The sequence below is a fragment of the Cariama cristata genome, unplaced genomic scaffold (assembly GCF_000690535.1).
Source record: "Cariama cristata isolate BGI_N322 unplaced genomic scaffold, ASM69053v1 scaffold18308, whole genome shotgun sequence".
Classification (NCBI taxonomy): Eukaryota; Metazoa; Chordata; class Aves; order Cariamiformes; family Cariamidae; genus Cariama; species Cariama cristata.
In genome coordinates, this window is record NW_009629622.1 from 1 (window position 1) to 53546 (window position 53546).

Sequence of the window (53546 nt, forward strand, 5' to 3'; positions counted from 1 at the left end):
ACCTTTATCTGTCTCTGAAGTTGGTGCAGTTTTGAGAGGGAGTCGGGCTGGAGGGCTCCCGGTGCCCTGCGTGGCCTGTGCTATCCCCTGGTTGCTGGAGCTACTCAACCTAGAGGTGTTTTAGGTGCTGCTCCGGCCTCTGGGTGCATATTGGGGTACAGAGTTCCTCAGCGACGTCGGCCATGAGGGGTCCCCGACTGGGGAAGCAGCTTAGTGATCCTTCACCTGAAGTCTTGCTGGGCTTTGGTTTTTAATGCTCGCCTTTCAGTTATTCACCAGAGAGGGGTTTGATATGGCTGAGGTCTTTGGCTGCCATAAATGTTTGACCAGTGGGAAAAATGTCTTTAAGGAAAAAAAAAACAGCCACCCCACCACACCACTTGGTATCGTTTGTCCTTCAGACTGTGCAGGGGCACTGTGGAGTGGGGTTTGTGTGTTAGCAGGCATCTGCTGGAGATGCCCGCTGTAGCTCAGGAGCTCCTTTCTGAGAGAGAGCTGCCCCTCGCCTGCCAGGCCACAAACCTGCCCGGGGATGCTTCAGAAGAGGCAGCGGCACATGCAGAAAGGAGCACGGGGAGGTATCTCTGTGGGGGGAGATGAGGTGACGAGCGGTTAGGCTTTCAGAGAGAAGAGGACCCTGTTTCTTGGAAATGGCTCGGCTGGCTGGCTGGATTCACTTGCTGCTGTGTCTCTTACTCTGTGTGGCTGAGCCCGCTCAGAGGAAGTGGGGGGCTGCCAGTTGGTTGCTTCTGAGGGTTAGGTGTTAGCTTTCTGCCTGGCTTTTTTGTCGGATGCTAATTAGTTCCATTAATACAGGTCTTACTGCCTTCATGGAAGTTATAGTTCTGTTGTGCGTACTTTTCATTTGAAGTCAGTGGGGAGTGGAAACCTGTTTCTTTCGGTTTACTTTCTAGGTAGATGTGCTTGATCTTGATGTAGCAGACTGGATTTCTTTACAAAGTGAACTCTGAAAACAGATGCGGCACAAATGTATACCCACTTGAACAGATGAATGACTATCAAATATACAGTAGCACTGCTCATCGCTTATTATGCAGACCAATTCATATTTTCTTACTGACAATGGCTTTTGTGTTTGCCATTCTTACAAAAATAAAATGGAAAGGCAATACAGTACTTAGTTAAACATATCCTGTGTACTTCAGAAGAGTGACATTTAATTTCTGGGACTCATTGTAAAGTAGCTTAAAGCTACTTGTTTGCTTGACAGTGAAATAAATTAATGTCTACTTCAGCTTGTGGCAGAAAAATGTTTTTCGCTCCAGATCTGCATGAACTTGAAAAGACATCTTTGTCAAAACATAGCTCATAGAAATGCACAGCTATACATTGATTAGTTGGCTAGAGAGCCATTGCAATCAAAACAACTAATCAAAGTATACTTTTTGAAAATGCTATTTTTCTATTCTCTCTACCTCCTTCCCCCATCCCACTGTCCGTCTTATTAAGGTCTCTTTTGGACAGGTTTATGTCAGTGCTTCACACGTGCCTAACAAAGGGTAAAAAGAGCTTTCTTACCATAATGGCTATTTTCTTCTGCTTCCTTGATTTAAAAAATTACATGGTCTGGGTGTAATTCTGCATTTGGCAGAATTCTTAATTCTCTTGCCAGTTTCTTGTTCCTGTAGATTTGGAGTAATGCTGTTGGATGGAGTCCTTTGTAAACTTGAACTTCTGAAACATCTAAAAGAGATGATGTAGCTAGATGTAGATTTGACTGAGGTTATTGCCTGAAAAATTTCTAATGAAGAAAATGTCTTCTTTGCCATCACTGTAAAAATTGAATAATAAGTACACTTTTGGAGTAAGTACATAATTCACAATAATAAGATATGGTAATTCATATTTGTTCACCAATTACTTATTGTGAAATAAGATAGATGGAAAAAATAGTAGGTCCTGCGGAAGTTAAGTCTTAGTTAACTGTCTTGCAGACTGTTTTATTTATATGGGACATGATCTGACCTTTCTTTGGAAAAAATGGGTGTGAAATTTAGTTGTATTAAGCTATCTCAATTTGTACTTTTCAGTACAAATTTCAGCTGTCTAAATTTGTACTTCAGTAACAGGACTTAAGTATTGTGGTATATTTTGTTAAAATAATGAGAAGTTAATAGTAGACGCTGTCCATCAAAAGATTTGAATTGTTTGATTGGTGAATTAACCAAGTGTGAATTCGCAAGATTTGAATGTATAGGCTGATATTAAGAAATTATACGTTTTACAAGCTCTTTAAAACTCTACCTAAGAAGCTGAGTAAACCATGACTCAGTTTTACCATACACATTTTATCTGTATTTGCATGAAATAATTTGGGCTGGATCATGACACAATACGAGCTGAGACAATAGTTGAGGTTTTGGTTTTTCCTTAGTTTTGTTTATTTTGTGGCTTAAGCATTTGGAATTTCACAAGGCACATAACTAAGACTGACACTAGATTTTCATGGGTAAACACATGTTTGTGGCCAAGAAATAATGCAGCGCAATGCAAATGAGACAATGATCTGGTATATCTAAAAGGAAAAAAAGCTAAGAGTTGAATTTTACCAATATTCTTGTAATAGTGTTCTGAAATGTAAGAACATTAAGATGTTCCGACTTTTCTTTTTGGACCGTCTTCTGCAATGTACTGAATCCAAGAAATTAAACACTAACAAAATGTATTGATCTGAAGTGTTTATTTTGCTTATACTTCATGAGGAATATTTGCTCATGATCAATGAAAATGCCATGAAAATTTAGTTAGATACTCAGAGCAACTGGAGATTATCACGTAATAGACTCATGCACAGCACAAGGTAGGAAAGCAAAGTATTTTATTTAACTTTCACTGGTAAATGCTAAAGCATATTCTTCAAACGCTTTGCTCTTAAGCTTTTTTTCTGGCCCATTTCCTTAATGTACTTAGATCATAAAAAAGTAGGAATTTGGTCTAACACTAACTGAACTGGAGGGCTGTGGAAGAAGCTGGAAGTGCTCAAATACAAATGTAGGGGCTGGATGTCTAACTCCCATATTTTAACCTAGAATGCCACGGTTATCCATTTTTCCCATTTCAAAAAAAACCCACCAGTGTGTACAAATCTTAACTATTCTTAAGATTCTTACTGAAGAATTCACACTCCTATAAATGGGGACCTGGAAGGCAGATTTTTGTTGTCATTTCATGCATCTGTGGAACTCATGACTTTCATTACAGTATGCTTTTAAACAATTACCTTTCAGACTTCATCTAAAGTTTTGAGAGTGTTGTAGAGCAGTGGCTAACAGAAAACAGCTTGCTGGAGGTTATTAGCATGTTTTGGAAGCCTAGAAGAACCCATTCTTGGTGGTTAAGAAAGATCATGGAGTGCAAAGTGGTATTTGATAATTGGAAATTGGTTTAAATTTGAAAATAAGTGCAAGTATAAACATTAACATTTATTGTAAGGAGTAAGTACAGAATGTGATACTGTAACTTTGCATAAATGAGGCAACATTTAATCTGTAAAGGCGGCTGGAATGTATTGTATCTTAAAACTAAACTGAATCTTTTTAAGATTGGAAAATTGGTTCTTGATTCTGTAAATTAATTTGATCTCACCCACAATGCTGGAGTTCCTTTTGAGTTCAACCTGAATTAGGTGAAAAGAGTCAAGAAATGCAACTAGAATGATGAGAGATGCTGAAAATCAAGGGGCGCCGAAAATCAAGAGGCACCGAAAAGTTTGATCTGATTCCAAGGTCAGGCACAATGGATGTATACACAATAGTAACATAGGAAAAATAAGCTAGACATTTTTCTCTTTAAATAGGTTAATTCCTCTAGGGTATTTAGCTTACTTAATGAGTTACAAAGCTTTCTCCAATATTTTTGGTTGCATCTTGATGTTTCTTCCAGGTGTTAAATCTTTAGGACTTCATGCTGAAGGTCTCTGTGCCTTGCAAGTTAGCAAGCTGCTTCCTGTAGACCATTCTGGTATTTCACCTGGCTCTTTAGAAGTTCTCAAAACATGCCCATGAAAGTTTTTCTGTGCATCACTTCTTGCCCACAGTTTTGGTCTCAGTGCTTGGTAATGCCTGTTTACAACCGTGGCAGTTCAGTGCATGTTCTCTATGAAGGTGTAAGATGTAGGATTTCTGAGAATGCCCTTTCAGACAAGTGAGCTAATTTTCATAGTTAAACATGGTGAAGACTAGGTGTTCTTTGAAAAACATAAGGACAGTCAGGTAGGTTAGCCAGTCCCAAGATCAGAGCTTCACCTTATCAAACACTAAATCTTGAGACTTGCAGTTTGTCAGGATATTTTAAAGCTGTCAGCACAGCTTTAATTTTCTGAAGCTATCAGTTAGTGTTTCCATTAAGCCTTCAATCTTTTAACTGTAGGTGCAGAAATGCTGGTTTTCTGTCTTAAGCCTTCAGCAGAAAAACTGTAATTGTGAGTAAGTGCTTCTGTACAATCTGCTGTTACTGTTCTGGCATAGTGTTGTGACACACATTTGGCTGACTGCTGATGGGTGATAGCTGTAAGTCTATGCTATGCATGATTTGTCATGCTGGATGCTCAGGCCTTTACAAATTCCATGATCTTTGTGTTATAAAACCTAGTTTTATTGCTTACTTTTCAGAAGATGTGTTTAAATAAATCCAGAACTGGGATAATAGTCTCTCACTAGTAGAATTAGTGATAAAAATGAGTATCTACTGGCAGTTATTTGCTGTGGCTTTTTATCTTCTATCCTATGATGTGCGTGGAGGGGAGAAGACTGAGATATCCAGATCCTGTTGAAGACCTTAATTCCCTCAGATCTCTAACAACTCTGACATAAGAGGCTACATCTGGAATAATAGGTCCTATTTTGGGTCCCTCAGTACCAGAGGCATATCAACAAACTGGAGAGAGTGCAGCGGAAGACTACTGTGATAGGTAGGGACTGTAGCATATCAGGAATGGGGACCTGGATTCTTTGAACTTAATGAAGAACATACTACGGTGAGGGAATCTGGTCACTGTTTTTAGCTACCTAAAGGTGGAACCAGGCTCTTCAGAAGTACACAGAAAAAAAACCCAAGAGGCACAGTCATAAATTGCAGCAAGGAGAACTGTAGCTGGGTATCAAAATGAGTGTTTTTACATAAGTGGTTAAATTGTAGAACAGTTTGCCTGTAGAGGTTAAGATTCTCCATCGATGGAGATTCCACAAAGCTTGTCTAGACAAGGCCTTGACCAACCTAAGTTACAAGTTGACCCTGCCTCAAATCTCCAGAGGTACCTTCCAGCCCAGGTCATTCTGTATTAACTGCCTTTTAGCCGCTGTTGGTAAACATTTTGTTGTTCTTTTTTTTTTCTTTCAGTTTACAGTTGATTTTCTGACTTCTGAACGCTAGTGGAACATCCTGGGAGAGATGGTTTTAGGGTGCAATTTTACAGTTGTTAAAGCTAGTGCTGCCTTCCTGCTTTTTCATTCCTATATCTGTCCTTGTACTGGCTTTGATGCCTGTCTGATACCTGGAGTGAGTTGGTTTCAGGGTGCTAATCTTTCAGGAAGTTAGATTAGCAAAAAATCTTCCCAGGTTATTGGTTCAGAAGAGGAGATTGAGAACCAGGAATGAAATTTTGTGGTGAAGAAGGCGAGCACACAGAGCTGCTGGTTTAGATCAGCTTAAACAGTTAATGGGGCTGCACTGCACTAGCTGACTTTGGAAGTCATTAGTGTAGTTTTTAATACTTAATTCATAGAGCTGTAGTGGCTATACACAGATCTTGTTTTGGATTCAGCTCTCAGGCCATCCCAGGGAGATGTTACTGCCTTCAAACCGTTCTGTAACTCATCTCTACCCCTCTGCTCAAAACTGTGGCATCTTCTGATCTTCAGGTGAACCTTTTGTGACCTGTTTCATTCCAAATCTGCAGGGATATCCAAGGCAGCTAAACCAGATCACAGGCGCTGACGTTGGTCTGAATGAATCGGGCAAACAGCTCTCATCTGGAGACTTCAGTAGAAGGATGGTGGAGGCAGCATTTGGTGTTGCCATCTGTGCAATGAATGTTTCTCTGCAGTGTGTGCCTGTTGGATGGCTGCCTGGCCTGTGTAGACTTAAATTCACCTGTGTAATCCTAACCTTATGTTTTTAAGTTAACTCTGTTCTTTTTTGGGGGTTAGGGACTCAAATTTATGTTTGTGTGAACAAATGATATAATGTATTTGATTCACTCCGGCTGTTTTGTATTCTGCAAAACTTCCTTTTGGTGTTCTGTTTTGTTCAGTGCTATGTTAAGGGAAACTGAACACCGGTCAGACACGATCCGTAATGTCTTCGCATTCCCTCGTCATGATTACAAATAATGCATTACCTTTTGTAATTCTCCGATAAAATCGTTCTTTCCACCTTATGCAGAAAGATAGAAGTAAATGTTCTTTATTAGACCAGCTGATACAGTTAGAGAACTTAGACAAGATTTTGAGTGCACAAACCTTTCTTCAAGGCTGAAGTAAAAGCAGAATAAATACAAATTGAGAACAATTGCTGAGAGTCATAGGCCATCTCTGAAAGATAGTGCTTAATGTCTCTTGAGTGTAAAGTATATGGAGTGTTAGAAGAGAGAGTGAAATGGTTTAAATAACACTTACGCAATTAAACTCAAGGCACAATCCTAATCCTTGGAATATCCTTCCAGTTTATCTAACTGATAGAATTCAGGGGTATTCTAAACTTACAGTTTAAAAGTGTACTTGATTCAATCTCAAAGAATGATTGCTAAAAATATCTTGCAGATATTCTAAATTTATCAGTCTTTGTCCCATGAAGCAGAGGTGTTTTGTGGTACAGTTTTATCTTTTGGGCTTTCTGAATTTGTGCTGTCTTGGTGACTGTTTTATACAGCAATGTCTCCTGCCCACAAAATAGTTTGTGATAACTGACTTCTGTTCTTCTGTTTCTCCTCTTGAAGATGATGTGCTAGATGTTGCACATACTTTCTTCAAGTTCTTCTGCTTGGCATTTGTGTGTCATCTTGCAGACTATAGTTTTTACAGATAGGATGGCTGTGTATGTTGGCTGCTAAAATAATTGTTGTATTGCACTGACTGGTCAAAAAATGGAATTCAGGATTATTGATTTTACTGTAAGAGCGGGATTTATCTTTAACTTCTGAAAGTCACATATCTAGTCTAAGCTAATGAACTAGGCAGCTCCAGAAGATAATTCATTCTCCTAGCTTGTTGTATGAAATAAACTTCCATGGGGGGAACTTTTTGTCTCTTCATTTTTTACAGTGAAATTTTAGATAATAAACTTAGCTAGGTGCCAGACTTTTAGATGGTTGAAAATTCTCCCTGACTTAAATGCTATTAATGTCTCTTGGACAGACATTTTAAACTGTGATTGTGCTTGTATTTTTTTCAGATGGACCCTACTAGAATTTCAAAAGAACATGCACACTGTGTCAGAACACTTTTTGAACATCAAGAAAATACAGATTTGCATGATACATCCTTTGAAAATCAAGAAGCAAAGTTAATGCCAGAATCATGTAGAAGCATGAAACAGGCTCTCCAAAGAGCTGTGCAGAAGGTAAGTGGCAGACAGACTGTGTGTTGCTTTGTTTCCTGCTCCTATTGATCTTACAACAGTTTTTCCAACATCTGTATTTGGAGGTAAGTTCTATAAAGTATTTTCTGATGTTCAGATAGTACCTGAAGTTTCATCCAAGATCATGTTGTGTTTGCTCTTGAACCTGGTAGTAGTTAACCAATTCTGTATTCAAACACATTTTTTATTTTTTTAAGAAAGGAGGACTTGAAGTTGCACTGAGAAAACTATGATTGCAGTTAGTTGACTTGCCATTCTGACATTTGGATGGGCCTGAATGGTAGTCATTTATCCTAATATTTGTATAGGTTTGCCAACACTTTGCGTCTTCATAAAGAAGGACAATTCCATGTTTTTTTCAAAGCAGTCTTCCTGACTGTTTCTGACAAGATTCTCCCAAGTCAAGGTCATCAACAAGCAAAATATTGACTGGAAGACAGAGGAGATAACATTTGTTCTCATTTGCTCTTTTTTATTACTCTTTCTGCAACTTAAAATGAGGGATAGTATCTCCTTTTTCTTTTTTTCCCTCACTTTGCCAGTTCTGTGTTCTGTGCAGACCATTCCCACACTGACAGAAGAGCTGCTTTGCCATAGCACAGTAACTGGGCAGTCTTTGCCCAGCTGTTGAGAATGACAGCTTGTTCCCAAACACAAATAACAAAGGTAGTCAGCTAAAGAAGTCAGCCCTAATGAAGAAGCCAAGGGAAGCTGGATATGTCACAATCACTGCTTACTGCAGTTACTGCCTTTGATCTCTTTGCGCGTTCATGATAGTGTTTAGTGCTAATTATGGGCTATTTAACAGCTGAGTGTCTGCTATTGTATTTGGTTTTCCTGACTTTCCAGGTCCACTACAACTTTACTTCTTCACATCTGCATGGGACTGTCAGTTTTTCATAAAGGATACTACATTAGATTTGAGCTGAACTCATACACTTTACAGAGTGAATTGTACTTGTGTTAATTTTATAGTACTTTAATTGTGCTAACATAATGTTTGCTTTTAACAGAGTACCCTGAGTGACAGACCTTTTTGTGAACAAAACTTAAAATACCTAGGAGTTCGTGTCTTGTTCCTTTTGCTAGCTACCTCCTTTAAAAACTAAAGGGAAAAAAAAGGTTTCTCTGTAGGATTAGTTCTTTCCTCCAGCATTTTATAGAGACTCTCAACTACACCTACTTCTATTCTGTATGCTGGTACTAGACTGCTTGTTCATGCGGCTCCCATGGCAGAGTAAGGAACTTGTTACAGTAAGTGAATGGGAAGCCCTGCGTTCTGGTCATTTGCTGCTGGTTACTCAACAAAGGCATTGGCTTTAGTTGAGGCTGCACATCCTGCCATTCTGGATGGAGGTTAAATGCTGCAATGTCCGTGGCCAAGATAAGTGGTGAGTAGGGGTAACTTTCTTGGCGATGACTATTAGTTTGAGAACAATAAAATTTCCCTTGCCAAAGTAATCAAACTCTGAATTTCCTTTGAGTGCAACAGAATGTGTTAAGCAGCTACATCGGTGTTCTGGATGCTTTGTCATGATATATTGATGACACAGAGGAAAATAAAGATAGGAAAATGCTTGTCTGGGCCTACATTCATGTCTTTTCAGTATATTAGAGAAGTGAAAGAAACAGTGTTAAGGCAAAATTATACTTTGTCATGTTCTGTAAGCTCTGCCTTTCATTGGCTCTGCTACAATGAAGGGCAGAGATGCAGCTGGATCTTACTCCAGTTTTGCTAGTCCTTTATGTGTGGGAATGCAGCAAAGGTGACTTGAAAGAGGTTTCCTATCGTCTGTGCCTTCTTCACTTTCCTGGAGGAGAATCTAACCTGTGTATGTTTTAAGAACCAGTATCTTTATCTGAATTGGCAGCATGTTAAGTAGCTGAAATGGAACACTTTAAAATACCATTTATGTTTTGTGATTTTTTTCAATATTTTGTCTTTTGCAATTCAAGCTGTTCAGGAAATGAAAATAGACAACTTGCTTTTGCTCAGGTTTATGGTCTGGTTACAGCTTTTAGCTTACTGCGCTGGTTCTCATCTGTTTTCTTTGCACACCTGTAGACCTAGTGCTTAAATCTAAAGCAGGGATTGATGTTGAAAATGAAAGTGCTCTTATGAAAACCAGTGTAGTAGGGCTGCAACGTTGGGTCTAGAAACATTTGTCTCCTGAAAAAATAATAATTAAAAATTTTCTTTTAATCAAAATCTAATAGTGAATTCCTTAACATATTCCAGAATAAAAATACTGCTTAGGGAGAAGCTTACTCAGTAGAAAGCACATTTTCAATATTGCATGTAAACATTCAAGCAGATAAATAATACACTTTCCTAGCCTGTCTGTTTCCTTAATTTTTTTTGCATGCAACCCTATAAACCTCTTGGCAGTCCAGATCCACTAACCACACTTCTTATGAAGTCTGTTAGGAGCCTGAAGTGAAAAGGACTTCAAACATATCTTGGGTCAATTCATAAGTAACTGTTCTTGGCAATACTCCCAGCTTCTAGCAGCTTGGGGAGTTCAGGCGTAAACTAGTCTCCCACATGGCCACAGAGTACTTTGCTAGGCCTCCAGGGCAGCACTTGTAAAGAGATCTATATACTTAGCAGACATTTAAAGTGCACGTAGTTATGGACAAAGTCAATGCTTCAGGAGTGATTGCTGTAAGTTGTTAAAATTTCACAGTTTCCATCTTATAACCTTACATGCCTTTTTTCTGCAGGCAATAGGCTACTTATTTGGATAGAAGCTGTAGTGCTGATCTCTAAACTATCTTCTGACGAATATTGGTTCATGTACTTTCTATTTCACTTCCTTCCTGATTGGCATTCTTCAAATTGCTGAATTTCCGGCAAGATAATGAGATACAGCTTCCTGGTATTAGCTGGACTTAAAGCATTCAGGTAGTAAAAGAAACAACTGCATAAAGGAGCTTTAAGATCACAGCTGAAGCAATACCTGAGTGTCCAGAGGGGTTCTCTTCTGGTTGGTCTCAAAAGGCTACTATAGCTATGCAAAGTAGATCCTGAGATACTGTAAAAGCCAAAGGAGAAGAAAAACCGTTCACAAATGTCACGTGTTTAAATGTAGCCTTGTCTCTGCATCCTCAACATCGGACATAACTTGAAGAGTGAGAGTTATTTTTGTTTTGAAAATGCTGAGATGCTAAGGGTTAAAACCTGCAGCCTGCTGTGAATGAGGAAAGAGCAGTTCCCAACTTTGCAGGCACTTAAAGCATGATTTTAGCTTTTAAAATGTGAAAGCTCTGCCACTTCCCAATGTCCTCTTAAATTTTTTGGATGAAGGAAGACACATTTTTTTGTTTTTGTGACTGGCTGCTTGTCTGTTGTTTAAACAGTGACTGTATGAAGGAGGTTGGAATGTGAGAAGCAGGCCAGAAGAGTTGACTTGGTGGGCAGTGAGCAAATGACAGAGAGGTGCTCAAGTGCAGCTTATCGTAAGACTTAACAGTGGTGTGATTTTTTTTGTGTACAGTTTTTCTAAAAATAACTCAACAGCTTGGTAGCGCACATGGTTCTGTGGCTGGCAGTCTTAAGAGAAGTCACTAATATTTTGTCAGCAGTTCTCATGCCATTATACCAGTGTCTTAGTGACAGGTTCTGTTGAGCTGTTTCTGCTTTCTTGATGGTAGTGTACATTGTGATTAGGTGTGAGATGCTTAAAGACGTTCAGGTGCTAAAGAATGCAGTTAATACTTTAAAGATTTAGAAAATTCTAGCTCTTAATTCCTTGCAGTAAGGATACCAGGGGATTTTTATAATCCCACTAAAAGGCCATCTTTAGACATCTGGTTATCTTCAGACATCCACTGAAAAATGTGGTCTTTGAGTCCTTCAGGGTCAGAAGCAAGTATATGCCAAAACGCTTTTCTAAGGCAGGTTGTGTATCAGCACCTTGGAACTGTAGAAACATGGAGTAAAAATTCGGAAGAAGTATTGAACTACTTATTCTTCAGGAGAAAACCCATAGCTTTGTCTCTGTCATCTAGGGACTAGTTCATGTATTTCAGCTTCCACTTGGAAGCCTGGGCAACAGAAATATCAAAATTTTGTGGGGCTGGTCAGAATCAAATAAAGAACTTGATGCTAATCCAGTGTTTGGAGAACTCAGCTGGTGGAGGACTTCTGTTTTCTGGCCACAGGCTAGCCACTTCTAATCCGATGACAAGCACACAGAAGAGTCAGTGAACATGAGCCAGTCTCCAGCTCTTCTCAGTGTGTTAGTATTGAGCTGGCACTTATAAGCTCACTTTGGTGGTAATGACATTTGCATTCCTAATTGCATAGTAGCATAGCTTCAAGAGGAGTATGGGAGAGCATTCCTGTCAGAGAGAGATGCTCCTAGGAAACAGAAAAGTAGGCTCAAACCCATCAGGTCAAGGAGAGTTGTGGACCCAAGTCTTCCTGGGTAGCTGTTCTGCTTACCAAGTGGTAATGCTGCAGGTGAACAGCACCACCAACAGTTAGAAAGCAAGCAGCTCAGACTGTGTTTCATGAGGACCACTGCCTCTCCGCCTGGAAGATGAGCTGAGTCAGGCTGCTAGATCTGAGAAGGTGAGGCACCCAGCTGCTAGAGCGTCTTTGGAAATGTGCAGAAGCACAACTCTATGCTCTTAAGAAAAAGGTAGGTTAAGAGGAGGATAGCAGTTGTCCAGTTCAGGGATTTCAAGGGCTGGGCAGTTAACAACCATGGGATTTTTTTTTTTTATACCAGTTCAGACAATAGGACATGAAAATGTACGTAGCTCTTCTTAAGTCTGCCCAGTAGGTTCTTCAGGCAGGGACATTATCACGTTCCTTGGGAGGAAAGGATACAAAAGCAGACTCCACATCTGAGAAGTTTCCTTTAAGAAAGCAAGAAAACAAAGGAGTCTCCCCTTTCTAGGGAAAGGGCTGGGAGCAGGTATGGTGCAGTAATCTCTGAGAGTGTAGTCCATCTCCTGGTCTCTTTTACCTTATGTCCTGTTCTCTTCTGAGGCTTTTGCCACTTTTTGCAGTATCTAGTACTTGCAGTTTTTTGTTGTCTTCCTACTTCTGATGAAGTTCAAGAGCTCAAGTGTGGCTAGAGGCTGGTGTGCAGCTCCTAGAATTGAGCTTCATTTTCATGCTTCTAGAACTGACATTGAAGTAGGAAGATCAGAGAGGGAAAGTGAATGTAAATGGAGGAAGTGAACATGAGTTTTGCTTCTTTTGAAGTTGCGATTCTTCTGCTTTTCTTCTCATCTCTACAGCAGAAAGCATCATAGTGATTCTTATCTACAAAATCAGCATGTCTCTGCTGAAGTATTATGCTTTGATAGTCATACTACAACTTCCATACTGCTGTGGCTTTTCATTTTGGTTTAACATTTAAACACCTACTGAAAGGGGAAAGTGAGAGTAATAAATGCACCAGCTAAGGTGTTAGATTTCACAGTGGCTGCAAAATTATATAAAAGCAGGACTTTAGGTGTTTTCAAAGCAGGATTTCAAGTTCTAAAACACTGCAGTGATTGAGACCACAGTGGAACATTGCTGATCTGGCCAAATCTGAGGCGTATTGCATATATGTGGTATTGAATCAGATGAATGGCAATACGTGTGACAAAGACAAAGCAAAGGACCACTCTTAGGTTTCAGAGATGAGATTTGCTGTCTTCAGCAAAATGTTTCCTTTACTTAAACATCTTCTTGATGGCTCCATGGTATGAGGTATTCTGAATAGCAAGTAGAACATTACCCCTGTTTTTTAGAAAACAGAGATGGAGAGTCATGGGGCAACAGGGGACAGAATTTAGGATTGAATTTAATATTACCAAGACTCAGTCCAGGCTTGTTAACAAGAACAGACTGCTTAAATTTTTGAAAACTGTGGTTCGTATGTTTTCTCAAGAGGAAAACAGGTGTAGATTATTAAAAGCAAGGCGCTTTGTGGTGCCTGATGTCTGTTGCTTGTGCTGTTCTTGATTTTGGGTAACAGAGGTTTCATTCATGTTAAAATTCATCTGCAGTTTTAAAGAATGCATACTTCTAAACTCTGGCACCCAGTCTATTTGGCCCAGTACAGATGTGGAAGGTGCTTAATCCTTCAGTTCCTGCATACCTTGTTAGAACTGAGCCTTGATTATAAAGCCTTGCAGTCCTGCAACCTTCCCTGCTAGTGGTCAATTGTGAGGGGTGGAGGGTTTTCATTTACCTCATCATATATCTCGTCACAAATGAAATTCGGAGCTTAGCTTTCCTTAGTTGTTAGTTGTGATTGCACACTAGACCCTATGTAGAACTGGCTCTTTCATTACCTTTTGACCCCAAGTAATTAAGTCAGTTCATAAACTCCATTGTTTTATGTGATGCATTCTTAGCAGTCATTGTTCTGTTATACTTTGAGATATATTCCAGGTGCAATAAGTAGGAAAGGTGGTGAGTGTCCTGTCACCACTACTTCAATAAATAGTGCAGTGATCATACACACCGTTGTTCCTGTCCACCTTTATCAGAAGTATTGGACAGAGGAAGTAATTTAATTTTGGCAGCTAAACTGTGTTCATATTATTCATCATGTAAATATGAGAATATGTATCCCAGGCATATGAATATACTGTAGGCAGAGCAACCCCCACATACACATACACACAGAGTGTTGTAATTGTGCAAACTGCCTGCAATACGCGATATTATAAAACCAAGACAACACAAAGCAATGGCTTTTTCTTATTTTAGGAAATCCAGTATGTCATGGGAAGAGCACGACCAAGACCAGAAAAAGGTAGGTGCTGGTTTATGAATAAGAAATATTTTAGTTCTACTAAACTTGTCTTTCTGAGGTAATGCAATTCTTTTATCTCTAGCTGCAATGGAGGCATTAGGAATGGATCTGTACAAGAGAAACAAACCTGAGAAGCTGCCGTTTGCCCATCTCATTATTGATGATAAGAATATTCCGTCTGGTAAGTTCAGTTTTAAGTGAATACTTCCAATGCTACTATAAATGTATTAACCATAAAGTGTATAAAAAAAGTTCAGCAATACTAGCAAGAGACTGGGATTTCAGAAATGGCTTTTGATAATGAGAATAAATTGGATGCATTAAAGGATTTCAGAGGTAGCAGGGGTAACATTAACAGGAGGATAGCTCCCCTTTGCCTCAGGTATCTTATGTCAGTCTGTTAGATGCTGAATGATTTCAAATGACCACTTTTCATGATCAAGCTCTGAGGGCTTGGCCTGCCTCTTTGTGCTGTCTTCAGATGAGGAATGAAGATATGCATTGAATGCTCTCCTCTGAAGTTTCTTATTTTCTTTGGATAGTAGGGCGCATCTGGAGTTCTTCACTCACACTGGATATCAGCTATAGGTGTACATACACACAGATGTATGCATATGTACACACATAGAAGGATATACCAGCACAAAGACTGGCCAGAATCCAGATCTTGCGGGTTAGAAGATACTTCCCTTCCATTGAGTCAAAGATTACTTTTTTTGTCCTGGTGTCAGATGAAGAAATGTGTTGTTTTCTGTTATAAAATTCAAGAATGTCATATGTCCACCTATTAAACCCTTCACAGCAACACTTTTGTGTGCTGAAGTGTAACTGGATCTGTGCTGGGTACACAGCATTTGTATTTAGGGTGGATCTGGAAGCTGAGAACCTTATATGAATACACAACACACATGCGTATCAGGTGCCTATCAGTGTAAGAACTTGCCATAAAGGAAGCACATCTTTTATTTTGAGGTGTTGCAAACCTAGAACTGCAGTCCCAGTATGATTATTAAACTTGCCTGCTATTTCCCTGCCCTCTGTGAGTACACTGCACTCTCATTGCATAGGGCTGAATTTATAGCAAGCGTTTCTTTCTTCTAATGGCATGTTGAAAAGGTTTTGTCATATTCCATTCATTATTATGTTGCAGGGCTGGTATAGACTTTTTCACATCAAGTCTCCTAGGGCCTTCCTGACATTCAGACATGCCAAAGCTTCACAAGGGTCTGTCTGCATCCATCTAGTCCAGTAGCAGGAAGATCAAAGATCGTAGCATTGTACTGTGAGCAACAGGGTTTCTGGTCAGTGTGTTGACTTGGATGCAGTATATTTCTGAGCTATTGAGTAGGGGCAAAAAATGTTCCTGTGGCTTTTATCTGCCCCTGTGGTAAGGGGATGACATTCTTTTATCTTTCCAAAGCTCTTATTTGTTACCCGCATGTATCTTTGGATGGCTTTGGGAATGTCCTCGCTAGTACAGTGTGAGGGAGCAAGACATGAGTCTGCCTTGGAACACTCTCCAGAGGAAAAGATTAATTCCTGCAATTTTAGGATATCTTAGTACTGTTTCTTTTTTTGCCCTGGGGCACTGTCAGTTGAGATTTTTCTCTCTGTATTCTCAACACAACAATCATCATTAGTGTGGTAGAATAAACCAGAGTTTATTCTGAAGCTATCAGACAGAGGATCTCAAGATAGGAGGGGGCATTGATCACCACTGTCTTCTTCCTCTGAAGATGTATACGTTCTGCAGTGCTGAACTCCTAGTTAATTAAGCTATGTGCATTGCTTTTCTGTTGTATATAACCAAACCAAAGGGGAATGCTGGGTTGAGGCTTGAAATCTGAGATTTCAGCAGCCTGTATAGTAATACTTGCTCTTGCTGTATTTAAAGACAAAGCACTTCTGTACACAATGGGTTAGCTTTTTACCTGGAGGAACAGGATTCTTTCTCCCTTCAAGTGCATTTGTGTTGCCAAGATCCAGAGTTTTATAAGCAGGGAGCTTAAGCAACTTGTCAGATGGTAGTGAGAACTTCTACAAGCTTTCTTATTAGCTCAAATGCCTCCTAACAAGCTTCTATTTCAGTCAGATTTTGGCTTTTGACATAGGTGAATAGTAGAAGGTGCAGTATCAGTAAACATGTCTTAGAATTTTATCTTTGGACGGATTCAATTAATTTGCTAATCATAGTCAGATTACTTACATCTGTAGAAGTGGGGTGTGTCAGTGTCACACTTTGAAATTCACATTTTCCTGTGGGGAGTTTATTTGCTGTCTACATGGATGTTGCTGTAAACTGTATTTTTATCAGGGCTAGCAGCTGAAAATTTTTACTGTTGTGCATCACTGCCTTAACTGTCTAGGGAGTAACATAGCACATCTGTGGGTAATGGCAAGGGAGGCATTGCTCTTGCTTGCTCTCTTCACTTTTTTTTTTAATAGCACAGGCTGCAGGAACTCTCAGAAATACCGTGCCTGTGACAAGCTGCTTTGTTTCTCCTTGGAGCAGATCAAGCCCTTACCAATGTGATGGATTGAACATACTCCCTCCTGATCTGGCACATACGGCTTCTGCCTCTTTTGGAAGAGCATTGCCAGGATGTTAATCATGAGGACAGCTTCTGTGGTCCTTGTGGGCATTGCAGCAGTGAGGGGCTGCATCCTTATGGATAGCTGGAACCCTGAACCTACTGGTTGTGAGGCACTTTAGTATTGTGCTCGCTGGTATGAGGCAGTACCCACTTGGCTGGGTGGCACAGAGATTAATGACAGGCATAAAGGATGAAGAATTTGCCGGAGGGTCACTAGGAGTTTTTCTCTCCCATCCTGTTTCCTCTAACTGCAAATGGCAATTTCTATTTTCTTCCCCTGATTCCTTACCCTACACATCTGAAATCCTTCTAAATTGTTTTATGCCATCCGTGAGTCTGGACAGATCTGTCCTTAGTATTTTAAGGTTCTCTACTGTCATCACTCTTGACACAAAATAAACTATGTCAGGAAAAAAAAAAATCGGTCTTCACTGTCAAACAGGACTTTATTTTAAGTTGTTTGCCACTGAACATGCTTCATGAAGGTGCGCTGAGCAGTGTCTGTGAGGGAACATTTTCCTTTTACCTGGTTCACAATAATATCAAGCCCCAAATAGACTTCTGCAGCTGGAGGGAGTGCAGAGAAGGGGGAAAATAACCCTTCCCAGATCTTGGTGTCCCCACCCATCATTTGGCTGCAGAAGCTGTAGTGGTTTGGCTTGCTGTGTGTATTTTTTAGGTTTGCTGCCTTAGGTTAAAGTTGGATGCTTGTTGGTTGGTTTTTACCAGAGCTCGCTATAAATGCTACCTAGGTTTTAAATGAAAACAGTGAATTTTGGTTTATAAATTGATTACAGAAATTAGTCACAGTTTAAAGGAGAAAATCACAAACAGAAATAAATATAAATGTTAAATATATCGTTTGGGATGTCTAAGGAAACGCTGTAGTATTCTGAGCTATTTACAACTTCAGGTTCGGCTTAGCTGCCCTTTGCCTCCAAAACAGTTTTTCAGAGCAAACAGTGCTTTGATCCTCCCTTAGGCTTTATTTATACCAGAAAGCTACTGGGATGCAAACAAATTATCAATACAGGGCTGCTCTGTTCCCCTCCCATCGTCTTCCTTCTTACTAATTAATTTTATTGAAACTCATTTGTGTTAGTCTTAGTTCATGCTCACAGATACCCAAGACATTGTTTCGGTTTGTCTTCAGTTACTGGGAAGACTGTATCTTAGCCTTTTTTGTAAAGCTTTTTACCATGTCTGGAAGGTTATCTTATTATCTCTCTGACCTCTTACTTCTCTGTCCACATGACTTACATTGTGCTATTTTTTCATGGCTCCATAGTAAATTTTATCGCAGAAGATACTGTATTGTAGCATTTCTGACTGTCCCATGGCTTGGGTTGTTTCAGAGTTTCTGATATATGAACAGCTGATTTGGCACTTGTGTGCTCTGGTTTTCTCCTCTGCCTGTGTTTTGGGCTGCTGAGTGTTTTGATGTCTCCAAATTTGGATGTATTACCACCAGAAGTGCTGAGAGCCTGCTTGTTCCTTCCATTGAAGATTGCATGGCATAAGTCCTACCAATGCATCTCTGTGCTGTTCTGCTGCCTGTGGCATGCCTCTTCTGAAGTTCTGAATTGTGGCAAAATGCCCATGTGCCTCAGGTGATACAATCATAGCATCATAATTTAGGTTGGAAGAGACTTCCAGAAGTTATCTAGGCTAATCCTTGGCTCAAAACTGATAGGGTCATCTTCCATCATCTCTTGACCTGTCCCTCCACCTGACCAGGGGTGAATGATGCATATTCCCCTCAACACCAAAACAGTGTGAACAAACTTCGTCCAAACCGTTGCCCCCCACCCCCCCCAGCATCTCAATTACAAGTGACTGTGGCACCTGTTTTCTCTCTTCCTGCTTCTTCAGCAGAGAATCATGCATTCCCACTAAGGATTTCTTCAAAATTGCTGCTTGATTAAGTCTGGCAACCAAAACGTTTACTTGCCAGGTAAATAAAATCTGCCTAGCAACTACCCAGTGTGCCACCAGTCAGTCACAGCATGCCGGAATGCCTTTCTGTTCCTTCATACGTATACATTCCTGTCCCGTACCTCTTGTGTGCCTCTCCTCTGATCCAAGCAGTGATTTCTTGCCTATCTTCCTCATCTTGAAGGTAGCCCAACCTCCTTGGGGCAGTATTTCTGGCAGGCTGAATACTGTGCGCAAGAAGTTCTACAACTTCCTCAGCTATCCCCAGTGCTTCAGAGGTGTGCTCTGGTACCCCTATCTCAGCATCTCTTGCAGGTGAATAATTCCAGACTAGGAGACTTAAGATCTTAGTGTCATTTCCAATTAATTGGTGGGTTTCAGAGGGTTTTTTTCGAGGCACTGCACAGAAGACATCTTCTCTGTATGATTCTGCTTGTATAGTTTCTACCTGGCTGCACTGGAGCCATAGGGGAGCAACTATTTATGATCTGCCTTTGACAGCCTATGCTTTGCTCAAGTCTTTGTGGAAGAATGCCAGAAGCTTTTTGTTCTGGACTGCTATTAAAGTATTCCTCTCACATGCATAAGTTGGTTGCCCTTGGCAGTTAGGAAAGACTCATAGCTCTCAAATTCCCCTGTCCCTACTTCCCCTCACCTCTTTCTGCGCAAACAAATCCAAGAGGCATCTTTTTAACTAATCAAATATACCTGGGGCTTTTCCCCAGCATACTTGTGAGCACAGGTGGTTCTGGGACATGCCTTGATACATCCTTGGAGGAGGGGGCACTGGGCCCTGGCATGTGCTGTGGAAAGTTTGATGGGAATAGATTGTTTTAGTTTGATATTGCAACAATAAGATACTGAATGTTCCAAGCAGGCATTTAGATGCACTGGGAGCCTAAGGTAGAAGGTCCTCTGGTGCCTATGTGGACCCACTGCTGTGGGAGGGAGCAAATGGAGTTAGTCTTCTGTGCTGAAAATTGCTAGTGGTTTGGAGGACAAGTTGGCCAACTCTCATCTGTTGTGTTATGCCCTTTGTATTACACTGAATAAATGGTAGAGCGCTAGTGGCTTGTACATATCGGGAAGTGTCAGGGCCTGTGGGGCATTCAGGACAGTGCTGTTTTCTCTGTGTGGGCTTACCCATACACCTTTGATCTTCTTCTCACACTGTTGCCTATTCCTCTGCTTTTGCCAGCAGAGGCAGTGAGATGGGGTGGGTGCTGTAATGGGATGGTGGTGAAGCTGGGGAGGTGGAAGGGACTGTGGGATGTGTGCTGCAGGGCATGCTCCTTAACAGAAGATACTATAATTCACGTGTTGTAGTAGCAATGCTGTCTGGGCTGGTGTTGCAGTCTGCTTCTTAACACTGTGCTACCAAAAACAATCTGAAGTGTTAAATGTGATCAGGTTTGGAAGAAAGACGCCAAGGCTTGCTCTCAGTGCCTATCTGACCGCCTGCCAGGCCATCTCTTAGCACAGCCTTAATAGTAGGATCTAGATGAAATGACATCTGAGACTTGACCAGCTTGAAACCTCCAAGAGATGATACAAGGTGGCTGCATGGTGATAGTACCCAGGGAGGTGCCTTTCGGACCAGAGTTCTGGAGGAACATTTGTACCTGTCTGTGTGAAGTCGGCTTTCAGTGACAGTGCTGAGCTGACAAACTCATCAAAACATCTCCAGTCTCTCAGCTCCTTTTCATTCTCTTCTCAAAGCATTCAGTCACCTTAACAGATAAGGGACAGCTTCCTGTTTACCAGGCCACCATCATGCGGTGGTGTAAGCTTACGTGTACCTGTAGAAGAAATTCAGTAATGCTTGTTTACATATGTTAATTGTATTAATCTGTCCTTTTTGGTAGTCAGATTTGGTAACTGTTACATGTGTATTTTGATTCCCACGTGCATGATGTTATATGGAGACACAGAATATTATTATCATTTTCTTTTCCAATTTGTGGATCTCCAGCTTAAGACAACTTGAAGGGAACTGTTCTCCTCCAGGCATGGAATATCAGCTCATCATTTCTAGTTTGAAACTGACTATACTTTAAAATAAAGAAAAATAAGAAAAGAAAAAAAAAGACATTGCATCCAGAGTCACATCTGTTTTCCTAAAGCTCTTTTTCGAAGACCTTCCACATTAGACAAAGAATCTGAGTTTACCTCCCGAATAGCTATAATTGCCCAGCTATAAGTCTTTGTACAATTATCAAAGAATTAGGATTGTGCTGTGGGCCACTATCCTGAATATCTAGGATATGACTAAACCAGATTGTGGAGCCTTATTCTGGTATATGCAGGCACTGAGTTAAGTCTAAACATTGTTTTTCATAAAAAGGTTTGTTATGTTGTAAATACTTGAAATGCTATCTAAAGTCTAGGCAACTTACTGTGTAGTACAAATGATGCACAATTGTACTTATTTTTTCCTTTTTTTTTCTGTTCTCAAATTAAAATATGTTTACCTTTGTACCACTGCAGTCACAGGAACATAAAATATGGGAAGGCTTCATAAGTTTTCTCTTTGGCGAATTATAGGTTTAACTTGATTTCAGATTTTGTTTAGTTATTCCTTGCAAACACTTACAGGTTAGAGACTGATAGAAAGATTTGTTGTGTTTTCACGAGTAATTTTTCTTTTCAAATTACTCTCAAGTATTTGTTACTTCAATGAAGTTTTAGGTGAAATGCAGTTTCTATACAGAGCTTTTGCATGATTGCTTAGCATAATCAAACTATTAGCCAAGCAACTGTTTTCCACCATGGTCCAGCAGATGTTCTGGTGGGAGGGCAGACAGTTACAAATAGCAAGCCAAATATGGCAGTACATGATGAAAAAAGGAAATTTTCTTATGAATTTTTATCATAATTGTCTAATATTCACTTTAGCCTATATAAGTGTAGTTGCTCTTGACTCTAAAAATCTGAGATTGTTTTCTAAATGTTGGAGTTTGTTAAATGTTTATAAATAACTTTTTTTTTCTATCCTCTTCAGGAACTCGCAAAGTGAACCTCACATCCTGGCATCATGACAAAGGCCAGGCAAACTTATCAAATATGACATTCAATGATGGAAAACTAATTGTCAATCAAGATGGTTTTTACTACCTTTATGCCAACATTTGTTTTAGACATCATGAAACTTCAGGAAACCTGACTAAAAGAGGGCTTCAGCTGATGGTATATATGACTAAGACAAACCTTAAAATAAAGCGCTCCGATGTGTTGATGAAGGGAGGAAGCACCAAATACTGGTCAGGGAATTCAGAATTTCATTTTTATTCTGTAAATGTAGGCGGGTTTTTTAAATTGAAATATGGTGAAATGATAAGTATCCAGGTATCAAACCCATTGTTACTGGATTCATCACAAGAAGCAACTTATTTTGGGGCATTTAAAGTTAGGGATTTAGACTGAATTTTTAGCATGCTGAAAATTGAGTTTTTAGTGGTCCAGAAACAACTTGAAGACAGAACTGAAAATCTTTTGCAACCCAATTGCATCTGTATAAGCCATATATCTCTAAAGACACATTTTTGCCCTGTGCTGACTCCAGTGGGAGTCCCACAAGTGCATAGAAAGGCAAAATTACATAGTTCTCCTGATACAGTCTTATAGCAGTTTTACTTCATATGTCTCCCCTGGCTTCAGTAGAGCCATTATGACTTTTGCATTAGTGTAGTTGAAATCAGAGCAATTAATATTTTTGAACTTCTGTTTCCAAGTTCTGCCCTGACTTTTTAACCTGTGCTACTCTTACTAGTTTTGGCGCAAACCATAGGGCAGGACAGAACTTGGCTCCCAGCTTGCATCTAGGGCTCAGTTTTGCTTGGGGTTGAGTGTTCTGACCCTGAGATGGCAAAGATTATGAAAGTATGACTAATCCCATCGCATTTGATGTGGCTTTTCACATGCTTAGTTAAGCCTGTTCTTGCTTTGCTGGATTAGGGTTGGAGAGCTCGACCTGGGGCAGAAATGAGTTGCAGAACACCTAAACAGTTCAACTTAAGTTTTTACCTGATTAAAAGGGCTATTCCAGGAAGAAGGGGAGATTATCTGGCCTTGCAGTTCTAAAAGGTTAATTACAGGTCATTTTTATTATTGTTGCACAGTTAATTGCAAATACAAATTGCCAAAATACGGTGTGCCTTTAAAGTATTACATTGTGCCAGAACCTGCAAAGACATTTTTTAGACAAAAAGTATGTATTTTTATATTCTGTAATATCTAAAGTTATATTTCAGGTGTAATGTTTTGTGTAAAAAAAAAAAAATAATGTAAATTATATTGTCCTATAGTATTTGATACAAAATATTTAAAATCTCTTGCTGTTTGTATATTTAATGTTTTAAACTGTTTTTAATGTACAGACATGTTAAACTGGTGCACTTTTTAGTCCCAATGGGAAAAATTGCAGCTAAAAGAGGTTGTTTGTAATTAGCAAATGTAATATATATCTTTGTTCTTTTTAACTTAATAGATATCTGTTAAACTTGTCAGTATTATTGGGAGGGGGTGAATCACACCAATGCCATGAATAATTACACCAGAATGCTGGTCACTGGGTGCCTTTCGAACCTGGAGGGTAATTGACATTACAAAGCTGACATTATCTAAAGAAAAAAAAAAAAAACCACACCAAACACAAACAAAAAATCCACCCCATAATAAGCCACAGAAATGTATTAAGGGTATTTATAGTTACTGAACAGGCATATTTTCCTACAACAAAATCTGCAAGTTGTAAATTCTGCAATTGAGTAATGACTTTTTTAGCTTAGTTTCCTGAAAAAGTGAAGCTTATGTCATTGCATTGCCTGTCCTTGTCTCCCCTTCTAGCTTTTAAAGCTCTGCACGCTTCTGCCAGATGTGGCAGGTGAATGGCGGTGTGGAGAGAAATTCTTGCAGATTTTACCAGAACAGACAGCTGAGAACAACTCGGCCATTACACATTATTTGTCAGTGGCTGGCCACTGTTCATATTAGCCAACAAATGAATATGGGGAGACTTGTAGCTAGCTGCAACACGTGTTGTTGCTTGTATAGTTGCTTGGCCAAAAGAGGTAGGTGGATGGAACCTGAGGGGAGCGTGGGGGACATAGGAGAGAGCTGCAGATACTATGGGTGATGTTTAGAGCATATCTGGGCAGGGAACAGCAACTTGGTGGGGAAGGGATGAGGAAGGTTTTAGGAGTGTTTGTGTGCTCTAAGGATGATGTGGGGAAAACCTGCTCTTTAATGCCATAGGAATCACAGAAGGCAAAAGACTCAAATCTGTAGGAATTGAGGTTTCATACAAATCCTCAGGCTTTTTTTTTTTTGACAAGGAAGAGTTGAATTCAAGCAATTATTTTATACTGTATAATAAACATTTCTTTTTAATGTTAATATTGTTTTCTTACAAAATATATTTCTAAGAAAAAAAATCAACTCTGTGATTTCTTTATTTGCCTCTGCCCTTGTATTTCTTGTGCAGCTTTGATAATTTTGTTCAGATTTCAGAACATGGAGGCTGGGTATGGTATAACTCACTCAAGAAAACTGAGGCACAAATCGACTGTTTTGAGACAATTACAATGAATTTTATGGAGTTTTGATTTGACTTCAAACATACATCCACCATTTTCAAGTAGGGTTACATCGTCAGGGGTTGGAAATTTAGCTGGAAATGAGGAATTCCCATTTATGTTTTACACTAAACAGTTGTCAGTTCAAAACCAGAAACGACTGAAGAATCTGGGGCTTTTCTTTCCAAATTTCAAGCTACAGATCACAGTCAATTCAATTTTTTTCCACTATAAAGATGTTCAGTGGCTGGCTGGGAGAAAATGAAGGAGGGGAACCACATCTGAATGGCAGTGACTGTGGGGTCTGGGTGTCTGCCAGGTAAGGTCACAGCACCTGTGGTGTGTGTTGAGCCCTTGGGAAGATGCTTGCTGGTTACTGATGCATTCTAAGCCACCGGAGGTTAGAAGAGGGCTTCTGAGGCTCAGCTTAGTGGTACATCTGTGCTCATGAGGAGTGCTGTAGGCACCTGAATTTCACAGTTTCATACAGGGCTTTAAATTTCCCTTGTGTGATGCCTTCGGGGCCTAAATGATGTTGGGTTTTTTGGTTTTGGTTTGTTTGTTTGTTTTGGTGTTTGTTTTTTTTTTTCCTCAGTGTCCTCTGGCTGCAAATTGTCCAGCTATGTGATGAACTAGATGGGAGGGATGTGATAAAATAGACCTCATATCTCTCTATATATCTATAGGAACAATATATATATATGTAGGAACCATTATAGTTAGAAACCACTCTCTGGCTATTCTTTCCACAAAACAGTAAATGCCCTGGCCCTTGTCCCCCCTTACACTTAGGTGTGTTTAAAAGGATGCAGGAAGCTCCATGTAGAGCTGTTAGTAGTACAGTTTGGTTTTGTTCTTTATATCAGAGCAACCACAGATTGAAAAGCTTCAGCAGTGTTGGTTGAGACAGCCTGGGTGGTATGCCAAGGTGATAAAGCAACACCACCTGCTCTAGCACTGGCCTTCCTAAAACCAAGTCTTCCTCCCGAGAAGCGTCTGTTCTTTCTGTCTGCTCTGTTGCTTTGATTGCTTCATCGGAACACAATTAATGAGGAGAGTTACCTTGAGAAGAAGGTAATCCTTGCTTGGCTAAGAAAGGTGCACGTGACTCTTACTTTATCATCTTCAAAAGATAATTTGGTCTGTGGACAGAGGATATTTGCTGAAATTTGAAGTTTAAAAAATACGACCTGGAAATAGTTCATTTGGAATTCAGTGTATTTGCGTGCATGTAAACATCTGTATATTCTTTCCGTGTGCTTGCTAAAAAAGTAAATTTTCATACATGGGGTTATGATTGCATATTTTGGCACCTGGGTACTCCTCCCCCCTGCCTTCCCAAGCTCTTTCAAGCCAGTGAGTGTTTCTTTTTCTGTCTATCCCACTTCCTTTTCTCTGGCTCCTTCCAGCTGCCAGTGTCTCCTGCTTACCCCACTCTCACTGACTTACAGCTCTTTTTCCTGGTGGTAGCAGCAGCCTTGGGTCGGATCTAGGCATGCTTCCCCTTATTTGGCCTGCTTTCAGGTGGCTTTGCTGTCTTTGGCTGGAAAAGAAGAAGAATTATGTTTGTCAAAAAGATTTTTGAAGTGTTGGTGCAAGGGCTGAGCTGGATAGGAACAAAGAAATGTAGCTGGGGAATAAGGAACCAGCAGATTAGACACACAGAGTCCATGTTGCCCTTTGGTTTGAGGTACCAGCTTCAGAGGGCTCCAAATGATTATCACATGCTTACACTTTTGCTGTTACAAAATTAGTCTCCAGCAAAACTTCACAAACACAACCATATGCAGCATTTTGCTGCGGTGATTTGAGAAAGCTCACACCTAAACCAGGGAGTGTTCTCACATGTATATGCAGGCAATTTCTTGTTCTTTCTCCCTCTGTGTTGGTGTCTTGTCCAATATTTCCTGGTTGCTCGTATTTGGGATCACAACCTGTGGACTTTGCCAACTGTTAGTTTCTTTTTTTTAACTCACTAGAGTCTGGCCCTGTAGATCCCATACCTTTGCGTAATGTTACCATTTGTGACTCGCTCTGAAGCAAAGCTCGGTCATGAAAAGCTAAGAAACCTGTGTCAGCTTGAGGTTGTTTAAATCAGATTTCACAAATTTCTAGGCAATTTTGGATGTTTCTTTCTTCTGCTTTTTTTATCCTTAAGTCTGAATGTGCTGGGGTTTCTAGCTGAGTTTCCAAGGAAGTAGTTGTGCTGGGGCGGAGATGAGGGGCCAGGTATCTTTGATTTACTGCTACCTGTTCACAATCCATTTTATGAAGTTTAGGGAGGGCATATTTTCCTGCCATTTGTTCAGCGTTTGAGCCATGTGCTCTCTACTGCCTGCCCTCTTGCGTGAGACACATTGCTTTTCCCCAGACCGCACAGCACCAAACTCCAATCAATTTATGTTTGACCATGACAGAAGACAAGCAGGAACTCCAATTGCTTTCAGCTCCTTACATGCTGCGAGTCACAAAATGATAGATTCATTTTTCCAACCTTCTCGTTCTTGATTCCTTCACTGTGTGAGAGATCCCTGGTGGTTGTTTTAGCAGAGGATGCCAGAATCCTTCTTTGACCGCTGAGCTCACATTTTAGGTGCTATCATCATGTCTTCATAACCATGATGTAGCTGCTGCCTCATCCTGTAGGTCCCAAACTCCCTCAGTCTGTATGTACTACCAGGTGTGAGTAAGGCTGCCTGGTGGGCGGTTTTGGTAGTCCTGACTCCGTAAAGAGAGGATTCACAAACAGCATCTCTTCCCCCAGTCCCCTTCTCAGCAGGTCATGGAGCACTGAAACGTGATCATACAGAAGGTAACTATTTGGGAAGTTCAGATACTGTCTTATACACCATGTTTTTACCTTGCATCCCGCCAGTTTGAAGGATTTTAACCTACTTTTCACTATTAATTGGACTGAGTGAAATGCTTGGAATGATTTTTTCCTTACTGTGTCACAAAAAAACACCAGATGCCAGGATCGCGACTTTCTGTGGACACAGATAAAGTCAGTTCTCCGCTGATGTTGGCTATGAATGCACCAGGTGGAGCAGACCTTCATTGCTAGTCCATAGTTGATTGCTGGCCTGGTACAGGTTCATGGGCCTGCTCTGATCCCAGCGTGGGTTCTCCACCCTGCTGACATCTCGGGGAACTGATGTACGGCAAATGGCGTAGCCTGTATGTACTTATTTTGCCCTCTGGGGACTAATAACTAATGATACTGCTGTAGCTAGCAACCATTTGCAGATTGTCTACTCTTTTTTGTATAAACATCTTGCAAATATTATGCTTTCTGTGGTACACAGAAGTTTGACCAGCTCCCTGGTTACCTGCAGCATTTTGCAATGTTAGTGTCACTAAATATTTTGTCTGCAGTACAGTATCACATGGAGTAACACAGCTTAAACAAAACAAGGACCATCTGGTTTAATGTTTTATCACTCGTCATGGCTCCAGATCTTTGCTCTGGAAAAACAACTGCAGTTCTGGAAATGGATAGTTAGGTTATTTCTGTCCTGCTAACTGGAAGAGGGCTGGAGTTACGAGGCACTGAGTGGCATACAGCCTTGCAGCTTAAGCCAGCCTCCCTCTTAAGCAGGAGATACTACCAAATTGCAACCCACTAAGTTGTGTTTTTATCGCATGGAACTGAGCGTATGTGCCACATGCTCTGGGGCTTGACAGAGAGGGCTCCTCCAGGCAGGTCAAAACACAGCCAGGAAGAGAGCTAAAATAAACCCATGTGTGCAACAAAGGTCCAGGCCTGAGCTTCTACCTTCTTTGATCTATCACTGTCAACAGAAAGCAATAAATTAGAGAATAATCTGGTAGCACAAAACATTTTTAATTTGTTTACTATTTCCTGAAAGCAGCTATTGATTTTACCATCTGTTGTCACCTGTAAATGTATATTTGAATTACTACTTACGTGAATCTGCATTTTCTCTCAAATCTAACAGTCCTATTATACCACTATGAATAAGATGAGACAATTTTATTTAAACCTCATTAGCCTCATTATAAATATAAAAAGTAATATTATAAATTACTTCAGTCCAACATTCTGCTGCCTGTGGATTAGTAGCACTTTATTCTTTGTCGGCTTTGTTATCTGGCTATTTTTCTTTTTTTTTCAATTTGGCTGAAAATTACATTTAAAAACCAGTTTTTTTCTAAAAATATGAGCCAAAAAGAAATGCGGTCATGATTTATTTGAAAACATCCAAAAAAATTTCCTCAGGTTTGCTCTTGTTCTCTGGTATATGCCATCTGTACACTTGCAGAATTTTGCTGATGTGTGAGATTGTGAAACAAAGCAGCTCACATAAAAAAGATAATTGAGAACTCTATTGGCCCAGCTGTGCTGTGAGACTTGCTGAATGTGAAAAATTCCCCCCAAATACATAAATTGCTTGTTACAATTCATTCAGTTTTATTAATCTTGGTTAATATTGTACTGGTAAGAAAGAGCTTAGCTTCCCACTTTGAAATCAGTGGACGTTTTCCGGCTGACATCAGTAAGATTAGTACTATAAATATTTTCATATGAGATATAGTTTCTTTTTAAGCATTTTTAGGAGGTGGCCATTGTAGTGTATGCTCGTATTTGTCAGTCTGTGCAGAATAAACTGCTTTAAAACATACTAACAATGCAAGTAATGTTTCTTCTACATAAGATCCATAAGATCCATTAGTTGTATGTATTTCAAATATAGCATATATAGTCTACGTGTAACTGAGAATAACATAGCCCTGGGAATAATATTTGCTCATTGGTGACATATCTTATCTTTGTATCTCTTAGGAGATCTGCCATGAAGGAAGATTATAACTTGTTTTGGCATTTCTGTGCCTATGTTAAAAGGATGATACTGAATTACTCTGGCAGCATCAACAACGAATTAATAGGTGGTGGAAATGCTGTCTTTACTCACCCAATGCCCAGAGTGACTCCCAGACAGAACAGGCCAGGAACAGGAACAAGGGCTCGTAGCTGCTCTGCCCTAACTCTTGAGGCCACAATCTAGTGAAGGAGAAGAGATATGACACACCTGACTTGCCAGAGACTTTCACATTGCTTTATCAAATGTGCTTGTGCAATGTGTGTAAAATATGACTCAAGCAGAAATTCTGCCTTAGTGGTAGGGAGGCTTTTTTTGGTTTATTTTTGTTGGTTTCACCCAGGTATCGATGCCACTCATGAAACTGAAAGGCGGACAGCAGAGGAGGCTCCAGTCAGCATCCGCTGTCCTCTGTTTGCGAGCCAAATGCCTGGGAGCACAGATGGCCTTTATGACCATTATGGGCTGGAGACACATTCAATGAAAAGTAATTTAAGTTCTTACAGAAAAAAAAAAAAAGAAAAAGTATATGAATGTGGGTTTGCTCCCAACACGAGACAGTCTGAATCAACAATGGGAATGGGCCGGTTACCAAAGAGTCTGCTGGAGCAAGTTCCCGCTGCCAGGGCAGGATCTCCTCTCCCTCTTGGCCATTAGAGGGAGGAAAAAATAACAGACTATAAGAGCCACTAAAATAAGGACCAACACCAAGAATGTACCATGGGTTTAATACCAGCTCCTCCTCTCAAAGTAATTATAGCTGATGGTGGCCAATGGTTACCGATGAACTATCTTTCATCGCGGTCTTTTGTTTGGAGTCAGTAGTTTGGGTTGAACATCAAGACCAGCACACGCCAGTCGGCTTCTCTCGGAGAGTAAAATAGGACTGAAGGTGACAAAAAAAAACAGCCATGAAAACAGGCAGCCGGGTCTGGGCTAGACCAAAGCCCTTCCCATGTGTTTGTTTCACATTATATAACCTTTACCCAAAAGTTCACCACAGCACTAATTTTAAAGTGAGAAAAGGCCAGGCTAAACGAAATACTGGTATTTCTCATATTATCAACTCCTGCGTACTCGGAAATGTGGTACTTGCTAAAAATGTATCAGTAAACTCAGAAGTTTTCTTTGAATTTCTTGATGTGACCTAGATTTAGGTGGTGCAAATAACTCTTGCCATACCATGTGCACCTAACTCATTCCTATTCTTGTGCACAGGAGATGACATATTGCCATCACCATGACTCCCCCATACTCGTGTTTGTAGGGCAATTATTTTTTGTTAAGAGGAATATTAACTCAGTATATGCCTCTGAAGGCTCAAGTTCTGCATCGCTCCTAAATTTCAGTGCCGCATGTTTTGGTGTTTCTTCTGCTATGGAAGTGAGCCGGTCATTAGATGCCTGGCTTGTCGCTCCAAAGCCACTGATGTGGTGTATATGATCATGTGCAGCTTTCCATAGAGGAACTTTCATTTTAATTACAGCAGCACTTCCTTGGTCAATCAACACAGACTTTTCTCTCTAATATTATTCCTCTTCTTGTTCATCTCTTTAGATGTGACAATGAACAGTGCTCCCAGTTATTTCCAGTGTTTAAGGCAGAACCTTATTTTATGCAATGAAAAGTTTAGAAAAGTATTAGAAGACCACAGGGAGATCTCCGCAAATGGTAGTTAGCAGTTAGGACGTACCCATTAAGGTTTTGATGCCTTTGCAAGAGCTGTGATGTGCTCTGCTAGAATGAACGCATGTAAGAGGAAAACTGCTTCCAGAAAACCTGCCAGACCATTTCTGTGTAGAAGGACCTACCATCACCATCTGTCTTTGCTTTTAAGGATACAAATTTTTCTGATTTTGCATACGGTCAGAACTGCCCTCATCTGAGCAACTCCTGCCTCATCCAGGTAGAGATGTAGAGAGAAAGCGTGGTGTTGCTCTCTGCCCCGGAGGAAATAAGCCAACTGCTGTACTAAGATAACATCCAGGCCATGAATGAATCCAGGCTATTTATAAAATAGTGTATTTGCTCAATGTTTAGAGGTGTTCAAACATTCAGCCATGAAGTAGGGAGACCAGAAAAGCAAGGAACGTTTTCCTCCATAGTTGCATACTGTTTGTGTGCAAAGGGAAAAAATGGCAGCTGTGCTCTCCCCATGTCCCTCCACGTTTCTCCCAGGTTGTTCCTGTGTCAGCAGTGCCAGCCATGCGTTGTGCCTGAGCTTCTCAACCACTGGGCAACCCAACCGTGTCTTCAGTGGTGAAGTGGTCTTAAACTGTGGCCTTCAGATGACCGTCCTTTGCAGGGGTTTACAGAAGAGCTCCCAGGTCTTTTGTGATCATTGGGGCTGGGCTGCAAAGTATTGCTGAAGACCTGAATCTAGGAGATCAAGTACCTCTAAATTTTTTTTGTCCTGAGGTTTCTGAATTAGGCAATACTGTTAACTTTTCAGGGGCCAGATAAAAAGGAGCAATGATTCAAGGTGACAATCTAGCTCACTTTTCATAAAGAGAAGATTTCCAGATTTTACAATGCTGAGCTGAGCACAATGGGTGCAGGCTACCTGTGAAACTAGGTCACATCTTCAAGTGTAACTTAAACTAGGTCATACTTTCTGACTACTGAAGAGGGGGAGTATGAGTTTCAAAAGCTTGTAAATTACCATTTCCTGGAAAAGACCCAACATGATTAAGTGCTATCCAAAAAATCAACCAAGCCAGCTTGACACATAAGAGGAAGTTCATAAAACATCACTTTATCTTCCTCCGCTTCATGAAAATGGAAATGTATTTCCTTTTCAAAATAATTGGTGGTGCAAACATTAATGCTGCCTGTGGTTTAAGCTGCTACTGAGTCATTTAAAGTTTTGTGAGCAGGAACATTCGACACAGACTTTTCTGGGTCCATTCCTATAAATTACACAAGTAAGGGGGAAGGCTTGCTCTGCCGAGCTTGAAAGTCACATGGGTTTGCAGGGGTCAGAGAAGAAATTTAGAACTTCAATTTCTGAATTCATCAACAAATTATTTTAACATTAATAATCCTCACAATACTGTGCAAAGTAGGTAGCTCTCGGAAATTACACATCAAAAACTAGAATACTCAATAGATTCTTTAGACTCACTAATGGGAGAATCAGTCCCAGATGATCACCATGTCCGTGGAATCAATTGACCAAAACTAACTCTTCTGACAATTTGACATCTCTGTGCTGATTCCTGCAAGCATTGATTTCCATGCAAGAAAGGGTTGATATCGGCAGGTTCTTCTTAACATTCCCATTGTGTCCTAACTTGGTGTCATAGCAAAAAATAATAGGGACATTGTTTAGGATCATAAATAATACACCTGGCCAAAAATATTTGAATACAGATTAACAACAGCAATGAATAATCTGGCTGAGATTTTTGAAGCTGAACTCAAGGGTTTAGGTACTAATTTTGCTGAGAGCTGAGCATTGAAATTCCTTCTACTGGCTCAGAAAAACCCAGGCTACTCCTCTCAGTCTTCCTGTCTGCTGTGTGGAAAGAGAAGTGTCCAGAGTAACGTCTGTGAGGGAGGATGAGCAATGCCAGGGTGGCTGTCAGGGAGAGATAAAACAGGACCACATTTTCCAAAAATAGTACCTTCCCTCCAGCCCTAGGCTGGTGTGAGGAGACTCCTCTTGACTCCAAATTCTCTCTGACTTGCATGGCAACACATGTCTTGCCTCTGCTCAGGGTTCTGGGGAAATCCTGCAGCCAGCAGGCTTGAGAAAGCACGCCAGGGACTTTTGCCGCCTTCATTTTCTCTCCCTGTGCTGACAATCTGCTTGCTCACATCCTGCTCCTTGCAGCATCTCTGCCACCCCATCACTTCACCTCTGCTCAGCTCAGGTCCTCCTCTCCTCCATACCTTGTCCCACTCCCTCACTCGTTCTTAGCTCACCTGTCCCACAGCAACCCTTTTCACACCCTGCAGAAGCCCTGCATGCATGGGCACTCATACGGTCTTTGCCATCATGACTAGATTTGCATCTGCTGTGAGTCCTGCCTGCCCCCACCAAAGCCCATTTTGGGTACAGGCTTTAAGGACAGAGACTGCTTCTTTGTGTCTGTGCAGCCCATAGTCTGGTGTGGTCCTTGGTTAATCCTTAATCGCAGTAATAGTGATTAAAGCTAAACTATGTTTTACATGGAGCTGAAGTAACTTAGCCTAGTGGGTCAGTAGGTGAGACGAGGGATTTTTTTCTTGACTGCTACATTTATGCACTGGAAAGCTTTTTCTCTTTGCAACACAGATAGGACAGCACATATCCCTCCAAGGGAGGTGGTGGTGGGGTACTCCTCCTTCCCTCTTCTTCCCCAGCATTAGTGTGCTGGCTTAGAGGACTAAGAAAGAACATGTGTCCTCCCAGGGTCTCTCTGTCTTCTGTGGTTAGGGAGATGTTAGTCCTGCTCCTCCAGTGACTGTCCCTGGAAGACCATGCCTCCTTCTGTTGTTTTGTGTCCAAAATCTAAATATCTCCAAGATCCAAGCAGACTCCTATTTCCTACCAGTCTCCTCCTCACCTCAAAACACTCAAAGTTCCCCAAATGTGATGTGCCATAAGGAGCCCACATTTAGGGACCTTCTTTTATGTAGTGCTCTTAGCAGGCACGGGGTAGATGTTGAGATATTTGCAGTGTCTGATTTGGCCTCAGTTGCAGAAGCAGAGGAAGTATCTGCCTTAACCAGGACCTGTGCTGCTTATTGTACTCCGAGCCAGCATCCTCAGTGCTAAAACTGCACCAGAAACCAGCCACTGGCAGACTGGAGTCATATAGCATGGCAAGGCAGCTGCACTACCTAGAATTTCCTCTTCATTTGAAATACGTAATAAAAATCTGAAGCAGGAAATGAGTTATCCGGTAAAATTTAAAATGATGCTGTTATCTGGTATAACCTCAGTACAAGCTAGAATTCATCACCTGCCTTCCAGTCCTTGAAATCAGCTCAATTGTGATGAGCTGTTATTCATTTAAATTCTCCTAGTAAAAGCATAGACATGCACACTCTGCTCTACTTTATTATCTGTGGGTTATTTCTCCAAAATGCCAGTTTCAGCTTTCATCTAGGAGCTGAAATTCACAGGTGTCAATGTAAATTAAACAGTAGGGTTATGAAGAGATAAACATATGTACATGTAAGTCCTGATATATTTTCTAGATATACACTCACAAATTAAAATTTTAACTTCTGAACTAACTGTTCATTTTGTTTCCCTGGAACCATAGCAGCATGAATGGGTCCAAGAAAGTTCTCATGCTGTCTGATAAAACACTTCCCTTAATAAATGCTTAAATACATTTTAAACAACATAAATATAATAAACATTATTATGCCATTAATTGACTAGATACAATGGACTGCCCTCAGTAGGGCGCAATGGTCCTTGGCCTTTCAAGTACCAGTCATCTGAGGATTAGGTTTCTGAGACACTTTTTCTCACTTTTTCTGAGACACATAGGGCAGATGCCCTAGATGGGGACCAAATCTTCTCTAGAAGAGGAGGTGGGAAGGGTGGGAGGATGCTCCTTGTGAAGATGTCCATCTCACTGGCTCACCGAGGCTCCTTATACCAACTTCTTAGACACTTCCAGGAGACTTCTCTGCCCCACCAGAGCTATCCAGATGGACTTGTTTGTTGCTGGTGAGTACAGCTTTTTGGTATCACTGGCAAATCCCAAATTTCTGGGGCCACCCCACAGAAGCCTTCCAGCACAGCCAAACGGTTGCCTGAGCAGAGGGATGAGTCGCCGAGGGTAAGGGAAAACAGGCTACTGCTGAGCTCCCCAGAAGACAAGAACCTGGAGGGAGACATCACATCTGTCAGTGGCAAAAGGAGTAAGGAAGGCTCAGAAGATCCTGTAAGATCCCCCTGGTCAGGCAACGGTATGTATCTTGGAGTGGTCTGCAGCAAGGTCCTGGTTTGTGCCAAAGGGTATGGCTGTGCTGCTGAATAAAAGACGAGCAAGTTTGAGTACAGGCTTCCTCATTTTGTGCGCTGTGTAGCTGTAGCTCTGCTTTTTTGCTCCTGCAGCCACTACCTCCCACCACACAGCCCTGCTCTGCACAGGGCATAGCCGGGAGCCCACCTGTGGGCTCGGCCTCAGACTTGTCCCTGGACCTCTTTTCTGTAGCAATGTAGATGTGGCCTGAAGGACTCGGCAGAAGCAACTTGTGGTCATTCTGGCCCGGAGATTGGTGGTTCCTTGGAAGGAAACCTTTTGCATCAAAAAAAACCCCCAAAACAAAACAACTAAACATGCAAAGTAGAGGTGAAAATTGCAAAAGGGATGTCAAGAACCAAAGCAACCTCAGGGGCAAGGTTTCTGGCTGCTCACCTGAAGGCTCTTGGTAGTGGGTGCCAGGTGAAATCAGCTGGCAGTTTCTACAGGGCTTGGGTGTAGGAGGAGGAAGGATTTGGTCCCCACATCTGCAGCAGCCACAGCAGAGGCTGCCCACCTTCCCCTCCTGCCTTGCTGGTGGGAGATGTGCTGAGCAGGAGCCAGCGAGGCAGAGGGCAGAGGAACCCAGCCTTCCCTGCTGGACACTTGTAAACGAGGGAGACCAGCAGACTGAAAAACAGAGAGGATGAATGTGGCCTTTAGCTTCCCCCCTGGCAGGCTTTGGTTGATTTGACTTTTTGCCACCATGAAACAGAGCTGAGTGAGCTTTCAAAGTCAGCAGCTGGGCTGCTGTCTGCTCAATTTGCTTGACAGAAAATCAAAACATTTTTAAGGAAAATTGAAGATTTTCTCATGGAAAATTGCCTTTTTGTGAGGACGGTGTTATTTCCCACTAAAATAATTCCATCTATCCCTGTGTTATTGTGCATGGCTGAAATAAACTGTGAAGCAACAACTCTGTGTGGGGTGAATATCTCAAGGATGAACAAGTCCAGAGAGTCATGACCATCCAAGGTGTTTTCGCTCCATTTTGCCTTTCACATCAGTTTCAACCATACTTCCCTCTGGCATGCTCCAGCAATGTCTTTATATTCTTTCCTGATGACAGCCTGCCTCTGCTCCCCCCTTCCCTATATACCCTTTTGGCATTTGAGTTCACTCAGCATTTCCCTATTCAACCAGGCTGGCCTCCTGCTATACCAACACCATGTGCTCTGTCTTGCAGATGAGAGTGGACTATTCTTGTGCAATGAGATGGCTGCTCAGCCAGCTCTCCTGGGCTTTTTGAAGAGCCTCCCATGGGATCCTGCCTACTAGTGCCCTGAAAAAAATGAAGTCCACTCTCCTGAGATTCATAATGTTTTTTGTACTGGTTGCCTTCCTCACTTCCCTCAGGATCTTAGTCCCCACAGCCAAGGCTGCTATCAGCTATCATGTCCTTGCTTAGTCTTTCATTATCCATGAGCAGCTGAATTGGCTGAGCACCTCCCTAGTTGTCCTGTTCAGTACCTGTGTAAAAAATTGCCCTCAACATGTCCCAGAAATTTCCTGGCTTGCCTAAGCCCCAAATGCTGCCCTTCCAGCAGATGCTGGGGTGGGTAAACCCCCACCTTGAAAACCAGGTCCTGAGATCAGGAGACTTCATCCAGTTGTTTAAAGAAGGCATCACCCACTCTTTCTTCTTGACCAGGCAATCTGTAGCAGATGCCTATTGTGGCATCCCTCTTGCAGATCCTGTGGCTTCAACATAATAACAATATAGACAAGAACAACCTGAAAATGTATCCAAGCCATACAGTGTCAAACAATGTCTTCTTGTCACCAGAAAGTAACTGGATACGGCTTTTATTATTGAGGACCAATTCAAATCAAAGACTGCACTCAGAAACAATGCATGTAAGACAGTGAAGAGTCTGCATATGAAAAAGATAATGATTTATTCTTGAGTGTATACTTCAGTTCTAATGAGATTTTGATTCCACCGACTATGACCTCAAGCCAGGTTGGCAAACACACAAAACCTGAATTTAATCAAGCCTTTCACTGTTTGCAAAGCAGCAAACGATATGCTTGGTAAGCAGAGTAGACATATCTGTATGCTGATCTCTCTGCAATGTGCAATGTGTGCCATGCACAACGGGGCTGTGGCTGCTGCTGCCAAACTCCTCTGAGTAAATGAACAGAGCATATCAATTTACAGAAATAAAGAGGACACATCAGGCTTCAAACTTCTCTATATTCTTGGGAAAATATTAACAAATTCAGCATCTGGGGATGGTAAGAAGAAAAATGCAGAGCAGAACAATGTTAGCTGGAGAAAGCTAATCTGAAGAGAGAAGCATCACCCAGATCACAGCTCAGGTAAAGAGTTGCAGTGGGCGTCTGGAGATGTCAAAATTCAATGGCTTAGTTTTGGACCCCTCTCCAAGTCGTGGTGCTTTATAGTCTAATTCTCCTTTCCCCAAAATACCACTTTCTGTGTAGGTCTTCCCAAGAGAGAAGTTAAGGGGTAGTACCTTTATCTGGAAATGTAACAGAGTACAGCTGCCTTCCCACCACAGAGTTGTGCAGGAGAAAGAAAGGAGAGAGACCACAGAGACAGGAGATGAAGAGGAGCACATCTGTCAAAAAACCCTAGATGTTGTACAGCTGAACCTCAGAGACTGCCAGCCCCCACTGATTTCTCAAGATTCAGAAGCCTAAACATCTTTAAAAATCTGTGCCACAAAAGAAGTTATTTTATTTCCCCCTACACCTTGAGCTCAGGATTTGTCTGCCTGTCTGCTTTTCTGCAGTTCCTAACTGCAACATTTACTATTTCAAGTGTCAAGACTTCTTCTGTCTCTGAATATTCTGCCTTATTGCCCACACTTATTCTGGTGGAGCCAGGGGCAGGACTCCAGTGCATGCCAATGCCTGCCCAACACGGTGGGATTTAGTGCCGTGTCTCCAGGGAGTGAGGTCAGGGAAGGGGCTGCCAGGGCTTTACCTTCTGGTCTTCACAGTGTACTCAATTCCTGCAGAATCACTGAACATTAAGTCTTTGAGAGGTTATGTTATTCAGGACTAAACATAGCCTCAATCAATTCAGGTACAAATTATTATTTTGCATTTACCTGGGAGCAGATTGACTGGTGTTGTTTCTCCTTATACAGTCCCTTCCTGGCCAGAGTGCTCCTGGATGTTTCAAGAACTGCTTCATCCCTTGTTATGGTCCAGGGAGTTTACTGCTTGCTTACAACCAGCCGTGATGCTGTCCACCATAATGGTGATGACTGCTGTAATGCACGTAACACTGGTAAAGGCAACACTTTTCTAAGATCCTGTAATTAGCGCTTAACCTTGTATGACTCTTTCTATGGGTACCTTTTCAGTAAAGTGTGGCTGAACATCCCCGATCTCCATTCAAGGTAGGATCAGATTCTCAGAGGAGTTTTGAGTACCCAGCTCCTACTCAAACGAGCATTGAACATATAAGCACACCTGAAAACCTGTGTTTGCCTTTGGCATTATTTGTACAGGCTGTTCCGAACTAGTGGAATTTGTTGTGGCATTCAGAAAGTGTTAAGGCAGTGCCTGGGGCACAGGGATGGTGATGTTTATGGTTTGGGAGTCTCATTTTGATGGGACTGGAGCTCATTCAAGGCCCACCTTCTGCTCGTGATTGCAATGTGTTGTAACAGTCAATCCCAGCAGTGTGGGTCACAGTTGGAAAGCCTGTCACAGTCAGGGGGACAGTTCCCCACACAGATTTGGTTGGCAAACCTATCCCAGAAGTTAACAGTCTGATATTACATGTAATCCATTTGGTCTAAATGTTGGTAAAACATGAAGCTGCTCTTCCCCCATACAGAAATAAAAACACTGCATTTCCACCTTCCTCTCATATTCCTTGTGTGTCAAAACACAAAAATTCTCAAGGGGTACTCAATCTTCTATCTGCTTCTTGGTAGGACTTACATCCCCCAGGAAGGTGCCACAGGCAGCCTCAGAAACAGGCGTCACTCTGCACCCCACGCTACAGGAGCCCGGGATGCCACAGCAGAAAAGTGGTCACCTGCAGACACCTGGATGGAGACTTTCAGGCTTTGAGTCCCTATCACTACCTCTCAAGAGACAATAAAACTAATACCCTAGAGTCACCTGCTGCACAGATAAGTGTGTATGTGCATTCCTGTATAGCATTCATACATTACATGTATCTGGAATTTAATAAATGTGGAGTTTAAGCGATGCCCAAAAGATGGCACTGTTTATTTGTGCTTTTTTCATTCTTAATTGCATACCCTCTTCTAGGCTGGCATATCACCTGACAAAATTAAGACAGGACTTATATACTCTATAGAGAAAAGCGGTACAAATCAAACTATTGCTGCAGTGTGGCCTTTCCTGTAACCTTTAGCGTGCAATATTTTAATGGAAATGGGCATATTGATGCTGCTTAATATTATACCTACAAAGTAGTTGGCCTTTTATTTCCATCTAGTATTTTCACCGTAGATGTTTCAGTCATCTCATACATTTCATTTAATGCCTGGTGATTGAAGAATGTGCTTCAGTTATTTAAAAGTAGAAAGAATTATTGACAAGAGATGGATCAGAACCAGAGTTCTGCCCTGAGGGTCCCTGAAACTTAGCATAAAACATCTCTGCCTGTGCAGTAATCATTATCCATATGTGCTGAAAAAACCCAACAAACGCCAAAAAGCATGACAGCCAAATTACAATGAATCAGTTGCCCACAATTTTGTTTGAACAGCCAAATCCCAAGTCCTACCTTAACAGCTTGCTGCAGACATAGAACCAGAGTCAATGTGGAAATACAGTTTACCTTGCAGCAATGAATTTAATGAAAGGTTTGCTGGTAACCATAGCAAATGACAACATTAATCCCTATATCAGCTGTCAGGTTTCTCCAGGCCTTTAAAACTAGAAGCTGTGCCAAACAAACAATAATAATAATAATAACACAATAATAATAATAAGAAGAAGAACAACAATGATAATGCCTTATTTTATTAAGTCGAAGCTCTTCAAAATCTCAACATAGGAATCGCTTCACCTAGCACTGACATCCAGCCATTTCCAAGGTAACAAACTTCAGGTATCAGAATACCTGACAGACGGCTATGGTGGCTTTTGACTCCACATTTTCCCCATCCAGCTCTACATCATGTTATTTGTGGCTGCTAAATGAAACCAGAGGGTACCAATCAGTGAGATCCCAGTGGGTATGCAAACTCCATTGCCTCTGTCCCTTGCCAGAGCCTCCCCTAGGCCTGGTGCCTCCTGCACCGGGTATAGCTTGTCCATGAAGGTAAAGACAGAGAAAATCTGTGTTGCTGTTGCTCTCCAGGCTGCACAGCACCAGTCCAGGAGGCAGCTGAACAAATACCCCTCAGACATGACGCTTGAGACTTGACAGGTCTTAAGTGGGTAATAGCTACAATTGCACAGGAATCTTTCAGACCTCCATGGGTTTTCATTGCTAGCAGCAACCTCCCTGTCCTAAATATATTTCTTCTTCATCTGCATCTTCTTCTGCCCTCCTTCTGTCCATAGTATTTCCTGCTTGCTTTCCCTCCTGACTCCACTTTGCTCAGCACTACCTGGGTGTGGATCTGAAAGAAGTGTGGCAGGCTCAGATGCGCAGGACTAAGACTCTGCTGCTTAAAGCCTGTACTCACCTCTGAAGCAGTGTGTGAACACAGTGCTGGGTTGTGCCCTGATGATTGCTTCATTGGGGTGGGCTTTGTTTTTCAACATGAGGCGTCCATGAGGCTGTATGTGAAGGGGAAGAGGACAGAGAAGCCAGCCAGCCAGGCAGGTAACAGAGATGGATGACTCTTAAACCTCATCTTCCTTCTGACTGTTGGTACTAGTTAGCAGCTCTGAGACAAGGGAAATAGGGATCCAGTTTGACTGCCTGAGGGAGACTTAGTTCTGGGTCCATGCTCAGCATGAAGAAGTTTGAGGCTGTCCTTCCTCAGGAAGAGTCCTAACCACCAGGTGGTTGGAGACAACCACCCTGATGAAAAGCCTTTAAGAAAAGGAGATACACTGATGTCTCAGGCTTTTAGTTCACATCCCCAGTGAACTGTGAACTCACTTTGGCAGCTCGTAGCCCAGTGAGTCCCAAAACACCAAACTCTGGGTCCTAGATGCCACATCAGGAACTGGAACATACCAGTCAGATGCTTCAGGTTTTAGTTCCTAGGGTCCTTGTATTGGATGCATTTAGTTTTGAAAACCTGTTTTGGTTTGTTTGTTTGTTTTAACCAGGTCTTTTTTAACCAGATATTTGCTGGGCTGTCCCACATTGCTTACACCCGTCTTTGAGGTGTCTGGCTTTTGCAAAAAACCAGTTGTGATCATGTTTATTTGTACTTTCAATTAAATATGTAGGGGATGCCTAAAGAGTTGAACTATGGGCTATGTCAGGATATTCAGTTATTAACTGCCTACAATCATGAGTGCCAAAATTTGTGCTGACAATACTGCCAGTTGGTTTTGAGAACTTAGTTCCACATAGAGTAAAGGTAAAAAAAGACCTATTAGTTTTTCCTTATCTAATTTATTCTTGCGTTTAGGTGCTCATTTACTGTTCAGGAAAAATATGTTCCCTTTTTTGGGGTGGTGGGGGTGGGTATTTTTTGTTTCAATGGCAGTTTCAAGAATCGGATGAGTATCTGGAAATGAAACTTTTTTTTTTTTTCTCCATACATCTTCTTTGCAATAATAAGGCATCAGAAATCAAGATTTAGCTGGCAATTTTGATGATACTGCAAGAAGCAGATATAGCTTGCTGTTCAGCTATATTGGCTCTGCAGCGCTGAAAGCAGTAAACATTTGATTGTGTCAGTAAACTGAGCTGATAGATCTTGGAAGATACATACGGGCAAATTTCAAAGTAATGCAGAGAGCTGGAGCTGCAAGATTCAGTACTAACGGGAAGTGAATGACAGTACTGAAAACTTCAGCCACAGAGAGCAGATCTATGCAGCAGCATGGTGGCATTTTAAAATCACCCAAATCACCACTATTTAAGGAGGTGTTTTTCTTGGAATGATTTTTTTATATGTTAGCGTAGCTGGGTTGCTGTGAGCTGGCTGGGTACAGAGCAAGATGTGCAAAGGTAGTGGGTGCTCTGCCACAGCACCATCCCCGTATCTGCAAGAGGGTAAGTCTCCCTTTCCAGTGGCAGCCTCCCCAGGGCAGACCTGGGAGATCAGCATGAGGAAAACCTCTGGAGGCGGCTGATTTTGGAGCTACATATATGCACGGGCAGAACAGGCTCTCTGGTGGTGGGTAGGAACAGAAGGAAAACAAGAAGGGATGCAAGCCCCAGGAGCTGGCATCTGCCTGCTCCTGCCCCTGCAGCAGGGCTTCCTCCGCTCTCCCAGATGCTGCCTTCTCCTCTCTAAGGCTCCTCTCGTGTTGCCCCAGGGCCTGGAGCTGGAAGCAGGGCTCAAACAGGGGCAGGGGAGTGTCTTTGACCTTGCTGTTTCACAACAAGCGCCTCGATTCCCATTTAAACACCGCCAACCGAGAGGCACTCTTGCTTGACAGGCTAAATTATATTTAAACATGGATTCTCAGTTGGTCTCTTTTCCTCACTCAACTGACAAAGGCCTAGAGTATTAATAGCTTGATATATATTAGCTGAATCTAAGCTAAAATCTTGTCAAAGGCATTGCCAAGCCCAAGAGGAGCCTTGGCTCACTCTGGGATAGGTTTGGTACATAGGCTGGACACAGGAGCATGGCCAGCATGGATGAATTTGAGGCCGGGCTGGTGTGTGGTTTGCCACATGTAGTCAGTTTTTACTGGGCACTGCCTTCTTTTAGAGTATGTGCCTCAGTGACTCACCTTGCAAATCAGCTGTGGTCATGAACTGCTTTCCAATGAAATCCATCTTTTTTTGGGGTTACCACGTCATAGGGGTGTATAAGGTGCCCTCTGTTAAATCTATGCTTCACTTTCAAACAAGTCTTCTTTGTTTCTTTCTTTTAAGACTACCTTTCTCTGTTGATACCAGATACTAGAAGGATTGTTTCGTGCCATATCTACCCCTCCAAGTAAACAGCGGTACTCACGGGACTACCTAGCTCAAGTCAAATAGCACAACCATTCCCTCCTGCATGCATTCCCTCTCAGTGAAGAGCAAGCCATAGGACCCATATCAAGACCTCCAACAATGTCCTAGTGGCTGTCTGGCAGTAAGAAGTTACAAAACTCCCCTCACCTGACCCCATCCCTGTTGAGGAAATTAATCTCATGAAAATGCATCCAATTTTCACACACCAGGGCATCAGACATCCGAAAATTGCTGCTAAATCTGGATTAAAAAGAAAAAAAAAAAAAAAAAAAAAAGGCATTAGACTGTGTTCTGTCTTTGCTATTTAACTACTATTTAACACTTTAATCTTCCTGAGGCATTTTTTTTCTTTTTACTATAATCCCTTAATATACTCTGCACTGTTTATAATTGTTCTGCTTTCTCACAGTTTTAGGTTCCCATTTAAGCTACTTTCTTTACTTTAATTACTTGGCTAACTGTAATCTATCAGAAATCGTAGACACACGAGGGGGCAAGCCCTTATGATGAGACTGACTTCTTGCCAAAGAAAAGCTACTCACTGCAGTCTATTTTGTTAAGTTTTATTCAGCAGTTGAGGCTTAAATGCCTAAGGTTAGGAAGCTTTTACCATTTCCTTTGAGAGATTAGACTGCAATAGAATAGAAGTCAGTGTCGGGAAAATTTTCTCTGAAAACTTGCAAGATTTGTGTTTTGTATCTTCATTGCATTTACTGTTAGCAGGTAGTCCCAGCTGCTGGCCTGTAGGTCTCATCTCCTAGACCTGCGGGCAGTCCTCATCTCCAGTAAGACCTCATGTGTTCACGTTGTATCATCCCTTGGCTGAACAGTTGAGATAAGAAATTATATCAGGAAGGAACAGACCATCATGCTGGAAGCATGGAGACAGAGAGGAAAACTGCCAGCAGCCAGCAGAATGGTGGTGATGCTGGCTCTGTGGATCTCCTGGCTCAGTTCATAGTAATTAGGGCTGGTCCTCCTAGGTGGTGTAGTCTCTGATTTGTGAGAGCTTTGGTGAATACTCACTCCAGTGGCGTAAGGAGTAAGAACCCCACCGTGTGTCAGCATGAGACACTATCTTCAACATCTGCTGAGTGAGCTATAATTTGTTGTTTTGTTTACTGGCTTTCTTTAAATGATGCTTTGGATAGTCTTCATGGGATGCAGCTGTGCCTATCATTGCAAAGTCCTGGGCAGGAGTAGGCAGTGCATCTCTGTAAAAACAGAACAGAAATGAGCCTAATAACCACAAAATACCTCCCGGAGCAAATAGCTCACAGAAGTTTCCATTCCAGAATAATATTTTGAAGTAACTGGAGATCATTTCCTATAACGTTCATCACCTTTTCTGGTACTCAGAATGACTCAGAACCAGCTGCAAGGCTTCTGTAGTCCTGGAAACACTTCAAAATGTATGCTTTGCACCAGCAGCCACTACAGAATCACAAAATGACTTGTATGCTCTCAGCATCTCTTTCTGTGATCCAGCCTTCATGGCTCAGAACATATTTGCCACTAAGGACTCGATGTTTGACAGTCCAAGATGAGTAGCGCTTCTGTTTATATGCTTTTAATGTCATATCTAACAGTCATGCCCAGATCCGAAAAGAGGCTTAGGTACTTCGAATGCTACGTAGGTGGAACTGAGGCACAAGAAATGTGCCTAACCTCTCAGCAGAAGTGAATACTTAAGTGGTTGCACTTTTGCCTGCCCTTTACAGTCCTGCTAAGTAGCCATTTTCAGAGCTGCTACCTTCTCAGCTGAGTATGGGGTTAGTCTGAAGTCCCCGTGGGATCCACAAAGCCTGCCTAGACCAAAAACCCTGAGCAGTCAGGTTTGGCAGATTTCTTCTTAGCACACTGGGGGATTGGTCTCAGTTTGAAGCCGAGAAACCACTGCCACATTTTCATTTATTGAGCTCACAGGATGGTGAGCCATCAAAGATATTTTTGTTCAGAAGAAAGAGAAGGAGGCATCTACCTTCCGTAAAATAGTTGGTGGCTGGAATATGGGCTGAGGTGGTAAAACCAAGTTTCTGGTGTCCTCTGTTGAAAAGGGGTTGTACTTTCTTCTCCCAGAATCCAGGGTACTATGGGAGGTTTCCGATTGGGAGGAAAACAGGAGAAAGATGAAAAATGGATCATTTTACAACTGAAATGGAAAGATTTGTGAGACTGGAGGGACCTCTTGCAAAATCATCTTATGATAAGGGCGTTCACTGGCAAGCGTTTCTTCCCCTATTCCCACAACAGTTTATGTATTTTTACTGTGAGAGTTTGTAACATAAAATTAATGCCCGGGAACCTGGCTGTTCCCTTAGCAAATGAACTCCACAAGGATTAGGCTTTAGAGTGTTTTCCATTCCATGAATCTCCCATTCTTGCCTGAATGGTGTTCAAGTTTCAAGAGAGGAAAGAGCAATGCTGTCAGTGCGGTGGTTATGGGCTCTCCCTGCAGTCGGTGTGAGCTCCTGTTGGATGCAATTCCGTGGTCTGCAATCCTCTCGGTGCACTATGTGATGCTTCAAGCACACTTTTCACATGCAATGAAGTGCGGCACAGAGTCACGGAGGCAGGGCTGATGGAGCAATAGTTGGTCCCAGCACAGTGCTGTGCCTGGCTGACAGGGAGGACTTCTCCGCATAGGGTGCAGCCCCTATGGATGCACAATGTAAATGCACCGATAACGGACCAGTTAGCTCTGTAGCACCTTCACACTGCACCATTAATGGCCGGTTTAGTTTTGTATATCTTCCATGTGTCTACCTATTAGTCAGCTGTTGCTTGGTATCCCCTCCTCTGTTGTCTTTGGTTGATGCACTACTTCATTTTGGGTCTGTTCCTGCTCATTTGTAGATGCCTTAATTCCTGTGAACTCCAGGGAGAGCCAAAAAAAAAAAAAAAGAAAAAAAAAAAAGGCCCTTCGTTAGTCAATGTTTGTACAATGCCTTGAAAATGTAAAATGCTGCACAAGTGATGAGTGCTATTTACTTCAGAGCTAATTTGCTAACCTTTCCTTTATTTTGGGACCCTTTGGTTTTAGCTGTTCATTTGCTTAATTGCATCTCAAACTTCCAGTTAAAAATGCCTACATATACAGCAGTTAGACCATACACCAGGAAGAAAACATTACAGATGGAGTTAATAACACACTGGTCACAAAACCATTTCCACTCATGTTCTGTATCCCTCCCTCGATCTAGCCACCCCCTGTCCTCAATTCTTCCCACCACCTCCCATACGTATAGCTGATACGACTACTGAAATCCCAGATTTACACTGAGCCTAGTAATACTTTCTCCTCTCATGGGACTTACTCTTCTATCTACTTATTACTTGGCTGCTTGGTGCTTTTTATAATTATCTCTGTCACATCCTTCAAGATGCTTTTGCCTCATTTAGAGTGTGCTGTAAATGATATGATTTTGATAAATTAAGCAATAATCAGAAAACATTTTCAATATTCTGTACTTTTCCATTAAGTTACAGTTCTAGTGACACAATTTGCTCTGCTACAGTTCACACTGAGTTAGCCTTGTTTTCATTAAAAACCTCATTATTTAGAGATTTATAACTCATCCACAGAAATTTGCTCTAGGGTGAAATTTGACTATATTTTTACCTCAAAAGAAAACTTTAAAAAAATTCATCTGGTTTGTATTTTGTGAATTTTAAAGAAAACCATTCCACCTGTTTAAAGCTTTTTGTGTTTTTATAACTCAAAATAGCCTCAATTTAAGAAATGTGCTATTAGTTATAATAATAATAGTTCCTATTATTACAAATTCTACTTATATAAAGAATATAGCATTAAAAGGGTGCAGACAAGAATAAAATCAAGGTATTTACTCAGAAGGGTGTATAACCCCCCCATATTTGGTAGGTGAATAAGATTAATTGTTCCTACTGCACTATGCTTCCCTGTGGAATATTGTAAGAAACATATACAGAATCAAGCCATGGTGGTTCACACATTATTTGCCGGAATGATTTCTTATAGCTTTTTATGAAGATTTGAACTGCTGTCTGCACTAACTAGTGCTTTTGCTGCTATTCATTCCTTTAGTCATATTTAGGCAATTCAACAGAAGAGAGAAGCTTTGAAACAGGAATGGACAATTGTTAAAAAATGACCAGGCTAAGAATACAACATTTGAGCTGTACTGGTAGGCAGCTTATAAAACACATACAGGCACAGTATGAAAACCAAGACTATAAATGCCAGTATAGAACATGTGTGATGCAAGTATATTTTGGGATTGTGAATGGAATTATCAGTAGTCTATTCTCTCTGGCGTTTCTTACAGAGTCCCTGGCTCACAGGGGTTTATAGACCTCCTTCATGTATGGCCTCAAGGTGCTCCTGAAGGACGAGGTCCAGCAATGGAGTCCTAGATCCTGCTAGGCTGAAGCAATGATGAGATCATGATACCTAATGTTAACACCCTTATAGGGCAACACATCGACATTGTAAAATCTTCTGAGTGCTCCCAAGTCTCTTGGGAGAATTTGCTCACATTTGGGGGATCTGGACAGGAGCCAGTTTAGGAAAGCCAAAGTTTTCATTCTGGCCTGTTTCCTAGCTTCACCTATTTTGCACCAAAAATACTTTTGCAGTGTTTCATATTAGTTTGTTGACTGTAGTTTCAGAGCCTGCCATACTTAATATTATGTATGTAACAGACTCATAGTACATTTGTTTGAGGACACACATTCAGCCAATTTGAGTTCACAAATATGAGTTGTGTGTTCCTACTTGGGTGGGTAAAGTCATTTGTGTGCGACAAAATTAGACCACTAATTATAGAGACTATCTTAAAACTGCCTGAAAATTTGGTACAAAGCACGTATCCCCTAGGTAAAAACTGGTTGAGTTTTGTCAGTGAACATGCAACCTGCAAGAGAAACCTGATCCTACACGACTTAAGACCTTACAATTTTGTTATATCAAGTATAAAGTATAGAAGCTGCAGTTTTTGCCATCTACAATATTCTCAGGTCTGTAAGAACAGAAATAATAAAAAACCCCCAACATTTTGCATAGATGCAGTGACTAATCCTAAGGGTTGTGTCTTTATGTTCCTAATAAGCTTTTGCCAGCTTTTTGGGTTGAAGTAACTGGAAAACAACCTTGTCAGCAGAAATTGAGGAACTAGTTATCTTAGTGAATAATGGAAACATCTTGCCTCTGTCTATGTGGTAGATTAATGCTACCCAAGTGGAATGGACTCAGCGATTGTGAGGAGAAGTAATACTCGAGACTGAAATTTCAATAATAACCTCTTAGAAATGGTAGTTCACCAGGAAGTTTGTTCTACGTACATGCATGATATAAAAGAAACACTGATAGCATTGGGATATAAACTTGATTTCAGCGCTATATAAACAGTAGTAAAACAGCTTTTTCTGAAATCAGGACAAGGAATAAATTGCTTTTAAGTGTTGTTTGGGATTGATGCTGGAGAAAAGAAATACCGAAATGAAAATTATTGATGTGATAAAAAGAAATTCAGATATTATTGTCTATCTCAGCCTATTTTCCAGGCAAAGTTAGAAGGCAGGATTCTCTAGGCGAGTTAACATTAACTGTTTGTGTATTTGCGGTTCAGTTTTCAAATGGGTGTTTTCTGTCTCTACCCTTGTGTCCACTGAAGACAAGGCCTTTGCTTTTACTGAATACCATTGACTTAATGGTAACACTTTTGCACTGTTGAATTTGGTTGTAAATACCACTTTTCAGGGATGGAAATTCAGTTTTTTGAAAGTGTGTAGGAATGTAATTCTCCCTAATCACCTGCACATTTCTGATGATCTGCACCAGACCTAGTTATCCGCACTTATAAATTATGCATCACAAATATTGTGGCATCTGGAACAAGGGAGCAATGTCTGCCTGTTTTCAAGGACCATTCCAAGAGGAGAAAAGAAGCTGCAATATCTAAAGTATGCAGGTATAAGGAAACTGTCAGAATATGGCTCCAGCAGTCCCAGCTCCTAGGATCAATAAAAACTCACTGAAGTCACAGGCAGGTAATATTGGACATTAAAGCAGCACAACAAAAGCAAAGAAGAAAGCAAGCTGTTTAGCTTCTTTCAGTGTTATCTTTAAGATTTTCAAGTTAATTTAAATAAAGGCATGCAACAGCCAGCTGTTTCTCAGAACTGGATCTGTACAGTTTCCGTGAACCTGAAGGGACTTGAGCAACTGCATTGGTAATGAGCTTTGCAATGGAGTGACTCAGCTCTCGATCAGAAGAAAACAGAGAAGACTATCACCTTTGTCTTGGGAAGACAGCTTTGGAAATGCAAACCACTGCAAGGCAAATGCTGTAATTAAGATGGATGCACAGCTGTGCTCTGTTTCTGCAGGCAGAGACAAGAAAGGACCAAGGGATTCCTCCAGACACCCACACTTCTTATACAAGATAAATCAGCAGAGCTTAGGATATGAGAATCCTTTGGATAAAACTTCTTCTTCGTATGAATCGTTGACCAGCTTTTGTGCATAGCACAGTGTTAAGGCATAGCTGCCTCTTACAGCAGTGTGGCCTGATAGCCTAGGTGGTCTGTTCCTCTCTGAAGTCTCACAGTCATCAACAGGAAAAGATTATGTTTTTCAAAGCTGCTACAAGTCTTCTTAATGTGTATAAATCCATCTGTGGATACAGTGTGATCTCCATACATACCAACAAGAAGTCATGTGCGGGAATTTCCGTAGTTATGTTCCCAACAGCATGTTTTTAGGGACAGAAATGAGACTGTTGCAGAATCCCTGAATCCCCCTGCTAGTCCAGCTGCTTCAAGCGCATACAAGAGGGCAACTGCGGTTTTGGCATCTTCTTTCCCCATGATGGGACCCATACCGATCATGGGGACGTGTCGGGCTCTTGGGGTCACAGGGAAGAGCAGCGCAGTTGGATGGACTCCTGCCCACTGGGGATAGTGGGTGCCCTCGCTGTGGGCAACAACGCTGCCCACTTCACACTCCCTGTGCCGTATGGGCCTGGCTCATCTGCCAGGCTTGCCAGCTCCATGCGGCAGCCAGAGCCAGCTTTAACTCTCTTTGCTCTTCTAAGCAAAGAAAGTCTACTCCCAGGCCACTCACTACTCAGGGCAGCCCTGCTCTCCTCCATACACATGGCGGGGATGACAGTGGAAGGACTGATGCATCTGGGAGTCAGACAATACAGGACTGAAGAAGGGTTGTATTTTTTTCTGACTAGGCAGGAAACTGATGATTTTTAAAAAAATTTGTTTCATTTGTTGATCTGGATCAGAGAGCAGGGGAAAATATATTACCAGGCAGATGTTGCATGATTTGCTGACAAAGGAAGATGTTTTCTGATGGAGCCCTAGTTAAAAATTTGGCAGCAAATCGCTTATTAGATGAGATGCTTCAGATGGAAAGCAAAACACCTTGTCATATTTATCTGAAGTGTCAAAATACAGATCAGTGACTGGGTAGCTAAGCCCTGCTGTGCGGTTGATCACAGTTTATTCCAAAGAAACAAGATTTTCCTTGTCATGGAAGAACTGTTTCAAGGAATGTGCAAAACAAAATCTTCAAACTGATGGTACCTACATAGGATCTCCTTGGAGCGTGCGCCTTGCAATGACTCTGCTGTGGAGTGCATCCCCTGGGGTGAATATGCAACACCATGTAAGAAGAAGACATCACGTCCACATGTCATATGGGACCTGTGACCGCACCACCGCTATGTAGTACTGTCACCTGGGTATGGCTTAATGTCCCCTCACCCAACCTAGGAGAGCAGATTCCAGCAGAATTAGTTGAAAGAAAAAAAAGTGCATGAGAAAGGTCTTGAAGGGATTCACACCTCATTTAAGAATAACTAAGCAAGGTATTGCTCTGCTAAATTATTGTGACAGTCTGAAAGTTGAAACAGCTGAGTTGGGATGATTATATCAGCAAAATATAGCATAACTATTGTTGATAACAATTAGTATGATACATAAAATTCAAATGAGTATGTGGGATAACAAGCCCCTTACCTTGTTCCATCAGGCTATTCTCATTATTTTGGCTGTTGTTTTCAAAAATGTAGCTGTTCATTCTACCAAAAAACTTGCAATATAGAAGGTAATTTGGCGTAATTTTAAGAAGTTAGAAGTTCCAGTCTTAGAGATTTTTATACATGTTAGTGAAAGAGGACCTTGAAGAAGGCTGTCATACTAACTATATGTGGAGTAGAAGTATAATTGTCAGGGTGCAGTTGAGGTTGGTGGCTCCCTGGGACCACGTGTTATGAAGGCTCCTCATCAGGGCAGGGGCCTCAGCTGGGAGCGGGGCAGCTGGTGGTACCAGGGCAGCCCCAGCCCTGGGCATCAGGCAACTCGCTGGGGACAGGCTGAGACCAGGCCATGACATGGGCCCGTGGGTGGGCCTGGCTTGGTGGGGCCCATGACCGGGTAGGGCAGGGCTGTGGGGAGCTGGAGACCGGCCCTGCTGCTGCATTGCTGGGGCAGGGGATGGTGGACCCCAGGGGGCTGACATGGGGTCCTGGGCCCTGGGGGAAGCCCCGGGGGTGTGGGCAGGGAGAGTCGTCAGGTCCATCAGTGCCCCCAGGGCCCTGGCAGGGATTTAAAGCAGGCTGTAAGCAACAGCAGTAATAGGAAAATGCGGGAAGCCCCGGGGGTGTGGGCAGGGAGAGTCGTCAGGTCCATCAGTGCCCCCAGGGCCCTGGCAGGGATTTAAAGCAGGCTGTAAGCAACAGCAGTAATAGGAAAATGTAGTCATTCTTGTACCTCCCCCAATCACTACCCACATACATAGTCTCATGTATGTAAACAGTTGCCAGAGAAGCAGAAATGTCATTATGTTAAAGGCTATTTTGGTCCAAGCCTGCCACAGAAAGGCTGTTCAACCCATAGAACTGGAAGAAGCCAGATGAAGCTGTTGATCACCCTCTCTTAGACGTCACTTAGCCAAACTATACATCTGCATTTAGTCCTTCTGACTTGTCCTACGAATCTTTATCTTCAGACCGTTCATCATCCTGGTACTTTTTGCCTGGATGCTTACCCTTGTTGACATTTTTGGCAGTGATATACACAGCAGTGACATCTGTGTTTCAGGGATTTTTCTTCACTAGACAAGTTCATAAAGTGTGAATGAGAGCTCCAGAAATGCTTTGCTGAGTTACCACTCTTCAGCTATAGCCCTATGGATGTGCCTTGCCCTCCACTCCTACATGATGAAGTTGCTTCCCAGTGAGCGGCAATATAACTGTGAACTGAATTTCTATTTGCAAAACATAACATAATATACTATATTGATGTATGTTTTCAAAAAGGGAATGGGAAGTTGCTTCTTGAAGGCTCCTCCATTCATCAGTTGAAGAAGTGGCAAGACACAGGGTTGGAAGTTAAAACTCAGCAAATTTGAGAAAGTAATGAGCAACTTACCAAGGCTTGCAGTGAATTCATCATTGGATTTTTGGAGGTGAACATAGCAATTTTATTTTAAAAATTATATTTTAGTTCAAAGAGAAATTGAAGCTGGGTTTGCACAAAGAAGGAAAGACTGGGATGCCTTCCAGAATGAATACAAGGAGATAGAAATGGAGAAATAGAAACAGAATGAGTTTTGACAGTACAAAAGTGAAGGTCACTGCTTCAGTACTATTAGCAAGAAATTCTGTTGTAAAATGAAGCTCATCAGTTAGAAATGAACAAAATCTGACTTGATAAAGCCCTGGACAGCCTGGACTGCTCTAATAGCTCAAATAGTACAAAGTAGACCCTACTTTGAACAGAATGCTGGACAAAAGATCTCCCAAGATCCCCTCATGCCTGAATTATTCTCTAATTTGCACAGTTCTATGATTCTATGAAAGAAAAGACCTTGATGTATTAGCCAGTTATGTGGTGTAAAATGGGGGTGTGGATTCAGACACCTAAATCTAAGCATATATCTAATATAAATCTGACCTCATGAAGTTCAACAAGGCCAAGTGCAAGGTCCTGCACATGGGTCAGGGCAATCCCAAGCACAAATACAGGCTGGGCAGAGAATGAATTGAGAGAAGCCCTGACGAGAAGGACTTGGGGGTGCTGGTTGACAAGAAGCTCAGCATGACCTGGCAACCTGCAGTGGCAGCCCAGAAAGCCAACCATATCCTGGGCTGCATCCAAAGCAGCGCGACTGGCAGGTTGAAGGAGGGGTCTCTGCCCCTCTACTCTGCTCTGGTG

At 41.6% G+C, this 53546-nt stretch overlaps 1 protein-coding gene across 1 annotated transcript; it reads left to right on the forward strand.

Moving 5' to 3' along the window:
* Positions 1-719: 719 nt before the first annotated feature.
* TNFSF11 (tumor necrosis factor (ligand) superfamily, member 11) lies at positions 720-22315 on the forward strand (the record flags this gene model as incomplete). The annotated part of the gene is given in 8 exon segments (XM_009705244.1): positions 720-786; positions 1650-1656; positions 5392-5517; positions 5578-5634; positions 7411-7578; positions 14318-14363; positions 14446-14544; positions 21894-22315. Coding segments are annotated over 8 exon segments (992 nt in total), but the record flags the coding sequence as incomplete, so codon positions are not given.
* Positions 22316-53546: the final 31231 nt, after the last annotated feature.